Raw genomic sequence first — 71,844 nt, 5'->3', positions numbered from 1 at the left:
GCTCAGCTCGACCTGACGTCCTCCTCACCTCACAGAAATGAAGGAGAAAAAAAACTGCTAAAATCAACAACATTTTAATTAAGAATCTGGACATTTACCTGCTGCCTCAGAAACGTTCTGCTACCAGGGTCACGCAGACAAACATCATAGGTGTTTCAGATGCCCTTTTGTTGTTTTACCATAATCCTGCCATTATCTTATCTTATTGCGCAACCAAAACTAATCATACATCCTATGAAAGGCAAAGAAAGGCAAAAGAAGAATCACATCAATTGGTTCAACACTGACAGAGAGAGTTAGATTCTATGAAAATGTCAGTCTACCCACTGGGTCTATTCCGCGTTGGTTCAACGTAAATTCATTGAAATGACGTGGAAACAATGTTGATTCAGCTAGTGTGTGCCCAGTGAGTATTAATAATAATGTTATTTTGAAACATGATGAGAATAAGATGGATGGAGTGTAATGAAAAGACAGCTTGGCTTTATGTGAGGACTGAGTGTTCTCAGACCTGCTGTTATAATAACACTCTTTCCCTCATAAAAGGAGAAATTTATGAATTTATGCCATAATGACACATTAAGCCTTGAATTTGTCATCTTATAATCCTTAATGTCATCCAGTCTTTCTGCTAATAACTGATACATGATGAAACGACTGGGATACAGCTGAAAAGCACACCAATGAACTTGGTTCTGACACACTTGAATCTAATGTCAGAGCAACCTTACATTTCTAATATTAAAACTTGACTTTCATCAGGACATAGGGAATGGAAGCATACAATCTTCCATGGGATGTCTAGCCCACAGCCATGTAGCTATACAGTAGTGAAAGTGAAAGTCTACACACCCTGGGCCCATTTTGCTGCCTTAAAATTCAATTTAGAGATGTAATAAATTAGATGTTTTTCTTATCGTTCTACACAACCTACTCCACATTTCCAAAGTGAAAGACAAATTATAGAAAAATTACCAAATTAATTAAAAATACAAAACAAAGATGTCTTGATTGCGAATGTCTTCACACCCCAGAGTTAATACTTGGTGGAAGCACCTTTGACAGCCATTACAGCTGTGAATTGTAGTGTCGAGTCAATGCTGGTAATTATTGCTGTTGAACAAAGGAGTCCGCTCATACTGAACTTTGATCAAAAGGTTTATTCATATCACAAGATTTCAGCATGAGTTTACGGATGTCCAGATCACCCGGAGAGCAGCGTCTCCCAGATTGCATTGGCCGCTCTAACCTCTTCTTCGTTTACACCCAGTATATATAATCTTCCCCAAAATATGGGTGGCTCCCTCTACTGTCCAATCCCCTGTCTTCCCTGGGGCGTCACCCTAAAAACGGCTCTCTTTGACACTAAATAAACATCCTCTCAGATTCCACTTAAAAACATTAACAAAGTCATAATCTTCATATACTACAGAATCATTTTGAATAAGATTCTACCAACTTTGCTCTTAGGGCAACGTATATCCATTGCTTTTGTCAAAATTTCTCAAGCTCAGTAAATTTGGGTTTTGAATCATTAATGGACAGCAATATTCAAACCTTGTCTCTGCATATTTAAGTCATGACTGAGACGGGACCATTTAGGAATACTCAACACCTCTTGGAAAGCCATTCTGGTGTGTCTTTGGAATTAACATTGTGTAATTGTCCTGCTGAGAAATAAAACTACATTCCAGGTTTAGGTATTCAGAAGACTGAGGCAGGGTTTCCTCAAACTTTTTACCTGGGTTTTGCTCCTTTGATATTTATTTTGATCTTGACAAACTCCACAGTCCCTGCTGGTGACAAGCATACCCATAACAAAGGGTAATGCTAGCCAGCTCACCAGATCAGCATGTGTCAGTGACACCCCCTATATAAAAAAAGCATGTGTCAGTGATCAAGTTGATTGAAGAGTGGTGGCAGCCAGAGTGGGTGTTCTGAGTGAGTGAGGACTGCAATCCCCTTCTAGGAGCGTTGAGTTGACATGGCAGCACCACTGCTCTTCATGGCTCTCTGATGGTTCCCTGCCAGCCCCTGAGCCACAGAGCAGCTCACAGTGGAGAGATTCCACAGCTCTAAGCTGCTTTCCATGGCTGTCAGTCCCAGTCCTGGAGCTCCATGCAACCAGCCTCATGGGCGTGAGTGATAAACTGTGATGGCAGAGTGCTCCAGGTGGAGTTTAAATGTTCATCAATGTTACAGTGGGGCTCCACATTGGCGGAGCAGAGAGGGACACCTTTTGGCCCATGGTGAAGTCTGTTTTCCAGATGGCTGGTGTAAACATTCTGGGGCTCTCCAGGACTTCACTCAACCCTTCCCATGTAAATGGTAGCCAGGTATATCGGCCATCACCATCCCTCCTCTTAGCGATTGATGTTGTGTCGTTCTTTCCTACTTCAAGCCCTGACTGAACTGCTACCTGGGGTTGAGGCAAGGACATAAGCTGAAAAATACAATTGTTTTAACGGGTTGGCTCTCACATAACCATATTTTTCTAGCCTTTTCAGCTTTAGTTAATATGACTGCTTCGATGACTGCTTCGCCCCTTCATCTTAATATTCTATTTTTAAAAATAGTATTTTCAGAGAAGGATTCCTTTGAAGTACCCACTTGAAAATGTTATCAAAAGTACCCTGATATCAGTGATTGCCTCAATCTGTTCTGGACAGCCAGTTTCTGGATTTCTGGACAGCAAGTTTCTGGATTTCTGGACAGACAGTTTCTGGATTTCTGGACAGCCAGTTTCTGGATTTCTGGACAGCCAGTTTCTGGATTTCTGGACAACCAGTTTCTGGATTTCTGGACAGCAAATTTCTGGATTTCTGGACAGCCAGTTTCTGGATTTCTGGACAGCAAGTTTCTGGATTTCTGGACAGCAAGTTTCTGGATTTCTGGACAGCAAGTTTCTGGATTTATGGACAGCAAGTTTCTGGATTTATGGACAGCAAGTTTCTGGATTTATGGACAGCAAGTTTCTGGATTTATGGACAGCAAGTTTCTGGATTTCTGGACAGCAAGTTTCTGGATTTCTGGATAGCAAGTTTCTGGATTTCTGGACAGACAGTTTCTGGATTTCTGGACAACCAGTTTCGTCCAGTTTACACATCTATGTTCTCAGGTTATGGGCTGTCTGTTCTCTGGCATAAAGTAAGACACAGGCACACAGTAAATGGGTTAGAACTTTGTTTTGTATGCCAATGAGTCAGTCTCATGCATCACCCAGCAATTCAAGACTTGATTACATGAGACAAGCAGCAGAGAGGGGCGATGCTTATGGGGACAGGCACCCATGTCCATCTCCATTCCACATCCTGTGACTGTCTTATTAGTGAAAGAATAACATTATAATGGAAAGGAATTCCATGGTGGTTTGCTATACGGTGATGCTATTGATTGATATGAAGCAGAAGTAGCTACTGTTATGTATCTGTTCAGTGACAAATGGTTCTCCTGTGTTCAGATGTTTGCCAATTTTGAATGGTCAAGGAGCAATATACTGTGGTATTTAAGATTTTAATGTCAACCATGCATTTAAAATGGGCATTTACTGTTTACTAAATATAAGTATCTTTCTGGTGGTGTCATTTTGAGGAGTTTGAAAACCAGGAATGGTTGATGCGTGTGAGAGGAGAGAGAGAGAAAGAGAGAGCGAGAGAGAGAGAGAGAGAGAGAGAGAGAGAGAGAGAGAGAGAGAGAGAGAGAGAGAGAGAGAGAGAGAGAGGGGCAGAGAAGAGAGAAAGGCGGACAGAGAGTAGAAAGAGAGAGAGAGTGAGGGAGTCAGAAAGAACGAGAGGGAGAAAGGGGAAGGGAGAGCGAGTGAGAGTTGTATGGGGAAGGGGGAGAAAGAGAGAGGGGTAGGGGGACAGTGGTACTTTGATTCGTCCGTGACACTCAGACCCTCCCAGTCAGTGTTATGCTGATTTCTCTCTCTCTGGTTCTCTGGTTGGATTGGCATCACCCTGGGCTTTTTGCACTACGAGGACCCACTGCATCTCCAAGGAAATGTGTGCAGGCAGATGTACTGTCTGTCTGTGTATGTATGTGTGAATGAGTGAGCGTGTGTCTGTCTCTGTTAATACATTCCTGGCTGGATGTTTGCGTCGTGTGTGTTTATGTGTCAGAAGAGGAAGAGGCAACAGGGCTACAGTTGGGCTTTTGTAGTGTGAGTGACCCAGCTAGGGTCCAGTCTCTCCCGTGTAGCCAGGCAGGAGTTCTGTCCTGCTCTCCTCTCCACCTGGCCTCCAGGAGTTTATCTGAGGACACACTTCTCCTCCCTGGAAGGTAGGTTCCATTGACAGGCACGGTGTGGGGTTGCATGGTGTGGGGCTGTAGGCAGGGTGTGGGTCTGGTTGCATGGCGGATCCTGTCTGTCTGCTGTCAGTTCAGTGTTGGGGATTAGAGGATTAGGGGATCACTGTTGTTGACGCAGCTCTCTCTCTCTCTCTCTCTCTCTCTCTCTCTCTCTCTCTCTCTGTCTGCTCTGTCTGTCTGTCTGTCTGTCTGTCTGTCTGTCTGTCTGTCTGTCTGTCTGTCTGTCTGTCTGTCTGTCTGTCTGTCTCCCTCCCTCCCTCCCTCCCTCCCTCCCTCCCTCCCTCCCTTCTTGTGCTCTCTCAAATATGTTATATTTACGCAATAAGGCCAGCGGGGGTTTATGGTATATGGCCAATATACCACAGCTAAGGGCTGTTCTTACGCACGATGCGGCGTGGAGTTCCTGGATACAGCCCTTAGTCGTGGTATATTGGCCATATACCATAAACCCCCGAGGTGCCTTATTGCTGTTATAAACAGGTTACCAACGTAATTAGAACAGTAAACATGTAGGTTTGCGTCATACCCATGGTATATTGTCTAATATACTATGGCTTTCAGCCAATCAGCATCCAAGGCTCGAAACGACCCAGTTTATAATGGTTAGTTTGGCACTGCTTTAATTAAGTGTTTGTGACATCAAATCAAATCAAATTTAATTTGCCACATGCGCCGAATACAACAGTGAAATGCTTACTTACAAGCCCTTAACCAACAATGCATTTTTTTTTTTATAAAAAAGTAAAATAAAAAAAGTGTTAAGTAAAAAAATAAAAGCAAATAACTAAAGAGCAGCAGTAAAATAAAAGAACAGTAGGGAGGCCATATACAGGGGGGTACCAGTGCAGAGTCAATGTGCGGGGGCACCGGCTAGTTGAGGTAATTGAGGTAATATGTACATGGGTGGGTTGAGTTAAAGTGACTATACATAAATAATAAACAGAGTAGCAGCAGCGTAAAAGAGGGGGATGGGGTGGGGGGTGGGGGGGCAGTGCAAATAGTCCGGGTAGCCATGATTAGCTGTTCAGGAATCTTATGGCTTGGGGGTAGAAGCTGTTGTGAATCCTTTTGGACCTAGACTTGGCGCTCCGGTACCGCTTGCCGTGCGGTAGCAGAGAGAACAGTCTTTGACTAGGGTGGCTGGAGTCTTTGACAATTTTGAGGGCCTTCCTCTGACACCGCCTGGTATAGAGTTCCTGGATGGCAGGAAGCTTGTCCCCAGTGATGTACTGGGCCGTACGCACTACCGTCTGTAGTGCCTTGCGGTCGGAGGCCGAGCAGTTGCCATACCAGGCAGTGATGTAACCAGTCAGGATGCTCTCGATGGTGCAGCTGTATAACTTTTTGAGGATCTGAGGACCCATGCCAAATCTTTTCAGTCTCCTGAGGGGGAATAGGCTTTGTCGTGCCCTCTTCACGACTGTCTTGGTGTGTTTGGACCATGATAGTTGTTGGTGATGTGGACACCAAGGAACTTGAAGCTCTCAACCTGTTCCACTACAGCCCCGTCGATGAGAATGGGGGCGTGCTCAGTCCTCTTTTTTTTCCTGTAGTCCACAATCATCTCCTTTGTCTTGATCATGTTGAGGGAGAGGTTGTTATCCTGGCACCACACGTCCAGGTCTCTGACCTCCTCCCTATAGGCTGTCTCATCATTGTCAGTGGTCAGGCCTACCACTGTTGTGTCGTCGGCAAACTTAATGATGGTGTTGGAGTCGTGCCTGGCCATGCAGTCATGGGTGAACAGGGAGTACAGGAGGGGACTGAGCACGCACCCCTGAGGGGCCCCCGTGTTGAGGATCAGCGTGGCAGATGTGTTGTTACCTACCCTTACCACCTGGGGGCGGCCCGTCAGGAAGTCCAGGATCCAGTTGCAGAGGGAGGTGTTTAGTCCCAGGATCCTTAGCTTAGTGATGAGCTTTGAGGGCATATCACCTGATGTAATGTTGTTGTCAGGGGAAAGACTGAAAAAGCAGCATTCAAAAGTGTGTCAGCAGTGTTGTATGTGTCCATGCATGAGTTAATATAACTGGATGTTATCCAAAAAGGTTGAAGCAACTATCTGGAGTAGATTTAGATGTTCTGTGTTGTGGGTCTCTACTGATTAGATCAAGGAAACAATGGACTGTGTCTAGTTGGACTTTTGTTTAGATCACAAATCATGTCTTGCATCTTACCGCCATTGCTTATAAAATGGCACTCTGGCAAAATGCCTGATTTTCAAAGCTATAATGTAGTAAAATAAACACAAGGCTTTATTTACCATTTTCTTCAAAGAACTGCATCAAATTAAGGCAGAGATTAGGTCAGGGTTGCGGACTATAGACCTTGATATTGAGTTACTCTTGATATCTGTTGTCGCTAAAGCTCATTCAGTTAACAGACCACAGCGTCTGGTTTGTTAGACTGAGGTATTTCATAAAAGTGTTAGACAGGTTCTATTTCACACAATTATGTACTTGTGTGTTTATATGGCAGGGGAATAAAGGGTTTGTGTTTATTGTTGTGTGTGTGTGTGTGTGTACATTGCTGTAAAAACATAATGGCAGATGTTAGTACTAGCTTTTAGATTTTATGAACTTGAGCATTGTTGATGCTCCAACAGATGCATGCTCCAATCTGATGTGTCTGCTCACAAACATGAATAAAACCATTACAAGCTAATTGAGTGTGAATGGGGCTAACTAACTGTGAATGCTGCATAACACCTGCAGTCGCCCTGACTTCGAAACAAAAAAATCCCCTCTCCTCTCAGTAGAAAACAAATCTATCCCTCACCTCTCCGGGACCTCAATATGGATGATATTGCCAAAGAAAAGTGGGGCACTGGTTCAGTGAACCCCCACCCTCTGACCTCTCCACTGTCCACTGGCAAAGGATTCAAGCAGAATAATAACCTGAAATTGCACATGAAGATCCACATGGGAGAAATCATATCATTTACATCGTTGTGACAACTATTTCAGCACTACCACCCAGTCATGACTGGCAGAGACTTGTGAGAGACTCAGTGGTATAAGAGGAGGAAGAGGAGGCTGTTTTGAGATTAGGAGGAAGGGGAGGCCATTTTTTAGATGAGAGGAGGAAGAGGAGGCCGTTTTATATGGCTGATAAGATAAGGTAGGCCCTACTACATCTCAAAGCCCATTCAGATCATGTGTTTATAAAAATCTAATGTAAAAGAGACATCACACCAGATGCATACTGGGCAACCAGAGGGTTGACCCACGCTCCGGGTGATATTTAGATTCTTGAATATGACTAATGCGACTACATACATTTACAGCATCTACGTTTTTCATATGCTGACAGACAACAATTTCCAGCTGAGTCAAGGCATAGGCTACACGCAGTCGCAGCATTTGCTGGCCTACAGCCAACACTCAAGTCAAGAATAATCCCATCAATCATCTTCGAATCCAATCATCTCTCCAGTCCAACTTAAGAGAGTGGTTCTAGTAAGAATGCTGCCCCAAAAATGACAGTACATTAGCTATGGGCAGTTACTGTTGATGAATGTAGTCTACTATTCAGTACAGACCATCAAAGCCAAGTTATGTTGTGGCATGTCGTCAGAACATTGTATGAAACTGCAGCATTATGGTGACTAGTTTAGTTGTCTGCTCTGGGTCGGTTGAGAAGGCTGTTACATGGAGAACACAGACACGGTTCACCTCGCTCCCACGACCTCAAGGAATCTCCCGAGGCCCACTAGAGGGACATGACACACAACATGCCCCATGTGACATGCGTATGAGGCATGGGGTTTTCAACATATTTACATACAGTGCCTTGCAAAAGTATTCATCCCCCTTGGCGTTTTTCCTATTGTGTTGCATTACAACCTGTAATTTAAATTGATTTTTATTTGGATTTCATGTAATGGACATACACAAAATAGTCCAAATTGGTGAAGTGAAATGAAAAAAATAACTTGTTTCAAAAAATTCTAAAAAATCAATAATGAAAAGTGGTGCGTGCATATGTATTCACCCACTTTGCTATGAAGCCCCTAAATAGGATCTGGTGCAACCAATTACCTTCAGAAGTCACATAATTAGTTAAATAAAGTCCACCTGTGTGCAATCTAAGTGTCACACGATCTGTCACATGATCTCAGTATATATACACACCTGTTCTGAAAGGCTCCAGAGTCTGCAACACCACTAAGCAAGGGGCACCACCAAGCAAGCGGCACCATGAAGACCAAGGAGCTCTCCAAACAAGTCAGGGAGTTGTGGAGAAGTATAGATCAGGGTTGGGTTATAAAAAAAACGTTGAACATCCCACGGAGCACTATTAAATCCATTATAATAAAATGGAAATAATATGGAACCACAACAAACCTGCCAAGAGAGGGCCGCCCACCAAAACTCACAGACCAGGCAAGGAGGGCATTAATCAGAGAGGCAACAAAGAGACCAAAGATAACCCTGAAGGAGCTGCAAAGCTCCACAGCGGAGATTGGAGTATCTGTCCATAGGACCACTTTAAGCTGTACACTCCACAGAGCTGGGCTTTACGGAAGAGTGGCCAGAAAAAAGCCATTGCTTAAAGAAAAAAATAAGCAAACACGTTTGGTGTTCGCCAAAAGGCATGTAGGAGACTCCCCAAACATATGGGAGATGGTACTCTGGTCAGATGAAACTAAAATTGAGCTTTTTGGCCATCAAGGAAAACGCTATGTCTGGCTCAAACCCAACACCTCTCATCACCCCGAGAACACCATCCCCACAGTGAAGCATGTGGTGGCAGCATCATGCTGTGGGGATGTTTTTCATCGGCAGGGACGGGGAAACTGGTCAGAATTGAAGGAATGAAGGATGGCACTAAATACAGGGAAATTCTTGAGGGAAACCTGTTTCAGTCTTCCAGAGATTTGAGACTGGGACGGAGGTTCACCTTCCAGCAGGACAATGACCCTAAGCATACTGTTAAAGCAACACTCAAGTGGTTTAAGGGGAAACATTTAAATGTCTTGGAATGACCTAGTCAAAGCCCAGACCTCAATCCAATTGAGAATCTGTGGTATGACTTAAAGATTGCTGTACACCAGTGGAACCCATCCAACTTGAAGGAGCTGGAGCAGTTTTGCCTTGAAGAATGGGCAAAAATCCCAGTGGCTAGATGTGCCAAGCTTATAGAGACATACCCCAAGAGACTTGCAGCTGTAATTGCTGCAAAAGGTGGCTCTACAAAGTATTGACTTTGGGGGGGTGAATAGTTATGCACGCTCAAGTTTTCTGTTTTTTTGTTTTATTTCTTGTTTGTTTCACAAGAAAAAATATTTTGCATCTTCAAAGTGGTAGGCATGTTGTGTAAATCAAATGATACAAACCCCAAAAAATCATTTTTAATTCCAGGTTGTAAGGCAACAAAATAGGAAAAATGCCAAGGGGGGTGAATACTTTCGCAAGCCACTGTAGCCCATACTTCAACCACCAAATGCAACACTATGCATGTACACAATTCTACTCAATCATCATAACTGGCTTTGGCCTCCAAAATTCAATTATCCATTCCACTGCAACGGAAAACATACAGAATGAAATACTTCCAGACGGACCGTATCATATGATTACCATCTGAACTGTAGCTCTTTTATAACAACAGCCTAGATGGAGACACAGTTTGAAGGTCTTGTCAAGTTGTTTTTTAATGGATGCTCTGCAAGCATAATCGTGTCACCGCTCACATGCTCATTCATGCGGCGAATGCCTCACAACCACAATTGTACTGCACACGGCCACCACCATGCTTCAACAGCCACTGATTCCCCAGTTATCTCCCCTGAGTCAAGACAATCACAGTGTATGAGTGACATTTCTCGTTCAAGTGGAGTCTTATGTCAGACTGAATCAATTCAACTGAAGAGGAAAAGGGACCCTTTGACAGACATCCAGCCAACAGTAAGATGACAGCATCAGACAGACATGATCAGACCCCAGTGTCTGGATTCTGGACCTTCGTCTCCGGATATCAGACTCAAGTGTTTTATAGACAAGTCACAGAGCAAAAGATAAATGCTGAGAGTCACTGAGAAATGCAGGCAGATGTGACAATTCAATCACAGGGTTCAGTGTCTGCAATTATCAGCGTTACTGGCTGTGTTCAAACAGGTAGAGACTAGAGACACACAGAGGGAGATACAGAAAGGCATATATACATTATGAAAAATAACACAGCAGTGTGTCAATTGTAAATCATTGATTTTCGGTATGTGTGCAGGCCAATCTAAGTTTGGTTTGGATATCTAAACTGGCTCTGTGGCTACGTCTCAAATGGTAACCTATTTCCTATATAGTGCACTACTTTTGACAAGGGCCCAGTAGTGCACTAAATAGGAAGTTAGGTGCCAATTGGGATGCAACTGTGTCAGTCACTATCCAGGGCACCTAGTTAACTACAGCTGACCAGAGCAGCTATTCAACAGAACTCAAAGACATAGCTGTTGCACAGTTCAGCTGGCCCACAAAACACCAGATCAGCCACAGTTGACCAACGCTGCAATTCAGCTGGTCAACCAGTGGTCATTCAGCTTTCTAATGTGGTGACAAGCATGCATGGATGCAAAACACACACACACACACACACACACACACACACACACACACACACACACACAATCACACATGTGCTGTACTCATGTTACAAGGTTTGTTTATGGTTCCACTTGCCACTGCAGTAATATGTATTCAATGTTTATGTATTCTTATTGGTTGGCTGAATTTACATATCAATAAGGTGTTTTGCCATTGGTCATGCTTGCAGATAGGGGGAGATCGCAAACTTCAATTCTTCCCAGTCTGATATTGACATGCAAGCAGTATAGGTCACGTTCTGAAATGTGCATTTTATTTACATATTTACAATGTGCACGAGTTCACTATGTACATTTCCTGATATACAGTATATACACGTGCCTTCAGAAAGTATTCATACCCCTTGACTTATTCCATATTTTATTGTGTTATAGCCTGAATTCTAAATGGATTCAATAGATTTTATTTTCATCCATCTACACACAATACCCCATAATGACAAAGTGAAAACATGTCTTTTGACATTTTTGCACATTTATTGAAAATGAAATACAGAACTATCAGTAGATGTTAGAATCACCTTTGGCAGCGATTACAGCTGTGAGGTTTTCTGGGTAAGTCTCTAAGAGCTTTGCACACCTGGATTGTACAATATTTGCACATTATACTTTAAAACATTCTTCAAGCTCTGTCAAGTTGGTTGTTGATCCTTGCTAGACAGCCAACTTGGGCTCCCGAGTGGCGCAGCGGTCTAAGGCACTGCATCTCAGTGCTAGAGGCATCACTACAGACCCTAGTTCGATTCCAGGCCGTATCACAATCCGGCGGTGATTGGGAGTCCCATAGGGCGGCACACAATTGGCCCAGCGTTGTCCGGGTTTGGCCCGGGTGGGCCGTCATTGTAAATAAGAATTTGTTCTTAACTGACTTGCCTAGTTAAATAAAGGTTAAATAAAAATAAAAAGTATTTGCATAGAAGCCGATTTGAAGTCAAAACTGTAACTAGGCCACTTAGGAACATTCACTGTTTTCTTGGTAAGCAACTCCAGTGTACTGTTTGTGTGTGTGTGTGTGTGTGTGTGTGTGTGTGTATGTACGGTACCTGTTAGATATTGGGGTCTTCCTGGGATGTGCTTTGTATGGTATTGCTGTAAGAGAAAGTTAGCTAGCATGCTCTAATTGTAATGGTCGCATTAGCTCCCTGCTAATTCACAGTTACTGTATTTCAATGCTAACAGACAAATCACGAATCTACAGCCATCAACATACCGTTGTCCTGCACATCTAATGTGCTTCCTTGTGTCTATCGTCAGAATAAACACCAATCAACTAGGATCGCTGGCTAGACAGTCCTTTCTTTAAAAACACAACGCAAGAGAGTTATGAAGTACGATCACATCTGTTACACTCACACATGCACACACACACACACGCACGCGCACACACACACTTACCTGCGTACTCACATGCACGCACGCACTCACATGCACACACACACACACACACACACAGCTGAGGGTGTTCTGGATGTTCTGGTACTCATGTACCATTTCTTGGAGAAAGACAGTGAGCAGAAAATGGGCATCCACTATGGGTAGATCTTTCAGTGGAAAATACGCTTTGTTTGAAAGTGATGACGCACATCACACTGGTCTGTAAGGAAGCTTTCCAATTTACTGTATAGTCAACATGTTAAAAAAGGACCAAGAGATTTTGGTTGTTTGCCTTGAATAAAAAAAGAAGTGATGAAATATTAATGTCAGATGGCGCCAGGGATGAGATGTGAGTGAGAGGGTCTTTTTGAAGTAGTATCATGATGGAGTTCTTATTGGTGTCTTTGTTAGAGTAGCAAAGCCTGGCTGTCTCTGTCTTTGAAAGAGCACCCTCAGTCTCCATTTTATGTAACATTTGAATGTTAAGTAGGCCAATGATGTGAACTCACTGATCTAGTAACCGAAAGGTCGCTGGTTCTAACCCCTGAGCCGACTAGGTGAAAAATCTGTCGATGTGCCCTTGAGCAAGGCACTTAACCCTAATTGCTCCTGTAAGTCGCTCTGGATAAGAGCGTCTGCTAAATGACTAAAATGTAAAAATGTAAATCTTGGTGAGGTTTAAATAATGAAAACCTGCTTGTGATGGTTAATAGTTATGGCACACATGGTTAAATACACCCCTGGGTCAAGTACCCAAGTGAGTCACTAGACAAACACTAAACTGACTTGAGATGAAATTAGAAATATAGGTGGGTGTGACTTAACATTGTTTGTTTAAATTCACAATTTCCACCCAAAAATGAATGAAGGTGAAATATGACTGATACATTAAACATACACAGTTCCATGCGTTGTGACACGATCAGCAAATTCAGATAACCAACCCATTTGCTAATGGTCTGTCAAGCATCCAAGTAACATTGTAGCCTACATGTACCTGAATATATCTGATAGGGTTGTTACGCAATCCTGTGGAACACAACGTCAGTCTATTGGAAATTAATATTCTGGTCAAGGGGATGTGCTTCTGTAGTGCTCCTCCAATCAGACTCAATTACTGAGAATCACTACGTTATATAGCCTTCCTTATACACCACCGATGTTGTAATACATTATAAGCATTTCCTAGATTTGTGGTGACGTAACTATGTCTTTCTGTGTAAGATATTAAAATACTGATTGGAGCATGGCTACAGGTTCAAGGACGCTCCCTATATGGTTGAACGGTGACCTAAAGTTTATTTTTAACACAGTTCCCCATTGACTTTGCTGTCTGTCAGACTGGGCACGTAGCACTTCATATTAGGGTGTACTTTATAAAGGGGTTATAAATAGCTTATAAACGGTTAATCATTTGTTTATAGATAGTTAATAAACTGATAGGCAATGAACTTATCCTATCCTTTATTCAATTTCAGTTATTACATATGCCCTAGAAAAATAAGCACATTTGGTAACCTACATAACCTCAAACCCATAAGGAGGGATGCCTGAGGGCCATCATTGTCTAGAGCAGGAGTTCCTAAACTTTTTCACTCAGGCCCGCTTCCAACATTGGGGAACATCCCGCACGCGCGCGCCACATCTATTTCTATGGGCACAAGGACTGTTCTCACCTCCTCCTACAGGGAGGAGGTGAGGGCCCTGGTGGAGTGGTGCCAAGAAAATAACCTATCCCTCAATGTCAACAAAACAAAGGAACTGATCGTGGACTTCAGGAGACAGCAGAGGGAGCACGCCCCCATCCACATCGACGGGGCTGCAGTGGAGAAGATGAAAAGCTTCAACTTCCTCGACGTACACATCACTGACAATCTGAAATGGTTCACCCACACAGACAGTGTGGTGAAGAAGGTGAAACAGTGCCTCTTCAACCTCAGGAGACTGAAGAAATTTGGCTTGGCCCCTAAGACCCTCACAAACTTTTACAGATGCACCATTGAGAGCATCCTGTCGGGCTGTATCACCCACCACCTGGTACGACAACTGCACCTCCCGCAACCACAGGGCTCTCCAGAGGGTGGTGCGGTCTGCCCAACGCATCACCGGGGGCACACTGCCTGCCCTCCAGGACACCTACAGCACCCGATGTTACAGGAAGGCCAAAAAGATCATCAAGGACATCAGATGCATCAAAGTTGGGACCGAGAGACTGAAAAACAGCTTCTATCTCAAGGCCATCAGACTGTTAAATAGCCATCACTAGCCGGCCTCCACCCAGTACCCTGCCCTGAACTTAGTCACTGTCACTAGCCGGCTTCCACCCGGTTACTCAACCCTGCACCTTAGAGGCTGCTGCCCTATGTACATAGACATGGAATCACTGGTCACTTTAATAATGTTTACATACTGTTTTACTCATTTCATATGTGTATATACTGGATTCTAGTCAATGCCATCCTATTCAACTATTGTTGTATACACTACCAGTCAAAAGTTTGGACACACCTACTCATTCCAGTGCCGCAGGTAGCTTAGTGGTTAAGAGCGTTGTGCCAGTAACCGAAAGGTTGCTGGTTCTTTTCCTTGAGTCGACTAGGTGGAAAATCTGTCGATGTGTCCTTGAGCAAGGCACTTAACCCTAATTGCTCCTGTAAGTCGCTCTGGATAAGAGCGTCTGCTAAATGACTAAAATGTATCTTTATTTTCTACATTGAATAATAATAGTGAAGACATCAAAACTATGAAATAACACATATGGAATCATGTAGTAACCAAAAAATTGTTAAACAAATTTGTGGAATTTCTTTCCTTCTTAATGCGTTTGTGCCAATCAGTTGTGTTGTGACAAGGTAGGGGTGGTATACAGAAGATAGCCCTATTTGGTAAAAGACCATATTATGAACAGCCAAAAAGTTATACCTTTGAATCATCTGTCCATAGAACGTTCTTCCAAGAGTCTTGATGATCATCCAGGTGCTTTTTGGCAAACTTGAGTCAACTTTTTGGACGAGATGGGTCCCATTATGCCTGGCGAAAACCAAACACTGCATTCCACAGTAAGAACATCATACCAAAGGTCAAGCATGGTGGTGGTGGTGTGATGGTTTGGGGATGCTTTGCTGCCTCAGGACCTGGACGACTTGCCTTAATAGAAGGAACCATGAATTCTGCTCTGTATCAGAGAATTCTGCAGGAGAATGTCAGACCATCCGTCTGTGAGCTGAAGCTGAAGCGCAGCTGGGTCATGCAGCAAGACTATGATCCAAAACACACAATCAAGTCTACATGAAAATTGCTAAAAAGCAACAAATTGGAAGTTTTGGAATGGCCTAGTCAAAGTCCAGACCTAATCCCAATTGAGATGTTGTGGCAGGACTTGAAACGAGCAGTTCATGCTTGAAAACCCACACGTCACTGAGTTCTGCATGGAAGCGGTTCTGCATGGAAGAGTGGGCCAAAATTCCTCCACAACTACGTGAGAGACTGATCAACAACTACAGGAAGCATTTGGTTGGAGTCATTGCAGCTAAAGGTGGCACAACCAGTTATTGAGTGTAAGGGGGCAATTACTTTTTCACACAGGAGAATTGGGTGTTACATACATTTGTTTATGAAATAAATATGTAATTGTTGTGTTATTTGTTCACTTATGTTCCCTTTATCTAATATTAGGTTTTGGTTGAAGATCTGATAACATTCAGTATCACAAATATGCAAAAGTAGAGAAAATTAGAAAGGGGGCAAATACTTTTTCATAGCACTGTATGTGGGAACTGCTTCAAGCTGTCATCAAGGTAAAGGGTGGCTACTTTGAAGAATCTAAAATCTAAAATATATTTTGATTTGTTTAACACTTTTTGGGTTACTACATGATTCCATATGTGTTATTTCATAGTTTTGATGTCTTCACTATTATTCTACAATGTAGAAAATAGTACAAATAAAGAAAAACCCTTGAATGAGTAGGTGTGTCCAAACTTTTGACTGGTACTGTAAATATATTGACACTCCGGACTCTGACATTGCTTGTCCTAATATTTATATATTTCTTAATTCCATTCTTTTACTTTTAGATCTGTGTATTGTTGTGAATTGTTATATATTGCTGCACTGCTGTAGCTACAGTGAGGGAAAAAAGTATTTGATCCCTTGCTGATTTTGTACGTTTGCCCACTGACAAAGACATGATCAGTCTATAATTTTAATGGTAGGTTTATTTGAACAGTGAGAGACAGAATAACAACAAAAAAATCCAGAAAAACGCATGTCAAAAATGTTATAAATTGATTTGCATTTTAATGAGGGAAATAAGTATTTGACCCCTCTGCAAAACATGACTTAGTACTTGGTGGCAAAACCCTTGTTGGCAATCACAGAGGTCAGACGTTTCTTGTAGTTGGCCACCAGGTTTGCACACATCTCTTGGCCACCAGGTTTGCACTCCTCTTTGCAGATCTTCTCCAAGTCATTAAGGTTTCGAGGCTGACGTTTGGTAACTCAAACCTTCAGCTGCCTCCACAGATTTTCTATGGGATTAAGGTCTGGAGACTGGCTAGGCCACTCCAGGACCTTAATGTGCTTCTTCTTGAGCCACTCCTTTGTTGCCTTGGCCGTGTGTTTTGGGTCATTGTCATGCTGGAATACCCATCCACGACCCATTTTCAATGCCCTGGCTGAGGGAAGGAGGTTCTCAACCGAGATTTGACGGTACATGGCCCCGTCCATCGTCCCTTTGATGCGGTGAAGTTGTCCTGTCCCCTTAGCAGAAAAACACCCCCAAAGAATAATGTTTCCACCTCCATGTTTGACGGTGGGGATGGTGTTCTTGGGGTCATAGGCAGCATTCCTCCTCATCCAAACACGGCAAGTTGAGTTGATGCCAAAGAGCTCGATTTTGGTCTCATCTGACCACAACACTTTCACCCAGTTCTCCTCTGAATCATTCAGATGTTCATTGGCAAACTTCAGACGGGCCTGTAAATGTGCTTTCTTGAGCAGGGGGACCTTGCGGGCACTGCAGGATTTCAGTCATTCACGGCGTAGTGTGTTACCAATTGTTTTCTTGGAGACTATGGTCCCAACTGCCCTGAGATCATTGACAAGATCCTCCCGTGTAGTTCTGGGCTGATTCCTCACCGTTCTCATTATCATTGCAACTCCACGAGGTGAGATCTTGCATGGAGCCCCAGGCCGAGGGAGATTGACAGTTATTTTGTGTTTCTTCCATTTGCGAATAATCGCACCAACTGTTGTCACCTTCTCACCAAGCTGCTTGGTGATGGTCTTGTAGCCCATTCCAGCCTTGTGTAGGTCTACAATCTTGTCCCTGACATCCTTGGAGAGCTCTTTGGTCTTGGCCATGGTGGAGAGTTTGGAATCTGATTGATTGATTGCTTCTGTGGACAGGTGTCTTTTATACAGGTAACAAGCTGAGATTAAGAGCACTCCCTTTAAGCGTGTGCTCCTAATCTCAGCTCATTACCTGTATAAAAGACACCTGGGAGCCAGAAATCTTTCTGATTGAGAGAGGGTCAAATACTTATTTCCCTCATTAAAATGCGAATCAATTTCTAACATTTTTGACATGCGTTTTTCTGGATTTTTTTGTTGTTATTCTGTCTCTCAATGTTCAAATAAACCTACCATTAAAATGATAGACTGTTCATTTCTTTGTCAGTGGGCAAACGTACAAAATCAGCAGGGGATCAAATACTTTTTTCCCTCACTGTAGGAACACAAGCATTTTGCTACACCCGCAATAACATCTGCTAAATATGTGTATGTGACCAATACAATTTGATTTGATTTTCATGGCACAAACTGTTCACACCCCTCTTGTTTGAGGATAGATCATTTTGCAGGTTTAAATCTTATTTCCTGCAATTTTACACATTTTGTCATGGTGTGCAGAGAAAATGTTGCTGTTTTAAAGCTAATTTTCGTACAATTCTATACATTTTGCCATGTCTAATGTGTATTCATGTGATATTTGAGTTTTTTTATTTTATTTATTTAACCTTTATTTAACCAGGTAAGCCAGTTGAGAACAAGTTCTCATTTACAACTGCAACCTGGCCAAGATAAAGCGAAGCAGTGCGATAAAAACAACAACACAGAGTTACATATGGGGTAAAAAAACATAAAGTAAAAAATACAACAGAAAATATATATACAGTGTGTACAAATGTAGCAAGTTATGGAGGTAAGGCAATAAATAGGCTATAGTGCAAAACAATTACAATTAGTTTTAACACTGGAATGATAGATGTGCAAGAGATTATGTGCAAAAAGAGATACTGGGGTGCAAATGAGCAAAATAAATAACAATATAGGGATGAGGTAGTTGGGTGGGCTAATTTCAGATGGGCTGTGTACAGGTGCAGTGATCGGTAAGGTGCTCTGACAACTGATGTTTAAAGTTAGTGAGGGAGATAAGAGTCTCCAGCTTCAGAGATTTTTGCAATTCGTTCCAGTCATTGGCAGCAGAGAACTGGAAGGAATGGCGGCCAAAGGAGGTGTTGGCTTTGGGGATGACCAGTGAGATATACCTGCTGGAGCACATACTACGGGTGGGTGTTGCTATGGTGACCAATGAGCTAAGATAAGGCGGGGATTTGCCTAGCAGTGATTTATAGATGGCCTGGAGCCAGTGGGTTTGACGACGAACATGTAATGAGGACCAGCCAACAAGAGCATACAGGTCACAGTGGTGGGTAGTGTATGGGGCTTTGGAGACTAAACGGATGGCACTGTGATAGACTACATCCAATTTGCTGAGTAGAGTGTTGGAGGCTATTTTGTAAATGACATCGCCGAAGTCAAGGATCGGTAGGATAGTCAGTTTTACGAGGGCATGTTTGGCAGCATGAGTGAAGGAGGCTTTGTTGTGAAATAGGAAGCCGATTCTGGATTTAACTTTGGATTGGAGATTCTTAATGTGAGTCTGGAAGGAGAGTTTACAGTCTAACCAGACACCTAGGTATTTGTAGTTGTCCACATACTCTAGGTCAGACCCGTCGAGAGTAGTGATTCTAGTCGGGTGGGCGGGTGCCAGCAGCGTTCGATTGAAGAGCATGCATTTAGTTTTACTAGTGTTTAAGAGCAGTTGGAGGCTACTGAAGGAGTGTTGTATGGCATTGAAGCTCATTTGGAGGTTTGTTAACACAGTGTCCAATGAAGGGCCAGATGTATACAAAATGGTTGGTGAACCAGGTGAGGCAGTCATTTGAGAAACCAAGGCTATTTAGTCTGCCAATAAGAATGCGGTGGTTGACAGAGTCGAAAGCCTTGGCCAGGTCGATGAAGACGGCTGCACAGTACTGTCTATTATCGATCGCGGTTATAATATCGTTTAGGACCTTGAGTGTGGCTGAAGTGCACCCATGCAACCAGCTCGGAAACCGGATTGCATAGCGGAGAAGGTACGGTGGGATTCGAAATGGTCGGTGATCTGTTTGTTAACTTGGCTTTCAAACACTTTCGAAAGGCAGGGCAGGATGGATATAGGTCTGTAACAGTTTGGATCTAGAGTGTCACCCCCTTTGAAGAGGGGGATGACCGCGGCAGCTTTCCAATCTCTGGGGATCTCAGACGTTACGAAAGAGAGGTTGAACAGGCTAGTAATAGGGGTTGCGACAATTTCGGCGGCTAATTTTAGAAAGAAAGGGTCCAGATTGTCTAGCCCAGCTGATTTGTAGGGGTCCAGATTGTGCAGCTCTTTCAGAACATCAGCTGTCTGAATTTGTGTGAAGGAGAAGCGGGGGGGAGCATGGGCAAGTTGCAGCGGAGGGTGCAGAGCTGGTGGCTGGGGTAGTGGTAGCCAGGTGGAACGCATGGCCAGCCGTAGCAAAATGCTTGTTGAAATTCTCGATTATTGTAGATTTATCGGTGGTGATAGTGTTTCCTAGCCTCAGTGCAATGGGCAGCTGGGAGGAAGTGCTCTTATTCTCCATGGACTTTACAGTGTCCCAAAACTTTTTGGAGTTAGTGCTACAGGATGCAAATTTCTGTTTTAAAAAGTTAGCCTTTGCTTTCCTAACTGCTTGTGTATATTGGTTCCTAACTTCCCTGAAAAGTTGCATATCGCGGGGGCTATTTGATGCTAATAGAGTGACTTGAACATAACTACAAAACCAATGGGCTAAAAAACCTAGCTAAAAAACGTTAGCTGATATAGACTAGTTAATCTGGACATTTCTGAAAAGTTAATAGCTCTCCAAGGTACACAATGTCTGACATGACAAGAGGAAAACTGATGGTGCACTACCCAATTTATTTATTGCATCTTGTGCATTCTACTATTACAACTATCAAGAGTAAGTTGAAAGCCGGACTCAGTTCCTTAAAAAAAGTGGCTTTTTGGAGCCCGCGCCAACCTGTTGTGCCCCCACAGTTTGGGAACCACTGGTCTAGAGAGATTGTAGCCTCTGGAGGACTGGGAGGCCCACTCAGAACACAGTTGTGCTCCAGGCCCTTTGTGGTCTGTGTGGCTCTATTAGCAGAGGGACTGCCTGGCTCCTCCAACATCCCTCATATCAATAGTAACAGACATGTTGAAGAACCTCTGTTTATCATATAGCATAAGTGTGTTGTGTGAATATGTCTCTCTCTCTCTCTCTCTCTCTCTCTCTCTCTCTCTCTCTCTCTCTCTCTCTCTCCCTCCCTCTCTAAGATAATCAGACTTTTTGGCCATTAGGTTTGGAGTACCACCATATCTGCTGTGAAACAGTTCAAGGCTCTCCATCTCCATTTCCCTCTATTGTGCAGCTTACAATGGCATAATAGAGTCCGCTTAACACATCTACTCCAACATACTCCACATAGAAATCAACAGCTACTGTGTGAAGAGCACACATTCAAACTCTTAACAAAAGTACAGCCAGCAGTGTCTTGGTTCAGTGCTCAACCCAGCTGTCGTTTCAATTCATTTCAAGGCCCAGTGCAGTCAAAATTCGTTTTTTTCCTGTGTTTTATATCACATTGTGCAACAGTTGATGAAACTAACACTGTAAAAGTGTGAACAATTTTGATCAGCGTTATTTCCTGATAGTTGCTGGTTGAAAATACAATCTACACGGGACCATCTAATCAGCAGGTTTGCATGGGCAGGAGTTGTGGCTTTCCATGGTGACATCACCATGCGGTAAATGTGTTAATAGACCAATAACAAAGAGCGTTCCAAACCTCCAATAACAGCTAGTTTTCCCCTCCCCACTGAGACCACTCCCAGACAGTCCTAGCAAAATTCTTGCTTCAGAAATCGTTTTTTGCTAAAAAGCTACTTTTGCCCATTTTTACGGAAATCTATTACAGTAAGGTACTTAATTGTTACCCAGAAATGATTTGATATTGATATAAAAACAGCTGCATTGGGCCTTTAAACCTTTCCCATTCTGATATTTATCCAAAGCAGACAAATGTAGACCAGATGGAAAGACAAACATAAATAGTGTAGTGAATCCTTTGTTGTTGCTCTCACTTTCATGATCTGTTTGTCCACCCTCGGATGTATTGCCTCATCACACGTTCACTGATTATTAAATTAGTTGATTCAGAGAGAACTTGTGGCTGTAATTAACGCTAGCAAACATTACGTAATGACATAATTGTCAATTAACTGCACTACTGTTCTCTGACTAACAGTTACACTCCCTTCTGTCGACCCCCCACTCCTTCTATCTCTTTCTCCAGATGGGAAATGCTTCAGACACAGCCTTGTTTGTCTCCACAATCTCAAAGGAGCTTGACTTCCTCATGGGCACCCTCTACAGCATATTCTGTGAGTTCATATTCACTGCCAAGAGGTCATACTTATATCCATTCACAACAAATTCTCACATTTGAGTAAATTCAGTTCCAGCTAGCTAGTCATCCAGTCACAGCCACATGCAGTTCAAATTAAGAGAAGATTCAAGGCATATACAATCAATCCATTCATAGAGTACTGGATATGCTTTTATGCCTGGATGTATACCCTCCGATTTTCATTCCTCTATGTCTTCAGTTGTCCTCTCTTTTTCATATTATCATATTTCACTCTTGTGGTGCCGAGAAAACAATGCTAATTATGCTGTGAGAACAAGGGAATCCGCTGACACTGTCCTCGATTATAATTCTTTATTACATTTGAAGATCTCAGCGCCAATTTACAGATATCTGCCGATATCTGGAGAATAACCGGCTCCAATCTGTAATATGTTATTCTCTCCGTCCTCTGTTTTAACCGTGGTATTTATCCTATGTAACCTGATATGGGTGTTTTCCCCTACAGACCAATCCCAGGACTCCACCTAACATACTTCCTCGGCTTTAGGGTGCCCCTATAGAACTACTCTCCAGATGCTCCCCTTAAGCTTAGTCAACATCCTCTAAGACCATTTGCAACCATTAGCAAAGTCATAAATTCCTTAGACACCATACTCTCTTTCTCTTCTAGGTGTTCTATCTCTCCTGGGGAATGGCATATTGCTGCTTGTTGCGTATCGTAAGCACTTGTCCTTGAAGCCGGCCGAGTTCTTCATCATTAACCTGTCCATCAGCGACCTTGGGATGACCCTGTCTTTATTCCCTCTGGCCATTCCCTCTGCATTCGCTCACAAGTTCGTCATATTCTTTCTCTCTTCTGGCTCATGGAACAAAAAACTAAACAAAAAAACACTTGTTTGAAATAGAAAATCTAACAGAACAGATAGATGGCAATAAAAACTGTAACATAGAGGCTCAGAATAAATTAGAGGAAAAACAAAAATAAATGGAGAAACTTATTCAAGAAAGATCAAGTGTAATATATTATAAAAATAAAGCAAACTGGATGGAATATGGGGAAAAATGCACAAAATTATTTTTTTATCTTCAACATAGGAATGCTACCAAAAAGAACTTAATGAAACTGGTTACAATTGACGGAGCCACCCATAATTCACCAAATTATATTTTGAAGGAAGAAACAAAGTACTTTAAGCATATGTTTTCTTTTCAGTCGCCTCCATCTCCTCTAACTGAAGCTAATTGTAGAGATTTTTTTTCTATTGATAATGTCAAATTAACAGCCACACAGAAAGACTCATGTGAAGGTGAAATTACAGAGGAGGAACTTCTGGATGCAATTAAAGACTTTAAGTCCGGGGAAAACTCCAGGGTTGGATGGCATACCAGTCGAGGTATACCAAACCTTTTTTGATATACTAAGCGGACCGCTATTAGCATGTTTTAACCACTCCTATGTAAATGGTAGATTATCTGACACTCAAGAAGAAGGTCTGATCTCATTATTACTGAAACAGGATACAAGTGGAAAATATAAAGATCCAGTCCATTTACAAAATTGGAGGCCCCTTACACTTCAGTGTTGTGATGCAAAAATCCTAGCAAAATGTATAGCGCATAGAATTAAAAAGGTATTGTCGGATATTATTCATTCTAATCAGACAGGTTTTTTACATGGAAGATACATTGGAGATAATATAAGGCAAGTATTGGAAACAATAGAACACTATGGAAAATATGGGAAACCAGGCCTGCTATTCATAGCAGACTTCGAAAAGGCATTTGATAAAGTTCGACTGGGGTTTATATATAAATGCCTGGAGCATTTCAATTTTGGAGAATCTCTTATAAAATGGGTCAAAATCATGTATTGGAACCCTAGGTGTAAAATAGTAAATAATGGCTATTTCTCAGAAAGTTTTAAACTGTCAAGAGGAGTGAAACAAGGATGTCCACTATCAGCATATCTATTTATTGTGGCCATCGAGATGTTAGCTATTAAAATCAGATCCAATAATAATACCAGAGGATTAGAAATACAGGGCTTAAAAACAAAGGTGTCATTGTACGCTGATGATTCATGTTTTCTTTTAAATCCACAACTAGAATCGCTCCACAGCCTCATAGAGGATCTAGATAAATTTTCTAACCTCTCTGGATTACAACCAAATTATGACAAATGTACTATATTACGTATTGGATCACTAAAAAATACAATTTTTACATTACCATGTAGTTTACCAATAAAATGGTCTGATGGTGATGTGGATATACTCGGAATACATATCCCAAAGGAAATAAATGATCTCACTTCAATACATTTTAATAGAAAGTTAGCAAAAATAGATAAGATCTTACTACCATGGAAAGGAAAATACCTGTCAATTTGTGGAAAAATCACCCTGATTAACTCTTTAGTATTATCCCAGTTTACCCATTTGCTTATGGTCTTGCCTACGCCTAGCGAACAGTTTTTTAAATGATATGAGAAAAAAATATTCAATTTTATTTGGAACGGCAAGCCAGACAAAATTAAAAGAGCATATTTATATAATGAATATGAATTCGGAGGACAGAAATTATTAAATATTAAAGCATTAGACCTATCACTAAAAGCTTCAGTCATACAAAAGTTATACTTAAATCCGAACTGGTTCTCAAGCAAATTAGTAAGATTGTCTCACCCAATGTTCAAGAAAGGCCTTTTTCCCTTTATTCAGATTACAACCTCTCACTTTCAGTTATTTGAAAAGGAAATCATCTCCCAAATGTCACTATTTCTAAAACAAGCCATAGAAAGTTGGTTGCAATTTCAATTTAATCCTCCAGAAACGACAGAACAAATAATGCAACAAATATTGTGGTTAAATTCAAATATAATAATTGACAAAAAGCCTTTATTTTTTGACAGAATGTTTAAAAAAGGTATAATCTTCGTAAATGATATCATCGGTAGGACTGGTGGAGTTATGTCGCACATGCAGCTAACAAAAACATTTGGAAATGTCTGCTCTACCCAAAATTACAACCAAATAATTGCAGCCTTACCGCAAAAGTGGAAGAGGAAAGTGGAAGGGGGAGAAAGTAAGGAACTTGTCTGTCGGCCTTGCATTAAAGAACATAATTGGTTAAGGAAAACTGTGATAAATAAAAAAGTATATCAGTTTCACTTAAGGACCAAAGGATTGACAGCCGTCCCATATAGATTGCAAAATAGTTGGGAAGAGATCTTTGACGTACCGATCCCATGGCATAGTGTTTATGAACTGACACGCAAAACGACACCGGATTCAAAAATTAGAATCTTTCAATTTAAATTATTATATAAAATTCTTGCTACCAATATAATGTTATTTATATGGGGGATACAATCTTCCCAGCTCTGCAGGTTTTGCTGTGAAGAGACAGAATCATTAGATCATTTGTTTTGGTTCTGTCCATTTGTAGCTTGTTGTTGGACACAGGTCCAGGAATGGCTAAAGGATTGCAATATTTACCTGGTGTGACACTCTGGCTCTATGGACGTTTATATTGAGCCAGGGTTGTTCATTTTCATGTGTTTGGGTGTATTTCATTTGGTGGTGTTGGGGATGGGTGAGTTTCATTTTGTTTGTGTCAGGTGGTGATTGGTCGATGACTCCCAATCGGAGGTAACGAGTGTCAGCTGTCGGCTCGTTATCTCTGATTGGGAGCCATATATATTCTGTGTGTTTTCTCCTTTGTGTTGTGGGTATTGTTTCTTTGTTGCTGTTAGTAGTATTCAGTATAGAACTTCACGGATCGTCCTTTGTTGTTTTCTTCGTGGTTGCTTTAAGTTAATAAAGTCATCATGTTCACTCGCAACGCTGCGCATTGGTCTCCTCCTTCAGACGATCGTGACAGAATAACCCACCCCAAGAGGACCAAGCGGCGTAACAAGCGGCAACAAGACCTACCTACGCAGGATTTATGGACGCCTCCTAAGGATTTTTGGACATGGGAGGAGATTCGGGCTGGAAAGGGTCCTTGGGCACAACCGGAGGAACATCACCGCCCTCGTGAAGAGCTGGAGGCAGCTGCAGCCGAGAGGAGGTGGTATGAGGAGGAATATCACCGCCCTCGTGAAGAGCTGGAGGCAGCTGCAGCCGAGAGGAGGTGGTATGAAGAGGAAGCGCGGAGTCGAGGCTGGAAGCCCGTGGTTACTCCCCCAAAAATTTTTTTGGGGGGCACATGGAGCGCCTGGGCAGCAGGAGGCTGCCACAGGGAGAAAAGGAGAGAAGGCTATCGGATTACGGGAGCCATTGGCGAGTAGAGGGAGGGAAGTTGTTGTGGCACGGCATGAGAGACTGAAGTGTGTTCCCAGTCTGGTCCGGTCCGTTCTTGATCCCCAGTTAAGGCCAGTGGTGGGTGTTCCCGGTACGGTCCGGCCTGTTCCTACTCCACGCACCAGGTCCACGATGTGCGTCGCCAGCCGGCCTGAACTGCCCGTCTGCCCAACGCCGTCTGAACTGCCCGTCTGCCCAACGCCGTCTGAACTGCCCGTCTGCCCAACGGCGCCTGAACTGCCCGTCTGCCCAACGCCGTCTGAACTGCCCGTCTGCCCAACGCCGTCTGAACTGTCCGTCTGCCCAACGCCGTCTGAACTGCCCGTCTGTACTGAGCCTACAAAGCCGCCCGTCTGCCATGAGCCTTCAGAGCCGTCCGCCAGACCGGAGCCGCTAGAGCTCTCCGCCAGACAGGATCAGCCAGAGCCTTCCGCCAGACAGGATCAGCCAGAGCCTTCCGCCAGACAGGATCAGCCAGAGCCTTCCGCCAGACAGGAGCAGCCAGAGCCTTCCGTCAGATCGGATCAGCCAGAGCCTTCCGCCAGACAGGAGCAGCCAGAGCCTTCCGCCAGACGGGATCAGCCAGAGCCTTCCGCCAGCCATGAGTGGCCAGATCCGTCAGCCAGCCATGAGCAGCCAGATCCGTCAGCCAGCCATGAGCAGCCAGATCCGTCAGTCAGCCATGAGCAGCCAGATCCGTCAGCCAGCCATGAGCAGCCAGATCCGTCAGCCAGCCATGAGCAGCCAGACCCGTCAGCCAGCCATGAGCAGCCAGACCCGTCAGCCAGCCATGAGCAGCCAGATCCGTCAGCCAGCCATGAGCAGCCAGATCCGTCAGCCAGCCATGAGCAGCCAGACCCGTCAGCCAGCCACGAGCAGCCAGACCCGTCAGCCAGCCACGAGCAGCCAGACCCGTCAGCCAGCCATGAGCAGCCAGACCCGTCAGCCAGCCATGAGCAGCCAGATCCGCCAGCCAGCCAGAGCAGCCAGATCCGTCAGCCAGCCGCAGAGCAGCCAGATCCGTCAGCCAGCCATGAGCAGCCAGATCCGTCAGCCAGCCATGAGCAGCCAGATCCGTCAGCCAGCCATGAGCAGCCAGATCCGTCAGCCAGCCATGAGCAGCCAGATCCGTCAGCCAGCCATGAGCAGCCAGACCCGTCAGCCAGCCATGAGCAGCCAGATCCGTCAGCCAGCCATGAGCAGCCAGGGATCCGTCAGCCAGCCATGAGCAGCCAGATCCGTCAGCCAGCCATGAGCAGCCAGATCCGTCAGCCAGCCATGAGCAGCCAGATCCGTCCAGCCAGCCATGAGCAGCCAGATCCGTCAGCCCGCCAGGATCCGCCAGATCCGTCAGCCAGCCAGGATCCGCCAGAGCCGTCCTGCCAGGATCCGCCAGAGCCGTCCAGCCAGGATCCGCCAGAGCCGTCCAGCAAGGATCCGCCAGAGCCGTCCAGCCAGGATCCGCCAGAGCCGTCCAGCCAGGATCCGCCAGAGCCGTCCAGCCAGGATCCGCCAGAGCCGGTCCAGCCAGGATCCGCCAGAGCCGTCCAGCCAGGATCCGCCAGAGCCGTCCCGCCAGGATCCGCCAGAGCCGTCCCGCCAGGATCAGCCAGAGCCGTCCCGCCAGGATCCGCCAGAGCCAGCCAGCCAGGATCCGCCATCTAGTCAGGTACTGCCCCTTAGCCCGGTGCTGCCCCTTAGTCCGGTGCTGCCCTTTAGCCCGGTGCTGCCCCTGAGTCCGGTGCTGCCCCTGAGTCCGGTGCTGCCCCTGAGTCCGGTGCTGCCCCTGAGTCCGGTACTGCCCCTTAGCCCGGTACTGCCCCTTAGCCCGGTGCTGCCCCTTAGTCCGGTACTGCCCCGTAGTCCGGTACTGCCCCGTAGCCCGGTGCTGCCCCTTATCCCGGTGCTGCCCCTTAGGCCGATGCTGCCCCTTAGTCCGGGGTTGCCCCTTAGTCCAGGTGGGGTTAGGTGGAGGGTGGTCATTGGGAGGCTACCGAAGCAGGTTGTGACTGTGGTGGGGTGGGGATCACGACCGGGGCCAGAGCCGCCACCATGGACAGACGCCCACCCAGACCCTCCCCTAGTCCTGATGTTGGTGCGCCCGGAGTTCGCACCTTTAGGGGGGGGTACTGTGACACTCTGGCTCTATGGACGTTTATATTGAGCCAGGGTTGTTCATTTTCATGTGTTTGGGTGTATTTCATTTGGTGGTGTTGGGGATGGGTGAGTTTCATTTTGTTTGTGTCAGGTGGTGATTGGTCGATGACTCCCAATCGGAGGTAACGAGTGTCAGCTGTCGGCTCGTTATCTCTGATTGGGAGCCATATATATTCTGTGTGTTTTCTCCTTTGTGTTGTGGGTTATTGTTTCTTTGTTGCTGTTAGTAGTATTCAGTATAGAACTTCACGGATCGTCCTTTGTTGTTTTCTTCGTGGTTGCTTTAAGTTAATAAAGTCATCATGTTCACTCGCAACGCTGCGCATTGGTCTCCTCCTTCAGACGATCGTGACACCTGGAACTAACCTTGCAGATAGCATTACTGGGTGATCTGAAAAGTCATAGTCAATCAATCAATAATATAATAATACTTTTAGCAAAAATGTTTATTTTTAATTCACAATCTGTAGAAGCAATGAGAATAGAGAGGTTCAGAATTTTTGTGAAACATCACAGTACGGTTGAAATATATATGGCAAATAGAAATCCTATATGGATGGTGTTAAGAGATAGATGGGAGGTATTGAATAGAGTTGAAGGATGGGACTAATAACAAATAACAACAAATAATAACAAAGATAGCTAATAATGTAAGCATACTGTGTCCATAATAAGTATATAGGTTGTATGTTGGGAGCTTTTGGGAAGGAGCACAGTTAGAAAGATATGGCATATAGAAGCAAACCGGATGGACACCATGAAAATGATCGGAGAGGTTGAGAGTAGAAGAAGTTCAGGAGCAAAAATATGTATATATATATATATATATATATATATATATATATATATATATATATATATATATAATAGAATTATTGTAAAATTAACTCTGTCCATAAGGTGTAGATGGTAAGTATAGACCGGAAGTAGAGGCCTGGGCATTGTTGTTCACTAATTTACTCCAAGTAGGGAAAGGATGGTGGGGTTGAAAAGTAATAAAGGGGAGTATATATATAAAAAATAAAAATAAACATGGGGGATTGGAAGTGATGCAGACAATTACATTGATTGAAGATACAATCTATCTGCAATATTAAGCTGATCCATTCCCACAGAAAAAATAATAATAATAAATAAATAAAATAAAAAAAATATATATATAAAAATTTTAAAAAATATAACACTTGTTTCTCTCTCTCTCTGTTATTCTGAGTTGTAATGATAATGACGGAATAGAACACTTTCTCCTGCCTAACTCTTATCTCTCCCCACCGTGTAGGTGGTTGTTTAATGAGATCACCTGTCAGTTCTATGCTATGTGTGGGGTTCTGTTTGGTCTGTGCAGCCTGACCAACCTCACAGCTCTCTCCTTCGTCTGTTGCCTCAAAGTCAGCTTCCCTAACTATGGTGAGTTAGATGTCAATGGGATATGATCAAACCTTTATTTTTTCCCTGTACATTAATCTCTGAAATTGTGAAATAGTCTGTTAAAACTGATGCAAACTAATTTGCCCTTTAGAGATTAATAAAACACTATCTTATCTTATGTCAAAATGCACATTTCTCCTCCTTCCTTTTCCCCCTTTGTCCCATTTTCCATCCCCAGGTAACAAGTTCTCCTCGTCCCATGCCTGTGTCCTAGTGGTGTCTGTGTGGTGTTATGCCTCTGTGTTCGCCATCAGTCCCCTGGCACAGTGGGGACACTACGGGCCCGAGCCTTATGGCACTGCCTGCTGCATTGACTGGCACGCTCCCAACCACGAGCTGTCAACACTGTCCTACATCGTCTGCCTGTTCCTCTTCTGCTACGCTCTGCCCTGCACCGTCATCTTCCTCTCCTACACCTTCATCCTGCTGACGGTGCGCGGCTCTCGCCAGGCCGTCCAGCAGCATGTGTCGTCCCAAACCAAGACCACCAATGCACACGGCCTCATCGTCAAGGTCAGAGGGTATCCCTGTGTCAGCAGTCCAGTTCACAACAACAACAACAGCTCAGGGATGATATAATTATGTGTGTGGCAGATGTGTATAGTTTGCAGGGTCTGTGCCAAAGTTATAATGCATTATACCTGCAGACTTTAAGTAAAGTAATATTGAATATTTATTCAATGTTTATGCCTATTTATATATGCAGAAATGTTTTCAATTGTGTGTGTTTCTTAACAGTTGTCAGTAGCAGTATGCATCGGCTTCCTTGGTGCATGGAGCCCTTACGCCATAGTGGCCATGTGGGCGGCATTTGGTGACGCCACCAGTGTGCCTCCTGCTGCATTCGCCCTGGCGGCCATCTTTGCCAAATCATCCACCATCTACAACCCTATGGTCTACCTGCTGTGCAAACCCAACTTCCGCAAGTGTCTTTGTCGAGACACGTCCACAATCCGCAATAGGATCTGCAGGGGCAGCCCCCGGCCTGAACAGAAAGACCCTTTTGGATCCATATCCCAGCCATCCCAGAGAAACAACAAGGAAATTAGCATCTCATATGGACAGCCAGAGAGCCCCATGGTGTGTCTGCACTGTGCTGAGGATGGAGCTCCCTTCCACACAGGGACCACATCCCAGAGGACTGCCTGCATACTGACAGGCTCCACCTACAGCGAGGTGACTGTCGGTCAACTCTCTGCCAATCTGCAAGCTGATTTCCTCTAGTAGTGCATCAGAACTGTATCCTACCCTAATCGTTCAGACAGGGATGGCGAGATGGCCAGGTGGAAAGAGATGGCCAGGAAGGGAGAGACAGACAGTAAAATGGCAAAAAGGCTTGGTTTAATCATATCTTGCAATCTGGCACACAAGCCAACATGACAGTGTCTGTGTCAGTGAGAGATGCTGGGCCCATCTTAACTCATCAGCATTTTCTGACATCTGTATGTACAGTTGAAGTTGGAAGTTTACATACACCTTAGCCAAATACATTTAAACTCAGTTTTCCACAATTCCTGACATTTAATCCAAGTAAGAATTCCCTGTCTTAGGTCAGTTAGGATCACCACTTTATTCTAAGAATGTGAAATGTCAGAATAATAGTAGAGAGAATGATTTATTTCAGCTTTTATTTATTTTGTCACATTCCCAGTGGGTCAGAAGTTTACAAACACTCAATTAGTATTTGGTAGCATTGCCTTTAAATTGTTTAACTTGGGTCAAACCTGTCGGGTAGCCTTCCACAAGCTTCCCACAATAAGTTGGGTGAATTTTGGCCCATTCCTCCTGACAGAGCTGGTGTAACTGGGTCAAGTTTGTAGGCCTCCTTGCTCGCACAAAAAAGTACGATCTTTGTCCCCATGTGCAGTTGCAAACCGTAGTCTGGCTTTTTAATGGCGGTTTTGGAGCAGTGGCTTCTTCCTTGCTGAGCGGCCTTTCAGGTTATGTCGATATAGGACTCATTTTACTGTGGATATAGATACTTTTGTACCTGTTTCCTCCAGCATCTTCCCAAGGTCATTTGCTGTTGTTCTGGGATTGATTTGCACTTTTCGCACCAAAGTACGTTCATCTCTAGGAGACAGAACACGTCTCCTTCCTGAGCGGTATGACGGCTGCGTGGTCCCATGGTGTTTATACTTGCGTACTGTTGTTTGTACCGATGAACGTGGTATCTTCAGGCGTTTGGAAATTGCTCCCAAGGATGAACCAGACTTGTGGAGGTCTACCATTTTTTTTCGGAGGTCTTGGCTGATTTCTTTAGATTTTCCCATGATGTCAACCAAAGAGGCACTGAGTTTGAAGGTAGGCCTTGAAATACATCCACAGGTACACCTCCAATTGACTCAAATTATGTCAATCAGCCTATCAGAAGCTTCTAAAGCCATGACATCCTTTTCTGGATTTTCCAAGCTGTTTAAAGGCACAGTCAACTTAGTGTATGTAAACTTCTGACCCACTGGAATTGTGATACAGTGAATTATAAGTGAAATAATCTGTCTGTAAACAATTGTTGGAAAAATTACTTGTGGCATGCACAAAGTAGATGTCCTAACCGACTTGCCAAAACGATAGTTTGTTAACAAGAAATGTGTGGAGTGCTTGAAAAACAAGTTTTAATGAGTCCTACCTAAGTGTATGTAAACTTCCGACTTCAACTGTACCTCAGCAGCTGTTGCACTCATTCTTACCACAGCAAACAAGAGAATATTGCTAGAGTCCAATGTCTTACAAGTTGGTCAATGCAAACAACCAAGAACATTAAAATTGTACAAGATCAAATCAAATCAAATCAAATCAAATTGTATTGGTCACATGCGCCGAATACAACAGGTGCAGACATTACAGTGAAATGCTTACTTACAGCCCTTAACCAACAGTGCATTTATTTTTAACAAAAAAGTAAAAATAAAACAACAACAAAAAAGTGTTGAGAAAAAAGAGCAGAAGTAAAATAAAATAACAGTAGGGAGGCTATATATACAGGGGGTTACGGTGCAGAGTCAATGTGCGGGGGCACCGGCTAGTTGAGATAGTTGAAGTAATATGTACATGTGGGTAGAGTTATAGTGACTATGCATAAATAATTAACAGAGTAGCAGCAGCGTAAAAAGGATGGGGTGGGGGGGCAGTGCAAATAGTCCGGGTAGCCATGATTAGCTGTTCAGGAGTCTTATGGCTTGGGGGTAGAAGCTGTTGAGAAGTCTTTTGGACCTAGACTTGGCACTCCGGTACCGCTTGCCGTGCGGTAGCAGAGAGAACAGTCTTTGACTAGGGTGGCTGGAGTCTTTGACAATTTTGAGGGCCTTCCTCTGACACCACCTGGTATAGAGGTCCTGGATGGCAGGAAGCTTGGCCCCAGTGATGTACTGGGCCGTACGCACTACCCTCTGTAGTGCCTTGCGGTCGGAGGCCAAGCAGTTGCCATACCAGGCGGTGATGCAACCAGTCAGGATGCTCTCGATGGTGCAGCTGTAGAATATTTTGAGGATCTGAGGACCCATGCCAAATCTTTTCAGTCTCCTGAGGGGGAATAGGCTTTGTCGTACCCTCTTCACGACTGTCTTGGTGTGTTTGGACCATGATAGTTCGTTGGTGATGTGGACACCAAGGAACTTGAAGCTCTCAACCTGTTCCACTACAGCCCCGTCGATGAGAATGGGGGCGTGCTCAGTCCTCTTTTTTTTCCTGTAGTCCACAATCATCTCCTTTGTCTTGGTCACGTTGAGGGAGAGGTTGTTGTCCTGGCACCACACGGCCAGGTCTCTGACCTCCTCCCTAGTCTCATCGTTGTCGGTGATCAGGCCTACCACTGTTGTGTCGTCGGCAAACTTAATGATGGTGTTGGAGTCGTGCCTGGCCATGCAGTCATGGGTGAACAGAGAGTACAGGAGGGGACTGAGCACGCACCCCTGAGGGGGCCCCCGTGTTGAGGATCAGTGTGGCAGATGTGTTGTTACCTACCCTTACCACCTGGGGGCGGCCCGTCAGGAAGTCCAGGATCCAGTTGCAGAGGGAGGTGTTTAGTCCCAGGATCCTTAGCTTAGTGATGAGCTTAGAGGGCACTATGGTGTTGAATGCTGAGCTGTAGTCAATGAATAGCATTCTCACGTAGGTGTTCCTCTTGTCCAGGTGGGAAAGGGCAGTGTGGAGTGCAATAGAGATTGCATCATCTGTGGATCTGTTGGGGCGGTATGCAAATTGGAGTGGGTCTAGGGTTTCTGGGATAATGCTGTTGATGTGAGCCATGACCAGCCTTTCAAAGCACTTCATGGCTACAGACGTCAGTGCTACGGATCGGTAGTCATTTAGGCAGGTTATCTTAGAGTCCTTGGGCACGGGGACTATGGTGGTCTGCTTGAAACATGTTGGTATTACAGACTCAGTCAGGGACATGTTGAAAATGTCAGTGAAGACACTTGCCAGTTGGTCAGCACATGCTCGGAGTACACGTCCTGGTAATCCGTCTGGCCCTGCGGCCTTGTGAATGTTGACCTGCTTAAAAGTCTTACATCGGCTCCGGAGAGCGTGATCACATAGTCATCCGGAACAGCTGGTGCTCTCATGCATGCTTCAGTGTTGCTTGCCTCGAAGCGAGCATAGAAGTGGTTTAGCTCGTCTGGTAGGCTTGTGTCACTGGGCAGCTCGCGGCTGTGCTTCCCTTTGTAGTCTGTAATAGTTTTCAAGCCCTGCCACAACCGACGACGGCCAGAGCCAGTGTAGTACGATTCAATCTTAGTCCTGTATTGACTCTTTGCCTGTTTGATGGTTCGTCGGAGGGCATAGCGGGATTTCTTATAAGCGTCCGGGTTAGAGTCCCGTTCCTTGAAAGCGGCAGCTCTACCCTTTAGCTCAGTGCGGATGTTTCCTGTAATCCATGGCTTCTGGTTGGGGTATGTACGTACGGTCACTGTGGGGACGACATCATCGATGCACTTATTGATGAAGCCAGTGACTGATGTGGTGTACTCCTCAATGCTGTCTGAAGAATCCCGGAACATGTTCCAGTCTGTGCTAGCAAAACAGTCCTGTAGCTTAGCATCTGCGTCATCTGACCACTTTTTATTAACCGAGTCACTGGTGCTTCCTGCTTTAGTTTTTGCTTATAAGCAGGAATCAGGAGGATAGAGTTATGGTCAGATTTGCCAAATGGAGGGCGAGGGAGAGCTTTGTATGCGTCTCTGTGTGTGGAGTAAAGGTGGTCTAGAGTTTTTTTCCTCTGGTTGCACATTTAACATGCTGGTAGAAATTAGGTAGAATGGATTTAAGTTTCCCTGCATTAAAGTCCCCGGCCACTAGGAGCGCTGCATCTGGATGAGCGTTTTCCTGTTGATTTATGGCCTTGTACAACTAATTCAGTGCAATCTTAATGCCAGCATTGGTTTGTGGTGGTAAATAGACAGCTATGAAAATATAGATGAAAACTCTCTTGGTAAATAGTGTGGTCTACAGCTTATCATAAGATACTCTACCTCAGGCGAGCAAAACCTCGAGACTTCCTTAGTATTTGATTTTGTGCACCAGCTGTTGTTTACAAATATACACAGACCGCCACCCCTTGTCTTACCGGAGTCAGCCGTTCTATCCTGCCGATGTAGCGTATAGCCCGCTAGCTGTATGTTATCCATGTCGTCGTTCAGCCACGACTCGGTGAAACATAGGATATTACAGTTTTTAATGTCCCGTTGGTAGGATAACCGTAATCTTAGGTCATCCAATTTGTTATCCAATGATTGAATATTGGCTAATAGGATTGATGGAAGAGGCAGTTTACTCGCTCGCCGTCGGATCCTTACAAGGCACCCCGATCTACGTCCACGATATCTCCGTCTCTTCCTCACGCGAATGACGGGGATTTGGGCCTTGTCGGGTGTCTGTATGATATCCTTTCGCGTCGCCTCGTTGAAGAAAAATCTTCGTCCAATACGAGGTGAGTAATCGCTGTCCTGATATCCAGAAGCTCTTTTTGGTTATAAGAGACGATGGCAGAAACATTATGTACAAAATAAATTACAAATAACGTGGAAAAACACACATAATAGTACAAATGGTTAGAGGGCTGTAAAACGGCAGCCATCTTCTCCGGCGCTGTTCTAGTCGAGGCAAAAAACAAAAGTGTTAACTGAACTATTTAAATATATTCATAAAAGATCAAATGTATTATTATTAAGTGCAGTGGATTTATCCAGGAAAATCACATGGCAAGGAGACAGAACCAATGAAAATAGGTGCCCAATGATCCCACATATCATGCAATGTTCACATCTGTGTAGCAGGGGCGATATGAAAATATTACAGCTAATCATCATCAACTCATCTGGTGATACTGTGCAGGTGAAGAGAGAAGCCTCGGCTGAATTTTTCCTGCCATATTTCCAAAACATTGCTGATAGAATTGGGCTGTAAAGTAGCCCTGGTTTTCCCTTCGGATCATTGTGTTGCTGTGCTGTAGACATTGATGTGTATTTGTAATAAGATAGCATATCTATAGTTTCATTATGATGTCCTTATTGTAACTGTGAAACAAATGTTTAAGGAAGTTGCTGTAATTAGCTAATTTGATTAAAAACGTTGAAACAACCAGTCTGGTGCATGGTTATAATTGTCCCGTGTAGCTCAGTTGGTAGAGCATGGCGCTTGCAACGCCAGGGTTGTGGGTTTGATTCCCACGGGGGACCAGTATGAAAATGTATGCACTCACTAACTGGATAAGAGCGTCTGCTAAATGACGTAAATGTTTGACATTTAACTCTGGCCTACCTTTTCTTCTGATGGGTCAGTATGTTCAGACACCCTTGATGCCATGGGTCAGGTGAGGGAAACTCATTATTTGCATTATATCAGATGTCTGTAATGAGATTAGGTAAACCATTTTTACGGTCATATTAGTTTCTGTGTCATTCAGAACTACAAACCTGTATCAACAGCATGGACAGTTGGACACAACGAACTGTATGACTGAATATTTCATTTTCCTGTTCGCATGGTTCCCGGTTGATGAACTTTCCCTTAATTGCCATTGGCATTATCTGTTGAGCAGATCCAAAGAGCAGAACCACCAGAATCTCTGAGAATTACCGTTTCAAATAATTCCAATACCATTAAGGCAGTTGTGATGCAACTCAAGTTATTCTGCCACAACATCAAGAATAGGTGGAAAAGTATTGCTATGGCACCTCAATTAAAAACGTGCAAAATATGTTCATTTTGATAGAATTTCCAACATATGCCTGCTAAATGCAGATAATATATAGTTTTGGGGGGAGGAGAAAGTCTGTGAATCCTAAAAAAAGATTAACATAAAACACATTATTCTGGCAGGTGGTTGCAAGCATAGGACAGTTTGACTGTGTGCGTTGGCAGACAGAGTTTTGTGGGAGTATTTTATGAGGAGAGTAAACCTAATCAATCAGAAATCTCCATTCTCTCGGAATAGGGGTTGCGGTATCGGTGCGCAGGACATGAAATCTCGGCTGCAGTCACCTCATCTTTCCACCTGTTTGATCTGAGATTCATCAGAGAGAACAGGAATTTGCATTTTGTATGAAAAGTGGTAATTCTATATGAGTGTCCCGCATAGTTGTGTTTCTTAAGGCCTACAACAACAAGCCCACTGACTTTATCAAAGCTGACAGGCTAAATAATAATGAGTGGTTCACAGTGAATGCAGTTACATAACAAACAGATTTAACTCTAACACGCAGTGAAGCTCAACATTTGATTAGGTTATTTTTGTTCATGCCTAAATGCTGGACAAGCTTCACCACTGTTAAAATTCTCACATTAGTACAGGAAAAAATATTAAACGTAGTGGATGTCAAGGCTGAGGTGTATGATGTGTGGAAGTCAGGCGCAGGACACCGAAGCTTAGTCCAACAAAGTTTACTGTGAAAAACCACCAGGCAAGGATACAGTAAACGGCCTCAACAAAACAGAGGCGAGCAATACGCAAACTATGCGTATAACAAATAAACAAATAAACAGATACAAAAACACGCAGCACTACCGACAGGCGAAAAACAACACACAATCTAACCAATGCAAAACAGGGAACTTATAGGACACGTAATCAGACACAAACGGACACAGGTGTAAAAGACAGACCAAAGCAATCACACCAATAAACATTCAACGGTGGCAGCTAGTACTCCGGGGACGGCGAACGCCGAAGCCTGCCCGAACTAGGAGGAGGAGCAGTCTCGGCAGAATCCGTGACAGTACCCCCCCCTTGATGCGCGGCTCCAGCCGTGCGCCGACCCCGGCCTCGGGGACGGCCAGGAGGACGCGGATCCGGGCGCGTGGGATGCCCACGGTGGAACTCAGTCAGGAGGGACGGATCTAGGATGTCCCTCCTAGGCACCCAGCACCGTTCCTCCGGACCGTACCCCTCCCACTCCACGAGATACTGGAGACCACTCATCCGGCGCCTCGAGTCCAAGATGGTCCGGACCCTGTACGCCGGGGCCCCCTCGATGTCCAAAGGGGGGCGGAGGGGTCTCTCCTATCTCATCTTCTTGGAGTGGGCCAGCTACCACCGGCCTGAGAAGAGACACATGGAACGAGGGGTTAATATTCTTGTACTCAATAGGCAGTTGTAACCTGTAACACACCTCGTTCAATCTTCTCAGGACTTTAAAGGGCCCCACAAACCGCCGACCCAGCTTCCGGCAAGGCAGGCGGAGGGGCAGGTTTCGAGTCGAGAGCCAGACTCGATCTCCCGGTGCGTACACCGGTCCCTCACTGCGGTGGCGATCGGCGCTCGCCTTTTGTTGACGGATGGCCCGCTGCAGATGGACATGGGCAGCGTCCCACGTCTCCTCCGAGCGCCGAATCCACTCGTCCACCGCAGGGGCCTCGATCTGGCTCTCGTGCCATGGTGCCAGGACCGGCTGATACCCTAAAACACACTGGAAAGGTGTTAAATTGGTGGAGGAGTGGCGGAGAGAGTTCTGGGCCATCTCTGCCCAGGGGATATACCTAGACCACTCCTCCGGCCGGTCCCGGCAATAGGACCTCAGAAACCTACCCACATCCTGGTTGACTCGTTCAACCTGCCCATTGCTCTCTGGGTGGTACCCCGAGGTAAGGCTTACCGAGACCCCCAAGCGTTCCATGAATGCCCCCCAAACTCTGGAGGTGAACTGGGGACCTCGGTCAGACACAATATCCTCGGGGACCCCATAGTGCTGGAACACGTGGGTAAATAGGGCCTCAGCGGTCTGTAGGGCAGTAGGGAGACCCGGCATTGGGAGGAGACGACAGGCCTTGGAAAACCGATCCACAACGACCAAAATGCTGGTATTCCCCTGGGAGGGGGGTAGGTCGGTCACAAAATCCACCGAGAGGTGGGACCATGGTCGTTGTGGAACGGGCAGGGGATGTAACTTACCCCTGGGCAAATGTCTAGGCGCCTTACACTGGGCGCACACCGAGCAGGAGGAGACATAAACCCTCACATCCCTAGCTAACGTTGGCCACCAGTATTTCACGCTAAGGCAGTGCACTGTCCGGCCAATACCTGGATGTCCAGAGGAGGGTGATGTATGAGCCCAATAAATCAGACGATCACGAACCTCGAGCGGAACGTACGTCCGCCCCACAGGACACTCGGGGGGAGTAGGGTCGGTACGCAGTGCCCGCTCGATTTCGCATCGACCTCCCATACCACCGGAGCCACCAGACAAGACTCCGGCAGTATGGAAGTAGGCTCAATGGACCTCTCCTCTGTGTCATACCGCCGGGACAGGGCGTCTGCCTTACCGTTCTGGGACCCTGGGATGTATGTGATCTTAAAAACAAACCGGGTCAGGAACATGTTCCACCTAGCCTGACGAGGGTTCAATCTCCTAGCTGCCCGGATGTACTCCAGGTTACGGTGATCAGTCAGAATGAGGAAAGGGTGTTGAGCCCCCTCAACCCAATGCCTCCACACCTTTAGGGCCTGGACTACAGCTAACAGCTCCCTGTCCCCAACGTCATAATTACGCTCCGCCGAGCTGAGCTTCTTGGAGTAGAACGCACAGGGGCGGAGCTTAGGTGGCGTGCCGGACCGTTGCGACAGGACTGCCCCAATGCCGGCCTCGGACGCGTCTACCTCTACTTGGAATGGTAAAGAGGGATCCGGATGCGCCAGCACCGGGGCCGAGGTGAACAGGTTCTTCAGTTTGACAAATGCCCTGTCCGCCTCAGCTGACCACTGCAAACGAACCGGACCCCCCTTTAGCAGGGACGTAATGGGAGCTGCAACCTGTCCAAAGCCCCGGATAAACCTCCGGTAGTAATTAGCAAAACCCAAGAACTGCTGCACTTCTTTTACAGTGGTTGGAGTTTGCCAATTACGCACGGCCGACACACGGTCTACCTCTATCTCCACACCAGACGCGGACAACCGATAACCCAAAAAGGAGACGGACTCCTGGAAGAACAGGCATTTCTCTGCCTTGACATACAAGTCATGCTCCAACAGTCTTCTCAACACTCGGCGCACCAGGGCTACATGCTCGGCTCGTGTAGAAGAGTACACTAGGATGTCGTCGATGTATACTACCACACCCTGCCCATGCATGTCCCGGAAAATCTCGTCAACAAAGGATTGGAAGACTGAAGGAGCATTCATTAACCCGTATGGCATGACGAGATACTGCGTAATGACCCGAGGTGGTGCTAAATGCTGTCTTCCATTCATCCCCCTCCCTAATGCGCACCAGATTGTACGCGCTCCTGAGATCCAACTTTGTGAAGAACCGCGCTCCGCGTAATGATTCTGTCATAGTCGCAATCAGTGGAAGAGGGTAACTGTACTTAACCGTGATCTGATTGAGACTACGGTAGTCAATACACGGGCGCAAACCCCCGTCCTTCTTCTTCACAAAGAAGAAACTAGAGGAAACCGGGGAAGTGGAGGACCGTATGTATCCCTGTGCCAAGGACTCGGCTATGTAAGTCTCCGTAGCCGCTGTCTCCTCTTGAGACAGGGGATACACACGGCTCCGCGGAAGTGCCGCTCCTGTTTGGAGATCTATCGCACAATCCCCCTGTCTATGAGGTGGTAGCCGTGTTGCCCTCGTTTTGCTGAACACAAGTGCTAAATCCTCATACTCAGGGGGAATGCGCATTGCGGGCACTTGGTTCGGACTCTCTACCGAGGTCGCCCCTAAGGAAACACCTAGACATCTCCCTACACACTGGGCAGACCACTCCATAAGAGCCCTCTGTTGCCACGCAATGGTAGGATCATGGGCGCTTAACCAGGGAAGCCCCCAGCACCACGGGATACGCAGGAGAGTCAATCAGATAAAACTGAATGATCTCCTCATGACCCCCTGCGTCGTCATCTTAAGTGGTGCTGTGACTTCTCTGATCAGCCCCGACCCCAACGGCCGGCTGTCTAGGGCGTGAACAGGAAAGGGGGCTTCTACCGGCCGAAGGGGAATTCCTAACCTATAACAAAATGCACGATCAACAAAATTCCCAGCTGCGCCTGAATCTACTAGCGCCTTATGCTGGGAATGAGGTGCCACCTGTGGAAATCTCACAGGTATACTCATGTGACCAACAGAGAGCTCTGGGTAAGTGGGGCGCCTACTCACCTGAAATGACTCCCCAGTGCGTGACATGTTGTCCCCTCTCCCAGGAGACCCTCCCCAGCACCTGGCCGCAGTGTGTCCTCCACGGTCACAGTTGGTGCAGGGGATGGCCCCCCTCGGGTTCTCTCTCCTCCTCTCTCTAGCGCCAGCACCCCCGAGCTCCATGGGAATCGGCTCGGAGGTGCTGGAGGGTGGAATGGACGACCCCCACTCGGGACGTCCGCGGGTAGCCAGCAGGGTGTCGAGACGGATGGAGATGTCCACCAACTGGTCGAAGGATAGGTTGGTGTCCCTGCAGGCCAGCTCACGACGAACGTCCTCTCGTAGGCTACACCGGTAATGGTCGATGAGGGCCCTCTCATTCCACCCCGCATCCGCCGCTAGAGTCCGAAACTCCAGGGCGAACTCCTGTGCGCTCCTCTTCCCCTGTCGGAGGTGGAACAGACGCTCCCCCGCCGCCTTCCCCTCAGGTGGGTGATCGAAGACAGCCCTGAAGGAGGAGCAGTCTCGGCAGAATCCGTGACAGTGGAAATTAAAAACACGTAAAACAGACAGTCACACTATCTTTGTAAGATACCTTGCTACTCATTAAATACATTTATAAACTGACGATTAATCTGACTATTTGCCATTTGTTTAAAATGAAACTGCAGTGCACCATTCAATATTTGTATCCCTTTCACTCCCTTCCCTCATCGCTGTTCACTCCCTCTCACAACTTCTCTTTCTCTTTCCTCCCTATCTCCGTTTACCATCCCCCTCTCTACGCTCTCCCTCTGATGAAACCCTCAGGTGATTATAGTGGGTAGTGGGGTTTGGAGCCTCTTGCTACACCAGCTGTTCCAGAGCTTCACAACTGCTCCTGCCACCCAGTTAGCGCACAATGCACATTTATTTTGGCGTGTTTATTTCTCAGCCTGCTGTCCCAGCCTCAGAAGATACTGGGGGGCATTTCTGCTCTGGTATGTGTGTGTAAATTAGTAATTCAATTTCTGCTTGTATTTATACAATTGTCAGTTATGTAATTAGTATGACAGTAGTATGGGCTGTCCTGCTCACTTGATGGGTGGCCTAGACTACTTCAGATAATATTCTCTTTTAGGGGCTTATTTGAGTACCTCAGTGGGTCGGTGACGCTATTTCATTTGCTTTTACGGTACTGAAATAATAGTAGAGGGGGACTTATTTCAATGTTGTCAAATTAAGAAACAATACAGTTTATATGGCCCAGACGAGAACACAAAACGCTACTAAAGAGTTATCATAAAAGAGAAGGGAAACAGAAAATATAGGACTTAGAGGCAAGAGAGTAACAGTGCCCCCAGCTGGTTATAACAGGAAAAACACTGGAGTGAAGAAATGTAAATGAACATCACATGCCAAAACAAATCTGGTTCAATTTAGCTAGTGTTAGAAATAGCGTAATTCAAATCTGGTATTGGAATAAGAGAAAACATAATCAAGAGATATTCAATCCAAGCTACATTTATTATATGCTAAATGTATGTATGATAAGTATGAAGGTTCGTATACGGGCTCACTGAAATACCACGCAGGGCAGATAGAGAACTGATCCATTGTTACAGGCTCTTCTTTAAATACCATGACAGTGATAGTTCCCGCTCCTTGCTGGGCCTATCAGGGTAGAGGCTGAGTGTGGTTTAGACTTACTCAGCCTATCGTTGGCGCACAGGCTGGTCCCAGCCTCTTGGCGCTTCACTGTTGCAGACTGTTGCCAGGCATAAGTTGTTATCATCACAACTTGTCCAGAGAGTCGGCACTTTTTGCAGTACACGTCCTTGAGCGCGGTTTAACAAAGAGGCAGTGTTTGTGTATGTGAGACACAAGTTCTTATCTCCCCCTACTCCCTAACAGCTCCTCACATGAATCACAGCTTGTTATGTTAAACAGTCTATATCAGTACAGCACAAACCTATTATGTTTAATCATTCATGTATTCTTTCTAAGCTAGGCATCACATCTAGTTATAAGAAAATAGATCCCCACAATCCCCCTTTTCACACCCACTGGGTGTGAACCCAAAATAAGAGAACCCAAAATAAGAAATTTCAGGGAAATTTAGGATTCCCACTATTGACACCCTCTAGGGTGTCACTCATTAAAATACAATACAAACAAAAATAATCACACTTTTATTAATAGGCAATAATGATAATAAAAAGGCCTTCAGTCCTTCCATCTACACCCAACTTGTACTAGGTTGGCTACCAGCCACCCAGGAACTTCAAACCTTCACATAAGGAAAGACAAACATTCACAATGGTTAACTTGATTAATAAAGCATAAAACACAGGATTAATAGAACACAAAACACAACATTAATAAAACATAAAACACAAAGATTAATACATTTTGGCCCCCTTTAGACACCCTCTAGGGTGTCACTCCACCACCTCACCAATAGCAAACCAAGGGTCATCCTTTGTCAACCCCATCTCAGTGTCTGCATCCCCTTCTTGAGCCCCATGGAGGGGCATCATACCAGCCGTATGCACGACATCTGTAACATACTTTCTCAGACAAGGAATTACACAGGCAGTACAGCACATTAATATTAGAAACACAACTACTAGGGTCAGAAATCCAGTAACCACCAATGATGCGAACTTAAAAATTATATAGACACCACCCCTTTCTGCCTGATCTAGAGCCAACCTCTTTTTACTAAGTCATAGGAGTGAGATGGCGGATAATTGTTCAAAAGATCCCTTCCGTTGCACCCCTAGTCCAGCCAATAAATCGTTGTTGGTCGTAATAGATATAATTAATCCAATTCACAATTTTGTTTATTGTCACCCACCAAAAGAATGTGGTAGCAAACCCTTCCCCTAGTAGCTCGGTATCCATCCGATACCCCCCTTGGTATCCCAATCGCATCCATCTAAATAGGGCTATTCTCCTTCTTGTTAAAACTCCTCCTACATCTGTTTAATCCTTGGTTCCTGGTGACTAATTCTAACTAGCTGAATCAGTAGAACCAGGGCGCATGTGTCTAGCCACCCCTTTGGAATTCTCTGCCTTACACTGCCTTTACTGGCACACGCCCACCACACATCGGTTACAGGGGCTGTAAGGTTCAGAATTCTCTCCTGTGCTTCCGAACTTAAGTCTGTCACATTACTACTATCTCCAATTGATAATTGGTGATGTCTTTATTTCTCTTTACCCCCCATCTGGATGTTCAGTCCCCCTCGGTCTCATATCCCCACCCCCAAGTGTATTTAAACACTTGAGTCTAGGAACAATCCGCCGTGGGGTCCGAACACGAATATAATAGGATTTTATCATCCCAATTTGCTTATTGACATGTACCCCACCCATTGGCTACGTCCCCAACCCTTATTTTGAATCTGACAGTCTGCCCTTCTCTGACTCCCATTTTGTAGGCCACTCGTCCTTGACGGTCAGTATGTCGGGTCGCTTCTCTTCTCTTTTACTTCTTAACAATGGTAAGGGCATAGCATAATTGGTGGTGGATCTTGACATATCAAGACCATTACCGGGACTGATGCAACCCAAGTTATCCATATTCCCAAAAACCGCCAACCCTCTCCTGTCCTCAGTCTTTCTGTTTGGTACTACCCCATACTCACACCTCTATAAACACCACACAGTGATGAAAGGTTGGGGTAGGGGATCTTCGTTAACAGAGTTTACCCCCAGACCCTATTGGTACCAGTTCTTCTCTTTAACTCTGTGTGTGTTCAACGGTGTTGGTATGTGGGCCTACCTTTTTGCAGTGGGTAACGTTGACCCAAGTGGCTCTCTCAGGACTGGATGCTCACCAGTCACCTGGTTAGATAGAGTGGGTCACCTTCTCCTTTAGTTCACCTGTGGGGCACAAAACCTCTGACATACGGGTGTGGTTAATAAACTATCTTCACACATGTTCAGCTCTGAATTTATATTTCTGACTGCATGTATCTAAAAAAAATTTTTTTAAAAGTATTTTGTCCTCTCCTTCGTATATATGTATTATTTTATCCTACCATCCCCCTTTTGACACATGTTCTGCTCATGTGGCAATATTACCACCTACCTAAACAATCACTTAGGTAATATTGGTAATTTATCATCCAATTGCCATCCCTTATTTTTATTTTTTTTAGACTGTCCCTTGCTTCTTTATTGCTCCTATCTTCCTGATCTCATTACTAAATAAATGATCTAGGTAATAGCTGTTTCGCATTAGATTGTGCCTTCCTCTGATTACTGCAGCTCATTGCATTAATTTAGTTTCAAATACCAACTTGTTGTTTATTAAAGCATACTAAAAATGAAATTTAAATGACAACATTTGATAATACCTCAATTTACTTCTATCCCGTAAAAGTAATCCAAGATTAGTACAATTGACTAGCAACAGGTATCCCTCATTCAGGGAAAGCTCTCTCTCTCTCTTCTGTTATTTTATGGTTCAAATCATATATATTATTACCAAATTATAATCTTCTTCACACTTTTCACAGTATTATAAATTACCCTCAACTTAGTAAAATAAACTATCTTAAAGTCCTCCTCTCATGCCTTTAGAATTTACCAGTGTGGATGATTAATTTACACCAGAAAGTTAAAACAGAGTTCAGAGGCAATTGAAATTATTCAACGAACTGTTCCATCCCATAGTATACCAAACATTACCATTATTCTAAATATTTCTTAAATGTTACTTATCCCAAGTGTTCATTAAGTCCTCATGACATTCATTCTCATAAGAAATCATATATACCCCAAACTCAGCCAAAACCGAAAAACTCCATAAAATTCACTGTGCATGCTCCTCCAAGACCTATCACCCTTGACCTGCTGAAACCCCCCCAAAATTGAAACAACAAGGCTTTATAAACATCATACTAGGTGTGTTGTTTTTTGTTTGAAAAAACCAATTTGAAAAAACAACAACCACAAATAGCCAGGCCCCACTTAAATACTGCCTAACTTCACTACTGCTCCCCCTAGCCCTGGGCAACATTCCAATGAGATAAGCTAATTCTCTTTCTCCTGGTTATAATTTTTGTTAACCTTCAATTACCATCAGTAATCTAAAGATGGTAGTACACACAAAACATGATACAGATATCCCCAGTCCTAACCCATCAATAATTGTTTGTATCAATCTAATTCCTCATAATTAATCCATAAAACCACTAACAATTCCTCGAGTATACAATGATTATTTAATTGATTACCCTAAATCTGCTACGTGATCTCATCTCAAATGATCCATTATCAATTATTTGATCAACCCCCTAGGAAAATCTGTCTCATCTTCTATTGTTCCTGTCCCCCCTGTAAATGTAATTTTTCATTTTTTAGCCAATACAATCACGGTTACATCAAAAGTAATGCAATGTCTATATTAGGGTGTAAGGTAAATTATTCCTGTTTTCTTTTTTCAGCTAAACGTTTTATATCCCTCAGTTAATGGTATTTTCTCCCTAATATATCTTCATACTCTTCTTCTTTCCCTAAATGAGATTTAATCCCTTGCCTTTCCTCTACTATCCTTCTATCATTACTGGATCAATGATAATAACTGTAATAACTATTCATAATAATTGTAATAACTATTTCACATTAAATTGTACCTTTTTCTGATAATGTTATAATTGTAGCCTATTGCATTACTATAGTTTAAAATATAAGTTTGTTTATTTAACAAATCCAGAACCCACCACAGGCTGGCGCTATTCCCCAGCACAACAGCCAAAACCACTTGCACCCCCTTGTCCCCGTAATGAAAATAAATTATCGTTCTAGAATTTACCAACTATTTGTATACACCACTGGTGTTAAGCAACCTATTGAATAAAGTAATAACAATTAGAATTTATCAAAGCACTGCCTTCCAGTCAAGTATCTAGACCTCTACTTGAAATCCCACAGCTCATTCTAACTCGCTTGACTGTCTCTATTTTATTATTATTTTTCTCCCGCTAACCAGAACCATAAATTACTCTCCTTTGTCCTCAACTCAATTTTCACAGCTCTATCGCCATTTCAGTTCGCTATTCAATTTCTTTAACTGTTCTCTCTGATTAGGCCCTAATTAATAAAACAAATACTTGCTATCGTTGATAAGCATACATTTAATGATATTCCTAACATTTGAACTATCTCTCACCCCTCCCCTTGCTCCTTTCTATCCAACGAGGAAGGGGCGGGGACCTAGTAACATATTTTCATAGTCCTTTCTAGAATACTTCTACTTAAGCTATCTAATTCAACCTTTCACATTTCTCAATCCATGTAATAATCTAGGTCTATAGCCCCAATGCAAAAGCTTTACCCACTGTCCCTACCTGTGTTCGAACCCGGGACCCTTAGATACATTGCCAGTCACCCCACACATTCCGCGATGCTTTCAAAGCACGCCAAACAACCACTTCCATGTCGCACAACCAGCCACGTCATCACTCCCGACTGGCCAGCCCTTTCATCTCAAACACTAAATCCCCTAGTAGCAAAAATAAAACACACTCTCAAACAGCGTTCTGCATTTACCTCTATCATCGGGTTAAAAAACTAACGTAACAACATTAACCATCCTCTATTGCTGTAGTAACGTCATGTTTGGTTCAGTTTATTTAATACGGAGTGTCCATAATACTTCTCTATTCTCAGTAATTTAACTCTCACTTCATTCAGCAACACAACTCTCTCCCCGCACCTATTCCGGTTGAATAAGTGAGTCTTTCTATTTAACCCCAACCATGCTACAAATCTTCCATTCAACATCAACAAACCAAATACTCAGTAGTATACGGTCACTACCCAAACCAGCCGTTGAATTCACTCATACACACAGACCCCACCCCATGCCACCGAAATGCCCAACAAAACATAATAGTTCAATGGAGCCCCCTACTGGCTCTCCACTATTTATACATTACTTCCATAACCACACCAGTCATGGTCCGATCACCCATCAAACCCCATCACATTATCAAACAACGGTACAACCTTAAACTCATATTCTCTACTTTCTCACCCATTACGTACGTCTACGTTCGGGCGAGCAAGCCCATACGTATATATCGTCAGAAACCCACAGGCACCTCTCAAACAATCGCCCCGTGGTGTTCCCAGCCAACTCCCAATCGACACAAATCACCCCCTAGTCCTTCCTGACTCTCCAAAAGCCACACTCTCGCTGTCTCCAGCCCCTCCCTCCTTTTGTTTCAAGGGTGGACTTCAGTACTTTCAGCACTCGTTCCGCCTCTGTGTGTCCTGCCATTTTAATGTACACGACGCTTCCTTCTTTTTATTTCTATTCGAAAAGTTTAAAAATGTTAGGTTCAAGTTTCTATTTCTCACTTTTAATACGTTTTATTTTAATTTCTCTACCTTAGTATATATATTCCCAATTATCATAACACAAATTATACGGTTTAAACAACCACAAACCCAATAGTTATTCACAAATTATACAGTTTGGACAGCCACAGACGTCTTTAATTCCTAATTAGTTTTCTATCAAGGTATACAGGTTTATTAATTTTAGTAACCTGCATTCACTCTTTTATTTCGTCTGCAAACACTTTTTTATTACACTGGGATCATTCGCACTCTCATGCATACGACAACACCCTATACTCTAAAGTGTCCCTCTGATCCTAGCCGTACCTAGCCTTTGCTGATACGTGTCAATAGCGTCACCCCTTTCTTAAAGAATTTTAAGTGCCTCCTATGAACCTAGTCATATCTAGTCTGAACTGATATGTGCCATAGCGTCGCACTGCCTATCTATTTTAAGTACCTCCTATGAACCTTAGTCATAGCGTCGCACTGTCTAACTATTTAAAGTACCTCCTATGAACCTCAGTCATAGCGTCGCACTGTCTAACTATTTAAAGTACCTCCTATGAACCTCAGTCATAGCGTCGCACTGTCTAACTATTTAAAGTACCTCCTATGAACCTTAGTCATAGCGTCGCACTGTCTAATCCTACAATTCCCATGGGTTTAACCATCACAATTATCAAACATTTGCATAGTATATTATGAAATTTAAGTTGTATAATGTACACGTTATGTTGGTATAATAGGGTTCACTTACATCAAACAGGTGCTTCACAAAATTATTTTGGATAAAGCCAATGTGCAGAACTTTAGTTATATAACAATAGGTGTCTGCTTACCTGTTTTTAGAAGCCCGGGCACTTTGTGAAACACACCGTTCGACGACAGCGATGTCCAATGGGCTGGATGAATTCCAGCGAAGTTCCGCTACCAGATCACGTCGGGGTCACCAATTGTTAGAAATAGCGTAATTCAAATCTGGTATTGGAATAAGAGAAAACATAATCAAGAGATATTCAATCCAAGCTACATTTATTATATGCAAAATGTATGTATGATAAGTATGAAGGTTCGTATACGGGCTCACTGAAATACCACGCAGGGCAGACAGAGAACTGATCCATTGTTACAGGCTCTTCTTTAAATACCATGACAGTGATAGTTCCCGCTCCTTGCTGGGCCTATCAGGGTAGAGGCTGAGTGTGGTTTAGACTTACTCAGCCTATCGTTGGCACACAGGCTGGTCCCAGCCCCTTGGCGCTTCACTGTTGCAGACTGTTGCCAGGCATAAGTTGTTATCATCACAACTTGTCCAGAGAGTCGGCACTTTTTGCAGTACACATCCTTGAGCGCGGTTTAACAAAGAGGCAGTGTTTGTGTATGTGAGACACAAGTTCTTATCTCCCCTTACTCCCTAACAGCTCCTCACATGAATCACAGCTTGTTATGTTAAACAGTCTATATCAGTACAGCACAAACCTATTATGTTTAATCATTCATGTATTCTTTCTAAGCTAGGCATCACATCTAGTTATAAGAAAATAGATCCCCACACTAGCTACTGTAGTCAATCAATGAACTGCCTCAAACTTTGGATTTCATAATAAAATAGTTTGTATTTGTTTAAGGGGTTGAGCCACTTTAAACTTTTTAGTTGGCTCTGGCATGCTCTAGCACTCACACACAATTTCAGGATAACAAAACATGACACATGATCTGTTAAAGTTGACAGGATTTCCTGTAGCTACTTTAGCGATTTAAATGTTTTATGGTTACAAACAAAACTGTAGCATAAAAACGTTGAAACGTCACGCATGTCACCCGATTAGACTACAACCACACAATGTAGCTAAATTGTTAGCTATCACTTTGCTCGAGACAGGTTGCTCCACTCTCGTGCCATGCTGGTGCCAAATACATGGGTAATGTCGAGGTTATTCTCGCGCCATCACTAGCTAGCTAGCTTTTAAACTGGGCACCGCCTTCAAAACAGACTTATTTTGGACTTAAACGTGTGAGTATCCAATTATTATTGTAAAAGAAGGGTACAATAATTTAGAAATGTTACATTTTCTCAATCTAGCTAGTATTCGGGACAAATGTAAACGAAGGTAGCAAGCCAGGTCAGAGGTTAGCTCCAGCTTGTTGTCAACAACGCCTTCGAGAAAGAGGCGCGTTTTCAGACCATCAGCTACAGTAACGTTAGCTAGATAATGCTTCTTAAACAAATATTTTGCAAGTGAATTGTGCCTTATCCCATATAAAATTAACAAAATCTATTGTTTTATCAAACAAATACCGCAGCTAAATCAACAGAGAGGACCAGATAGACCACCAAGGCGTTCACCATGATGTTCTACACTCAGCTCTTCACATCCAAGCGCGGACCTCTGACCAAAATTTGGTTAGCGGCTCATTGGGAGCGCAAAATTACCAAAGTTCATGTGTTTGAATGCAATTTGGAGAGCACTATCAAACACATAATCTCCCCACAGGTACACTTTGTTCTGTCTTCCAAAATATACGAACAAGGGGATGAAATGTATTTGCCTGTGACTGAGTTAGCTCACCATGTTGTTAGATACTGTAATTAACTTAGCTCACCATGTCCTTTTATTCCATTATCCAATGAATACCTTGCCTTTCAGGTTTCGTCTTCATGGCCATAGCTATGTGTCTCAAAATATGTACAATTGTTTCTGATACAGCTCTTCACATACCTGTAGCCACACAATGAGCATGTCATATATAATATATGATATAGGCTGACTTAGGCCTGCCTCTCTCTGTCTGTTTTCCTGTCTCTGCTTGTGTGCAACTATCTCAAGACAAAGATCGGCTTGCGGACTTTTGGCCACCTACTCCTGGGAGTAGTGAGGATATACTTCAGAAAAGCCAAATATCTGCTTGCTGACTGCAATGACGCTGTTGTCAAAATTAAAGTGGCCTTCAGACCAGGTTAGCCAAGCATCCTTTTTGTGTTGTCAATGTCAACATTTCAGGGTTCACCCCAGGATTTTTTAACAAGGTGCTGCAATCTAGAGCAAAAAATACCATATTAGGGTCTGGTGCCTGGCCTTAAATGATAACAAATATTTTTTACATAGTGCTTCAGCCAGTCCACAAGGTGGCGCGCAGCCCTCTTTACGTGCTTTGGGTAGAACCCTGCATTTTAATGACAGTAACTCCATGTAATTCTGATAATTGGAAACATAATTCAGTTGAAGTCTTGTATAAAATTATACATTTATTTCTGTCACCATTAGGACAGACTGACATGCCTGTTGATGGACTTGAGGCCACACCAAGCCATCACGTTGATGGAGGATTTCACTGACTTCGATTCCCAGCTACCAGACACAAAGTACTTTTGTTTTTCTTTCTCTCTCCTCATTTAACTCGCTCACATTCAAAACCAAAATATATGCTCCCAATAGGCCCTACCCCATTAAGGCTAGTGTCAGTGTTTCAATAGATCATGGGGGTGTGGATGCTTAACATAACAGTATTTGTGATGTTTATATCGAAAAGTAATTTGTTATTTTCTCCTCTCTCTGACCCTAGTGCCATAGGTGTTGTGGACCATTTTTCACTGAATCAGTGCCGAACAGAGGACATCACCCTCAAAGAGGATTTTGGAAATAGCTTTCTCACATTTGAGGACTTTGGTAAGGGTTAAGGTTGCTACTCCACAGTGCCTACCTGTGTCTCTCTCAATGTTATTTTCCTTCTCACCATAGCCCACCTTTCTCTCCTTCACTCACATTGCTGTCAGTAACTTACTCTGTCTAATATTTGTAGGTGATGAGACCCATTCTCAGCAAGGGGGCATGTTAGATTTGAGTTTCCTAAGCCTGGCCCAGCACGGCGAAGCTTTTGGCGATGAGGTCAAAGGCATCGACATCCTGGGTAACGTCCCGACCTGGGTTTTCAGGAGCAGATTCACTTCAAGATAACATATCTGTTGCACATCTGAACACATCAAGAATGTTTCAAAGGCAAACCTATGCAATGTCTCAAACCCCTTTCCAAATCCTAAATAGACTTCATGGCCAGTTCCAGTGAGAATGCTTTTTTGATTGACCTTTTCCCAGCCGAACCACAAAATGTAATGCTGGAGATTGCTCCCATGAACGTTAACCAAGAAGGTAATTTTTTGTGTTTATTTTGGTAGTCTTTTAGGAAACTTTTTACTCTGTCTAAATATTCAGTGTAACTGTAGATATTGGTATGAAGGTGTCTACATCTGTATGAGACCACAGTTCTACCAAAGACAGTACAGTATGAAGATAGGCAGAAACTGCTTCTCCAATAGATATCCCAGATAGCACTTGTAGGCGATGTCATGGCGACGTTGGCTAGCTAAGCTCATGCGCAGAAACACGTCACCGGGTCTTACAGTCGTCTCTCGCCGAACTGCGCATGTGCAGGCCGTCAAATCCAAGGCACTCCTTCGATATAAAGTTGTTTTTGACAAAAATGAAAACGTGTCAGTTTGCCACTTTAACTACTTAAGACATTGGCTCAAATCTAGGTTGTGGCTTTAGATTTTGAGGAAAATTAACAACTAAGGAATTATTTTTCACTTCTCTCATTGACTTCATTTTTCACTTCTCTCATTGACTTCTCAAACCCCAGCCTGATCTGCTTGGTCTGTTTTGCAAGCGTTCCCGGAAGTGTTCCCGGAAGTCTCGCAATGTTGCGCCTCTGGGTTTAGAATCTCTGTGGTTATATTTTGTGCAAGCATTGAAGCACCCTCTCTAGCAGCAAGAGGCAATGCATAACATAAAATTATCATTTCATTATTAATGTGCTAATTCCACTTTGCTGTAAACTTTGCAGGGAGTAAATTTGATTTTTCCGGTGCTGAAACTTTTCCCAAAATTGGGTGCTTTGTCATTATTACATTATATTCATCCATTGTATGCTGTCCATGTCTACTTTGTTATCACAATAGTAGACTGAGACAGCATGCCCTTCATTCCACAACCCAGACATTGCAGGTCGTCCAGACTCTCCTATTACATCTGTACCTGTGGAGGAGAACCGCCTTGTCCTGAATGAGACGACTCTGTTGTTCAATGAGGAGGAGGGCTTCGAGGAGGGCTTCGCTCTGGAGCCTGTCGCTGTGACCCGTAAATATTTACCTGCCTAACAAGCAACATCTTGACACCACAACAAGGCCATTCTCCTAAGCACACTTACTGTCCCTCAAAACAATTATCTAACTGGACACAACCTCCATCATACATCAAAGCCATAAGTAACACACAACCTTCTTACTTATTATCTGTGGTGGAAACTCAAAGTGTGAAAAGCACAGGTAAGGTAAGCCATTGGAGTTAAACCTTTTGTTTGTCCTCCGCCTCCTTAGCGACCTTAGAGAGGAAGAAGGGGAAGAGGAGAAGGAGACTGGTGGTGGACCAGGCCAAGGAGCTGTCCAACCAGGCCATCAGGGAGCAGCTCACTGACTATTCAGATCTCACTGCCCCATTGGACATAGCCCCACCCACCCAACAAATCATGCAATGGAAAGAGAGTGGAGGGGTGGACAGGCTCTTCAGTCACCTCTGTGCCCCTGTCATTCATCCACACCTTTAACAGGTAAGCAGGGTGTGAAATCAACATTGTCCCATCAGTCAAATGTAGGTTGACACATTTACCTTTAATGTTTATCAAATCAAATTGTATTGAATGGAATTAAGAAATATATAAATATTAGGACGAGCAATGTCGGATTCCGGAGTATAAATATACATACTGTATGTGATGGGATGTATAGACAAGACGGACAGTATATGGATAGAATATGTAGTATATCTTATAAAGTGGCCGGTGTTCCATGACTACATAAGTAGGGCAGCAGCCTCTAAGGTGCATGGTAGAGTAACCCGGTGGTAGCCGGTTAGTGACAGTGAATAAAGTTCAGGGCAGGGTACTGGGCGAAGGCCGGCTAGTGGTGACTATTTAACAGTCTGATGGCCTTGAGGTAGAAGCTGTTTTTCAGTCTCTCAGTCCCAGCCTTGATGCACCTGTACTGACCTCGCCTTCTGGATGGTAGTGGGGTGAACAGTCTGTGGCTCGGGTGGCTGAGGTCCATGATGATCTTCTTGGCCTTCCTATCTCATCTGTTACACTAAAAAGTACAGGTTTAGAATGTTGTTCCACCTAAGTCAAGCCTACAATATATAAATATTGGATTCCACACTTAAGTGAGGAAATTGAGTTCACATCTGTAACCAGTGATGTATAGCAGCAGTGCATTTTGATTCAACAACTGCCCCCATTCTGCCTCTGCAGTTCTATTCCAGGGATGTGTTTCGGGGGAAAACAGATGGGGTGGGCATTGAAGATGACCGTGAAGAGATGAGAGACATGAGGGTAGGAGGTCATATTCACAGAGAGCAACACCATGTTATAGAAATGATTGTCTGAGAATACGAGTCATTACATTGCATGAATTTGGGAGAATTGAATTCCCCATTACCTTTGAACTGTTATGTTTCCTATTTTGGTGTATTAATTTTGTGTGTGTCTGTACAGTGGACACTGATGTGAGCGACCTGCCCAGTGAGCTCAGTGTCCTGCATGAGACTATGGGTCCTGAGAGAATGGGACACGATGTGGAGCTCACTGCTCTGCACCACCATGGGAATGACAACCCACCTGAGGACATCTGGGACACAGTACATGTAAAGAGCTCAACATGAACACAAAATGTGCTTTTTTCACCATTAAAAAGTGTTTATATAACCTTTATTCAACCAGGTTATCTCATTGTCTATACATTTGTCTGACAACATTCCCTGTTCCTCCTTTCTCTTTTTCTTGTCTCTCAGGATGAGAGGAGATTTGAGGTTTCTCACCCTGAGCTTCCTTCTGAGGATTCCATGCATGTTCATCCTTCTGTAATGGAGAGGGAATCTCCATCGAATGTGACACGGAACACACAGGTGCTTTCACATGCATTGAATACACACACAGAAATACATACACACAAGCTTACACACAGAAAAGCACAAACGGTCATCATGAGTGTGGTGTGATGTACGGTACACTCTGTAATGTGTTGTTATCCCAAACTACAGTCTATGGTGGACAGCCAGGATGACTTTGAGGAGAGGAGGATGACCACCCGAGCACAGAAACTACTAAACGCTCTCAAAGTAAGAACCCAGTACCCCTATGCAGCAGGGCATCCATTCTTATCCTTTGTCAGCTTGCTAGCTTGATTACAATCAGACCCAGAAATCTGCAGAGTCACAGATGATAGGGATTTAAAAGATTAAAAGGCTAGAGCAGGATTGGGCAGGATTAGGGGACAGTCGGTGGAAATTAAATTGCTGCATTGTGCAATTGTGTGTTGTGTTAAAACAAACGGATGGGATTTTCCCTGCTTTCCTGACATTTATCCTTCATATAATAAATCAGAAACGGGGCTATAAACAAAATTCTGATTGTTCTATGTTGTCCTGATGACTTCCCTAAACAGATTCAGAGCTGCAGCAGCAACGCCATGTTCAGTCTGCAGATGCTGTGTGAGAGGAACAGTCGCTCCCAGGCCTCAGCCACCTTCTTTTGCCTCCTGGTGCTGAAGAAACAGCAGGCCCTGGACCTGCACCAGAGCGAGCCTTACGCTGACATTATAGCCACACCTGGACTCAGGTTCTAAGAGGCGTAGAGGAGGACTCGTAGTGGAGGAAGAGGAGGAGGTTTTGATATGAAGACGCCTGCTAATTGTGCCTTGTTCATAGACTCAATGTTATCTGTCAACAACTGCACAAAACTCTAGCGGTCTAGACAGCCTCGTCATACATGGACCTTAGGAGGGTAGCATCTCAGAGGATGGACACTAATTAAGAACTGATTACACCAATAAATATCCTTTTGATAATTTACCAAACTGGGTTGTGATATACAGCACTTACCAGCACTAATGAGATAGTTATGGCACCTCTGTATCTCCCAGGACCCAGACCCAAGTTAGTCACTCCCTTTGTGAGAAAACAGGGCTTGCTACAAGACATAATTTGGACAGGGTTTTTGCTCATTGGGTCAGAGTAAAGGTTTTGGAATGTTCTGTTATTGTTTTGTTCAAGAGCTTTAGGTTTAATTTACTTGTTTGTATAAGATGGTTGTGTTGTTATTGTTCATTATGCCGACAGACTAGGATTAGTTAGATTTACCAATTTCAGTAATTTAGTAATGGCAGTTTTAGTTCAGTGTTTTTAATTCAGCAATTTTTTTTACTGGTTACAGTTTTTTTTTATTCTTAACGATCTGTAAATAGAACAGTGAATCTTATTCAATGAAATGTTTAAGCAGCCTTCTTCAATGTTTGTAAAGTATGTATATAAAGTCTCAATTAAAAGAAGTGCAAGTTCACCATAGAATGATGTTGAGCTAATACTTTTAAGAGTAATGAGGATACAATGGCATGGATTTTAATTAATCTATTAAAAAAATTACACATTACAGTTGAAGTCGGAAGTTTACATACACTTAGGTTGGAGTCATTAAAACTTGTTTTTCAACCGCTCCACAAATGTCTTGTTAACAAACTATAGTCTTGGCAAGTCGGATAGGACATCTACTTTCTGCATGACTCAAGTAATTTTTCCAACAATTGTTTACAGACAGATTATTTCACTTACAGTGAGGGAAAAAAGTATTTGATCCCCTGCTGATTTTGTACATTTGCCCATAGACAAAGAAATGATCAGTCTATAATTTTAATGGTAGGTTTATTTGAACAGTGAGAGACAGAATAACAACAAAAAAATCCAGAAAAACGCATGTCAAAAATGTTATAAATTGATTTGCATTTTAATGAGAGAAATACGTATTTGACCCCTCTGCAAAACATTACTTAGTACTTGGTGGCAAAACCCTTGTTGGCAATCACAGAGGTCAGATGTTTCTTGTAGTTGGCCACCAGGTTTGCACACATCTCAGGAAGGATTTTGTCCCACTCCTCTTTGCAGATCTTCTCCAAGTCATTAAGGTTTCGAGGCTGACATTTGGCAACTCGAACCTTCAGCTCCCTCCACAGATTTTCTATGGGATTAAGGTCTGGAGACTGGCTAGGCCACTCCAGGACCTTAATGTGCTTCTTCTTGTGCCACTCCTTTGTTGCCTTGGCTGTGTGTTTTGGGTCATTGTCATGCTGGAATACCCATCCACAACCCATTTTCAATGCCCTGGCTGAGAGAAGGAGGTTCTCATCCAAGATTTGACAGTACATGGCCCCGTCCATTGTCCCTTTGGTTGTCCTGTCCCCTTAGCAGATAAACACCCCCAAAGCATAATGTTTCCACCTCCATGTTTGACGGTGGGGATGGTGTTCTTGGGGTCATAGGCAGCATTCCTCCTCCTCCAAACACGGCGAGTTGAGTTGATGCCAAATAGCTCCATTTTGGTCTCATCTGACCACAACACTTTCACCCAGTTCTCCTCTGAATCATTCAGATGTTCATTGGCATTCTTCAGACGGGCCTGTATATGTGCTTTCTTGAGCAGGGGGACCTTGCGGGCGCTGCAGGATTTCAGTCCTTCACAGCGTAGTGTGTTACCAATTGATTTCTTGGTGACTATGGTCCCAGCTGCCTTGAGATCATTGACAAGATCCTCCCGTGTAGTTCAGGGCTGATTCCTCACCGTTCTCATGATCATTGCAACTCCATGAGGTGAGATCTTGCATGGAGCCCCAGGTCGAGGGAGATTGACAGTTATTTTATGTTTCTTCCATTTGCGAATAATCGCACAAACTGTTGTCACCTTCTCACCAAGCTGCTTGGCGATGGTCTTGTAGCCCATTCCAGCCTTGTGTAGGTCTACAATCTTGTCCCTGACATCCTTGGAGAGCTCTTTGGTCTTGGCCATGGTGGAGAGTTTGGAATCTGATTGATTGATTGCTTCTGTGGACAGGTGTCTTTTATACAGGTAACAAGCTGAGATTAGGAGCACTCCCTTTAAGAGTGTGCTCCTAATCTCAGCTCGTTACCTGTATAAAAGACACCTGGGAGCCAGAAATCTTTCTGATTGAGAGGGGGTCAAATACTTATTTCCCTCATTAAAATGCAAATCAATTTATAACATTTTTGACATGCATTTTTCTGGATTTTTTTGTTGTTATTCTGTCTCTCACTGTTCAAATAAACCTACCATTAAAATTATAGACTGATCATTTCTTTGTCAGTGGGCAAACGTACAAAATCAGCAGGGGATCAAATACTTTTTTCCCTCACTGTATAATTCACTGTATCACAATTCCAGTGGGTCAGAAGTTTACCTACACTTAGTTGACTGTGCCTTTTAAACAGTTTGGAAAATTCCAGAAAATGATGTCATGGCTTTAGAAGCTTCTGATAGGCTAATTGACATCATTTGAGTCAATTGGAGGTGTACCTGTGGATGTATTTCAAGGCCTACCTTCAAACTCAGTGCCTCTTTGCTTGACATCATTGGAAAATCAAAAGAAATCAGCCAAGACCTCAGAAAATAAATTGTAGACCTCCACAAATCTGGTTCATCATTGGGAGCAATTTCCAAACGCCTGAAGGTACCACGTTCATCTGTTCAAACAATAGTACGCAAGTATAAACACCATGGGACCACGCAGCCATCATACCGCTCAGGAAGGAGACACGTTCTGTCTCCTAGAGATGAACGTACTTTGGATGGCTTTGGTACTTTGCAAATCAATCCCAGAACAACAGCAAATGACCTTGTGAAGATGCTGGAGGAAACAGGTACAAAAGTATCTATATCCACAGTAAAACTAGTCCTATATCGACATCACCTGAAAGGCCGCTCAGCAAGGAAGAAGCCACTGCTCCAAAACCGCCATTAAAAAGCCAGACTACGGTTTGCAACGAAGAACACCATCCCAACCGTGAAGCACAGGGGTGGCAGCATCATGCAGTGGGGGTGCTTTGCTGCAGGAGGGACTGGTGCACTTCACAAAATAGATGGCATAATGAGGAAATAAAATTATGTGGATATATTGAAGCAACATCTCAAGACATCAGTCAGGAAGTTAAAGCTTGGTCGCAAATGGGTCTTCCAAATGGACAATGACCCCAAGCATACTTCCAAAGTTGTGGCAAAATGGCTTAAGGACAACAAAGTCAAGGTATTGGAGTGGCCATCACAAAGCCCTGACCTCAATCCTATAGAACATTTGTGGGCAGAACTGAAAAAGCATGTGCGAGTAAGGAGGCCTACAAACCTGACTCAGTTACACCAGCTCTGTCAGGAGGAATGGGCCAAAATTCACCCAACTTATTGTGTGAAGCTTGTGGAAGGCTACCCGAAACGTTTGACCCAAGTTAAACAATTTAAAGGCAATGCTACCAAATACTAATTGAGTGTATGTAAACTTCTGACCCACTGGGAATGTGATGAAAGAAATAAAAGCTTAAATAAATAATTATCTCTACTATTATTCTGACATTTCACATTCTTAAAATAAAGTGGTGATCTGAACTGACCTAAGACAGGGAATTATTACTAGGATTAAATGTCAGGAATTGTGAAAAACTGAGTTTAAATGTATTTGGCTAAGGTGTATGTCAACTTCTGACTTCAACTGTACATACATCACTGTTGCCCTGACCTGAATTTGTTTTGGTCCCAAACACCCATGCCCCTTGTAAATACACATGTTGGCAAGATACTACCATCAGACCATCCCCAGATTCCCCACCATTGTTAGGCGTTAGATAATTGCAGAATGATGCGCCATGATCCATTGTCTCTTTTAAGAGAATCCAATGAGTATACGCCAGGGTTCTTCAGTTCCGGTCCTGGAGGGCCGAAACACCTCTGTTTTTCATCCTCTCCTTCTAATCAGGGGCTAATTCAGACCTGGGACACCAGGTGAGTGCAATTAACTACCAGGTAGAAATAAAAAACAGAAGTGTTTCGGCCCTCCAGGACCGGAATTGAAGAACCCTGGTATACGCAATTGCCTAAAAATCGTCTTCATGGCAGGTTCTCCGACCTGTTTGAAGCTAGCCACAATAAGGATTAGCCACAATAGTGGAATTTGCAGTTTTGCCTTCGAAATAAAAGGCTGATACCCCATTTCATGGACTGAAGATCCATAGGTTAGGCTGTATGTACATTGCAATATGAATGTTCTTTACTCACAATAGTATTGGGGATTTATTATTCTCCTAAATTGATGGGATGACTAACTTAGAAAGAATGCATTCTTGACTGGGCCAATGTAGGTTGTGACACCTGGCAGGCTGTGATTGATGTGAAGAGCTGTTTTAGGGGGTAAAATAAGATAAGGATTGTGTCTCCAAATGCTAGACTATGCTGGTTCTTTGTGATCTGTGAACCTTCCTTGGACGTAGGAAAGCTGGCTCTTCTCACTATGACAGGTTGTTATGATAAACTTGTGCCTGGCTGAAGTGTGCAACAAATGGCGCCGAGGAGATGGGACCAACCCCTGAACCAACGGATTGGCTGAGTAAAGTTTAAACCACGCTCAAGTCTTTACTCTAATTGGCCAGCAGAGAAGTGGGAAATTCCCTCTGTCAGAGTATTTGAGTATTGGATCTGCAACAATGTTTTTAGTTCTCTGAAGTGCCCTGCGAGGTATTTCAAAGAGCCCGTATATACGAAACATCATATTTACCATTGAAGGTTTTTGCATTAATTAAAATAACTAGTATATCTTAGAAGTCGTGTTGACCTCTTTTGTTCCTAATACCAGATTTGAATTGACGCAACTTTGACAATAGGCTGAATAGTGAGGTGATTTCCCACAGTTAAAGTTCCTTAATATGAGCTATGACGCTAATATTTGTGTCAACTTCAGAATTGTAATCCGTGGATGTCACTGAGTAGGTTTACACCTGTGCAATACACAATTTCATGGACCCAAGATCCATAGGTAAGTGTACAGTGCATTTATGCCCCCAATGCAATTCTAAAGGCATTTATGCCCCCAATGCAATTCTAAAGTCTAATACATCCACAGTGCGATTTCAACTGTTTTTATATTATTGTCTTTTGTTGAATTTATATAACAACATTCCGACCTTGTTTAGCATTATCTACTCCAATTCTAGCATGATTCCACTATTTTTATGTTTGAATCACAGTGGGGGACTTTTGTTTTGAAGGCAAACCGCAAATTCCACTATTGTGGCTAATCCTTATTGTGGCTCGTTTCACACAGGTGGCTCCCGGCATGGACTCTCATCAGCAGCACAGTAACCATCTACATGCCACTGGTGACGGTTCTCAGGCGTCCATACACAAGTCCGGCGGGGACAAATTCTACTCCACGATGTAGGACAGTTTATGCGCAAAAATGGTAAATGTTGGGAATCGTGTCACCTTGTTAGTGTACTGCTATGTTAGAGACCACGGAGTCAGGTAATCGCTGCATCAGAGAGGAGGCTGGTGTATTGAATCACAGTAGCCTATGTAGGGCACAGCCAGGCCTAAATTCGTTTGTCACCTATTTCTGCCTCGTCCCGAAGATTCCAAACGTTGGATGGGATGTTTGGGTTCACCGGAAAGTGATGTTGGCTGGTAGGATTTTGCTTTTAGATTTATAATGGCATATCATCTATGGTGTAGAAATTGTTTTCTATAATGTCAATGTCTCTCGCAGTGACGCACGGAGATGCAACTGATATGTTTTGTGCTTATGGCTTTCGGCGTCTTGTCCATTCATCAACAGCGCGCGCGTCTATAGGAAAAGAAGGCACTGATCAAAATATTGCCAATTGTAGTGGCAATATTCAGTTGGTTCAAGAGCGAAAAGCCTATACAGCGCTCCCTGCCCTTCTGCATTGTACAGATTACGTAAAGCACCATGCTCAACCTTATTCAGTAATTTCACTGAAACCTAGGTAGGTGGCATATTACTGCATAATGTCAATCAAATTATCAGCCAACATTAAACCTTATTCCCGTTAATTCACCCTCATCCTACAACCCAGTTATGCTGTCTGATGCTGCTCACAATTACGTAAGAAGTACATTGCGTGACCCCACCACCTGTTGCGCAGGGGCCCTACAGTATCCCCTGTAGGGTAGGCCTAGTTGTGATCCCTGCCTCTCCCATTCTTTCCTGTATTGATCAAATGTACTGTGTCCTCAAATGTCCCATTGGCACAGTGACAGTAGACAACCATATCACGTGGCATATCACAGGCATGCCATGCCTTTGTATCTCTGAGCTGCTTTGTGCTCAGCAGGGATGTTCTCTTTGATCATACGTTTTTCCTCCATTATTGTTTGAGCATTACTGCTCAGCTCAGTCAGCCACAGACTTGCTGATGAGGCAACCCAGTTTGCGTAGCACCTTTTAAAATCGGTTTCTGTACCAACTGGTCTGGTTTTGTTATTTATTGTTATTTATTGGTTCTTTGGATTTTGCCAGTGGATATTATGATTTATGTTTATTCCCGGCTGTCTGTGGTTACTAGGGATGGCGTGTGCGGCAGTGAGATGGGCGATGGACTCACAGAATGCCCTGTGTCCGTCCTGGTCTGTCCTGTGAAAGGCTTCTTTATCTGTTGAAGGGCTCCTGATGGCCAGACTGGTTTACTCATCAATGGGCTCCTAACATGCATGGCAGTCAGGGCCACAACAAACAGTAGGCCTACAACACCCCCCAAATAAAATAATAATAACAAATACTTCATTGTCTTATGATGAATGTGTTTCTTTAACACACCGTTTGAGACCATGACATAGGACTATGTCCTTGCCCAGGGATTAAAACCGGTATCTGGTAGGTAGAGGAAATGTCCACAAAATTGATTGCTTTTCCATGCTAGTTTTTAATGGATTATCTCCTGTCTACGTCCATTCTGTTTTCTCTATGTTTGTACATTATGTATTGTGCAGTAAGCCATCTTCCTAGCCTTCCTCTTGGAGCCAGCAGCAGAGCGATAGCAGTGGTCCACACCCATGTCACTCCCTCCCAGTCGGAAGCCCTCTGCAGGTCAGCGCAGGTACTGCTGCTCCCTTCTCTCGCTATTGTCTTTTTTTGCTGTGTGATGATCCCAAGTGATGATGTATGAAAATGTTAGAGTAAAATAGTACCACATGTATAGTGAGTGAGTTTTTGGAAGCAATGCATTGATTTAGTTTGTTTTCTTAATGTTTGTGACTGAAGATAAGAGTCTCATCAATGTGTAACATTAACATAGCCTCTGTTGCAGGCGGTCAGTGGCTACTAGCAGTGGGTGCCATTCCCATAGCAATGCCTCCAATACCAACACTTACCCCACCAACACTTACCCTGGCAGGGCTAGTGAGGGCAGTCCTACAGCCCGGACATACCCTGGCACACCCAGGTATGACACAGCATCTGTACATCATATGCAAGACACACGCAAATATAGTTTTGTTTTAGGAATCGTTTTTTTTAAGTCGAGCCCAAAATATCATGCAGTAAAGATGATTCAGAAGAACACCAAGCAAATGTTTTAAGAATAAGGTGCAGAATCTGCCTTGCAATAAAAGGGGGGGAATATAATGTAGTCTTGAGATTCATAATTTATTATAAAAACCAAAAGATGCAGAGCTTGCATAAAAACCCCACTGATATCTACTCATAAGATATAAAACAGGCTTCTCACTTTTACTGAAAACTCCCTTCTTGCCTCAGCCTCTCATATGATGCCAGTTATTATCTGATGATTGATCTCTGATGTATAACTGATAATCACTATAAACTCTCCTTCACACCCCTATGCAAACCCAGGCGTCAGGCGAAGCATGCCACCTGCAGTGATAACCACGGGATCCGCCCCCCCACACCAGAGCAGTACCTCACCCCGCTGCAGCAGAAGGAGGTGTGTATCAGACACCTGCGAGCCAGGCTAAGGGAGAATGTTGAGATGCTGCAGCACAGGTGAGTCTGGAGGGATGCGTTGTGACACAGAAGCAGAATATTCCTGACCAATGTGGTACTTCAGATGTAGGCTGAGTGGCTGACAATTTTTTTTAAATTGCATATTGTAGATCTCATGGTCAATAGAAGTGTCTCATCCACAACCCAGCTCTTGGGTTACATGTAACCAAGCTATGATTACAAAAATAGCAACATCAATAACAGTCTTACATTTCACTACAGAAACTGGGATTGTATCTCAGACTTCTCATGCCTCTCAAGGCATACCGCACATTGATTCATTTTCCTTGGGAAGCCCTCATACTCTCAATCTCCCTCCCTCTCTCTCCCTCTCTCTCTCTCTCTCTCTCTCTCTCTCTCTCTCTCTCTCTCTCTCTCTCTCTCTCTCTCTCTCTCTCTCTCTCTCTCTCTCTCTCTCTCTCTCTCTCTATCTCTATCCTCTCTGTCAGGGACAGTGAGATAACTGAAATGAGGACCCAGCTGTGTCGGATGCAGGAGGACTGGATAGAGGAGGAGTGTCACCGTGTGGAGGCCCAGCTTGCTCTAAAGGAGGCACGCAGGGAGATTCAGCACCTACATGAGGTCGTGGAGACAGTACGATCAAATCTCGGCACCCCAGAAAAATCCCCCCACGACCAAAAGCCATACCTCTCACCGCAGGGACCCCGACCTGTCAAGTCCCGCTCCTGTGGTTGCTCCCCAGCCAGCACCCTGAGCCGCAGCACCACCTACACACGGCTGAGCAGTGAGGGCCTGCATCTGGACCGCAATGGAAACATCCCAGGGCCTGACCTGCGTGCAGCGGCACGGGCAGAAGGGGGACGGACCCACCTGCTCCTGGAAGCAGCCCTTCTGTCAGAACAAAACCAAGCCGGCTCCGCCCGTGGCCCCTTCTCCTCCACCATGCCACGCTCCTCCACCTACGAGAGGCTGTACAGCGGGGGGGCTGTCCTGCCTCTCTCCCACTCCTGCCACTCCCTGGGTAACAGCTGCAGGTGCAGCGGACACACCTACCTCCCGCATCACCACCTCTTCCTGCACCTCCCCCAGGAGGAGCCCCCGGCTGCAGTGGCAGCGGCTGCTGCTGCCCCCATGACAGATGTGAAACCGGAGGTCCGATCCCAGGCCTGCAGCCCCACCATGACCTGGGTCTCGGAGGAAGGAGGGGGAGAAGAGCTAAGCGTCATCTCCCTGGCAACAACCGACATCACCCCAGTCTACTCCGAGCAACAACTGTTCCCTCCCTCCTTGTCTTCCGCCTCTCCTCCCCAGCCGTTCCCTCCCTTCTTGTCTTCATCCCCTCCTCCCCAGCTCTCCTACAACCTAGAGCCGCTGCCTCCAGATGGCCCTGTGGAGATGACAAGAATGCCAACAGTGGCCCAAACCTGCCAGCCCAAGCCTGGGCCACTGTATTCACCAGAGAGGCAAGGAAGCGTGACAGTGGTGGAGGTGGAGGAGGAAGAGAAGGAGGAGGCTGTTGAAGTTGAAATTGTTGTGGAAGAGGGGGAGGAGGGGGCTCCCCAGCGGAACTTCTGGAGCCAATACTTCCTGGTGGACCTGTTGGCGGTGGCCATGCCGGTGGTGCCGACAGTGGCCTGGCTGTGCCATGGGGCCCCGCGGGAGGTCATGCCTGTCTACCACATTGGCTCTCTGCTACGGGGTTGCTGCGCTGTGGCCCTTCACTCTCTGCGACGCAGGGGATGTGGCCAGGGCCGTGCCCCCACAAGCATGAATGGGGCGACCAATATCTGACAACTTTACTCCTTAGTCCCCTGACTCCCCTCACAGCAACCATGCAACCCCAACCTCTTACGAGCCACAGCCACAACGGCAATTATACAGACTTTGATTTGGATTTAAACTACTATTGCTTTTTATTCTCCACCCACCACGTGTCTGATTTGAGGATGACCTTGAGATTTACATGATCTGATTTTATTGCAGTTGACCTTTGTGAATTTTGTTTATTGGTTACAGCAGACAGGAATTAGGCTAATTGTATAGTTCAAGCCTGTTTCTGTTAGATTTGTAATCATGCCTTGCTATCAAAGAAAATCTAATGCAATAGTGATTTGATGGGGAATGCATTAGCCTGCTTAAATTGACTTTTTGACACTGGTCTACAGTGTCTCCCATGACTGTACAACTGTACAGTGCATGTAAACCTGAGAAATGTTCAACCTTTTGCCATTACCTCACTTTAAACAGACCTGCTACATTTGAACCTTGAAGACTTTGATGTATGCTCCATAAATCTTCTAGTGTTGTCTTTGAAATTGGGGTGAATACGGTTCATCTTGTTAGAAACATCAGCAACATTTTATTTTAGTTTCTAGCGCTAAGTGAATAAGGGACCTGAGTAGGAGTTCTAGTTGAATGTCTTTGAATTCTTTATTTTCTCAAGAAAATTGAGGATGGAAAAATACGTGTTTGCACAACGACCGGGAGATAGAGAATCTATTACATTTCAGGGATCCAAAGTTAATCTTCTGGTTTCATGAATTTTATTTATAGTCCAAGGATAAGATAACAATTCTGAATAAGACTAGCACTGTCACTATCCATGCAAATGCTGAATGCCAGTCATAAAAAAATGCCAGCTATGTATTTATTGTTGTTAAGGCATATATACCATTTGCTAAATTTCACAATTTACAATATTACGAATATTATCAATTGTTTCCAATAGTTAGCCTAGATATTTGACGTTGCACTTTTTTCCCCACACTTGGCTTTGCATGTTATCAAACATTAACCATGCAAGTCTGCTTTTGAGCCACATCGTGCCGCCAATGCTACAGTGACAGATTTGTCTCAATTATTAAAATTCAGAGGTCAAAATCAATGATAAAAAGCAATGATGAAATGTCTTTACTTGGGTTGATAAATTGCACAAAAAGCTTTAGAATGCAAAGCGTAAATAGCTCTGGATGTATTTCCTCCTCCCTTTGAAAATAAACTGAAAGTTGCCTTTGTCTGTGTGTCATCTATTGAAGTGTGCTCTGAGAGAATTAGAGACGCCTAGGAATCAATATGAAATAAAAAATACATTCAAAGTCTCTTTTTGAAGTTGATAGAACATCCTATCGAAAGCTCTTAGGGATGAGGAACATACTTTTTTTCATCAACCAATGGGGTGGGAGTTTACTCATTATTGTGTGTTTGGGGAAATGTAATTCTACAGATCCATAGCTTGCTGAACAGGTTCCTTAAAATCTGGTTTTAGCGCGTCACTAATCCTCTGAAAACAAAATCATGCAACTTCTCAAATCTTCTGGAATAGTATGATGGTATAATTCTGGAATAGTACTGTGAATGATAATGTTTGGCCCAAAACAAAGGGACTCTATTTTGCGTTCCCTTGTGATTACTAATGGTGTTCAAACATGCCCTCAACACTTCTCAGAGCGTCACTAGAAATAATTGGTATACAGTTGTCAGATACTGTGAAACATAAAACCAGTGATACAAGGAAAATGTATTGGAGAAATCAGACCAAACTATCCTAGTTTAGAGAACACAAGGTCAAGCCGACTTGGGGATAAAGGGTGATCATTGTATTCAAACATACCATAGGAAATTGACCCATTTTGTTGCTTGAGAGGATAACTATACTTGCCAGCATATTATGTGAGTTTGGCACTATAATAATGACCAGATTGAATTACACATGTAATATTTGGTCTTGCCAACAGACATCTTGTGCCATGCTTGTCCGTCTATTCAGTGTTTAATACAGAAAGTTAACGTTACTGGAACAAATATATATATTAACCAAAACATTTTTTTTTTTAACATTTAAATGAAAATTCCACCCAAAAACTATTTTGGTGTTTGTGTCATTAGTCCATTGTTGATAGTCCCAAAATGTTTTGAATGTCAGCAATCAAACCAGCAGTATCTCTGTATTTAGAAAGTTATATCTTGAAAACCTGATTGCTGACTTGGAAAACATTTTGGGGGTTTTTCCCTTTGTCAACTTCTGCAATCCAATTACATTAATCCAATCCATTTGGGGAAAGTCATTTATTCATAATTTCTTTCTCAATTATCATGTCCACAATAACACATTTTCTGAAAAGTTGCTAAAGCAAGGCCACTCATAGAGCCACAAGAATGAGATCAAATTGAATATGCGTAATGATACTTTATCCAAAATTGTATCAGTACCTACCCGATGGCAGGCATGACTTACAAATTTCACAACAAAAAATACCATAAAAAAACATACATTACAATAAAATGACATGATATCTGAAAGGTATGGCCTATGACTTGTTAGGGTCTTCTAATACAAGAAAGAACAAGAATAAGGTATTTTAAGCAAGTGACAAACACATTTGAATCTAAATGGAAAGGAGAGTGAAGTGGTGAAGCTATAGATTAGTCTTTTACAGGAGTCAAGTGCATTAATCTTCCTTTTGCCTTTTCCTCCATGTTCCCGAGATAGGAGTCAACCTGTAGAAAGGGACAGGGATACAATTATGTGGTTAACAGAAGAGACACGACAGAGGGGATTATGGGAGATGAGCACCAAAGCTTGTTAAACACACTAATGAGCACTTAAGCTCATATAACTGTGTTGTAAGTCGCTCTGGATAAGAGCGTCTGCTAAATGACTAAAATGTAAAAATGTAAAGTACTCCTTCAACACTAACAATGTAGTAGTGCAATTTGTGCAGGCGATTTGCATGCAGAATTGTCTCACCCTGAAAATTTGAGTGGAATTAAACATGTAGTAATTGCACACAAGCATCACTCCAGGCCCATCAGCTCCACATCGAAGATGAGGGTAGAGTTGGGTGGGATGATGCCAGGGTGCCCTTTGCTGCCATAGGCGAAGTCCGGCGTGCAGGTCAGAGTTGCCCTCTGGCCCACACTCATCTGTGGGGAAGGTGAAACAAAAAGAAAGGTCATATTATTATCAAGACGCATCCAATATAACCCTAAAATTGCTTGTGTCCTTGCCAATTTTGGATTTTCCAAGTGATTGAAATAAGTGGTGCAATCATTCAAGGGGATATCTAATGCAAACACACCCAGGAGACCCTTCTTACCTGGCCAACCCCCTCCTCCCAGCCACGGATCACCTCCTGCTTGCCAATCTTGAACTTGAAAGGCTTGCCTCTGTCCCGGGAAGAGTCAAACTTGGTTCCATCAGTCAGTGAGCCTGCGATAGGATTGAGAGAAGGTTAGTTATACAGCCGTGTAACGTTACCTATATTCTGTCCCCTCCAAAATTGCTAGCTAGCATTCATGGATTAAAATATTTAATTACAGTACCCTGGACAAACATTATCGGCTACTGGCTAACTAGCCAATTTATTTCCTAAAGATACATTAATCTTTATTACATTCATTCTCACTGATTTGAGGAAACTGTCAATTAGCTAGCTAGCTAGTAACGTTAGTAGTAGTCCCGTGTAGCTCAGTTGGTAGAGCATGGCGTTTGCAACGCCAGGGTTGTGGGTTCGATTCCCACGGGAGGGCAGTATGAAAATGTATGGACTCACTAACTGTAAGTCGCTCTGGATAAGACCGTCTGCTAAATGACTTAAATGTAAATGTACGGGCGGCAACTAGCTACTAGCTACAAACGATAACTTAGCTAGGGTGTACAACTACTTTAGCCGTAGAAAAATTACTTGAATTAGCTAAGCAAATCGTTTAACTAATTGTTAGTTATATTATGAGACAATATCGTTTGGCAGATTACACACACATTATATAAATATCACAACATTTACATTGTTGCCGACGAAAGTGGACAACTGACAATAGCTAGCTAAGCTAACTAGCTATCAAGCTGGTTAGCTTGCTGACTCACCGACATAATGCACAACGCATGTCTGTCCTTTTTTGGGAAATGTCTGTCCTAAAAGATGGAAGAAAGGGAAATAATTAGCTAAGTATTGTGTTAACGACTTAATATTTTGAATTTAGCAACATCCACTTGGCTAATTTAATCATATTTACTGTTTGTTCCTTACCATCACCAGGGGTTATGGTCTCGATTTCTACTCCCATTTTACTCTCCGACGCACTACAATGCAAACTGAAACTGGAAGTCCAGCTCATTGAATTCAAGAAAGGGGGAGGGCAATATAAAATGGCCAATACCAGTTATATGACGAGAATTAGTGTAAGCCTACCTGGTCATATTTTAAGGCCCACCTACATTGATGTAGTTTCATTTTTCAAGAGAGATGATGAAAACATAAAAACAACAATTGGTTGACACTCAACAATTTCTAGAAATATAAATTATTTAAAGTTGATGTCATTAACCACGTTTCCATCCAGTTATGCGAGTAAAGTCATACCATATTTATATATATAAAGTAAAGACATCTGTGATGGAAACATTAAGTTACGGTACACTGTTATAAGTGCCGACAGATCATTTGTTCGTTCGACATATTTTTGTGTCGGTAAAATGTATTATGCGAGAAATGGCGGTGGAAACGCCTTTATGCGCAAATATTCATATCATAACCATCATTTTGAAGTAAACTTGGAGTCACGCGATGACATCACAGATAGAACAATGAGCCAGATATTCCACCGGATGTATAAATGTGAAGCATCCGGTTGGCGTTTCTACTCACTACCAAATATGGTGATGAGAGAAAACCCTGTGGCCGGCAGTGGGGGAAGCTGGAGCAAGATGGATTTCTGCCGACATTTTCTCAGTTTTCTTTCCCCAAAACTATAATCTGTTACGAACAGAGTGGACTAGGTTTTGTAGATTTTACCCTTTGCCGAAGGAAAAAAAAAAGCGTTGTTTAGGAGTGCAAGGGCGAATTGAGTTATTGCACACGTGCACTTCACGGAGTAGGCGTTACCTAACGGAAATATGCAAACATCTTGCTAGCTAGTGCTTGGCTCTGCCCCACTCCTTGCTTGTTCTGCCTCTACGAATCATTTGTTCCCATTAGAAACGACAGGCTGTGGTCTATCTTGGGTTAGTTATAAAAATATTTTATGATATGGTGTGTGGTCCTCCCACTACAACTCAGGAAACCATGCAGTTTCAATTGGATGTCCATTCCGCCACTTACTGTGCGGGTGGATAATAAGGATCCCAAAAAGGAAATAATG

The 71,844-nt window shown here is 43.8% G+C and overlaps 3 protein-coding genes and 1 pseudogene across 10 annotated transcripts; 3 read left to right on the top strand and 1 right to left on the bottom strand.

The window, feature by feature from the left end:
• Positions 1-21,979: 21,979 nt before the first annotated feature.
• LOC121537438 (opsin-5-like) lies at positions 21,980-31,449 on the top strand. The gene is made up of 5 exons (XM_041845071.2): positions 21,980-22,067; positions 22,725-22,887; positions 29,795-29,922; positions 30,122-30,456; positions 30,682-31,449. The coding sequence occupies exons 1-5, from the start codon at positions 21,980-21,982 to the stop codon at positions 31,165-31,167; spliced, it is 1,200 nt and encodes a 399-aa protein (XP_041701005.2). The 3' UTR covers positions 31,168-31,449.
• Positions 31,450-51,202: 19,753 nt separating this feature from the next.
• LOC121537214 lies at positions 51,203-56,523 on the top strand (annotated as a pseudogene).
• A 5,533-nt stretch (positions 56,524-62,056) lies between these two features.
• On the top strand, positions 62,057-67,718 carry LOC121538081 (syntaphilin). 8 transcript variants are annotated; one of them, XM_041845845.2, is made up of 6 exons: positions 62,057-62,184; positions 63,308-63,477; positions 63,732-63,828; positions 64,049-64,183; positions 64,594-64,743; positions 65,193-67,718. In XM_041845845.2, exons 2-6 carry the CDS (start codon positions 63,453-63,455, stop codon positions 66,493-66,495), a joined length of 1,710 nt encoding a protein of 569 aa, XP_041701779.1. In that variant the 5' UTR covers positions 62,057-62,184; positions 63,308-63,452; the 3' UTR covers positions 66,496-67,718. The 8 variants fall into 8 exon arrangements, with proteins under 8 accessions (XP_041701779.1, XP_041701778.1, XP_041701782.1 ...); XM_041845844.2 differs by having other exon boundaries at positions 62,057-62,405; XM_041845848.2 differs by having other exon boundaries at positions 62,057-62,405; positions 63,732-63,838; positions 64,037-64,183.
• Positions 67,719-68,750: 1,032 nt separating this feature from the next.
• LOC121538082 (peptidyl-prolyl cis-trans isomerase FKBP1A) lies at positions 68,751-70,833 on the bottom strand. The gene is made up of 5 exons (XM_041845851.2): positions 70,734-70,833; positions 70,571-70,618; positions 69,801-69,913; positions 69,452-69,627; positions 68,751-69,201 (listed from the first exon to the last, which is right to left on the bottom strand). The coding sequence occupies exons 1-4, from the start codon at positions 70,819-70,821 to the stop codon at positions 69,499-69,501; spliced, it is 378 nt and encodes a 125-aa protein (XP_041701785.1). The 5' UTR covers positions 70,822-70,833; the 3' UTR covers positions 68,751-69,201; positions 69,452-69,498.
• Between the last annotated feature and the right edge of the window lie 1,011 nt (positions 70,834-71,844).

This window comes from Coregonus clupeaformis, chromosome 24 (genome assembly GCF_020615455.1).
Source record: "Coregonus clupeaformis isolate EN_2021a chromosome 24, ASM2061545v1, whole genome shotgun sequence".
NCBI classification, from domain to species: Eukaryota; Metazoa; Chordata; class Actinopteri; order Salmoniformes; family Salmonidae; genus Coregonus; species Coregonus clupeaformis.
This window is presented reverse-complemented; position numbering and strand designations above follow the sequence as displayed.

What these genes read in the sequence shown, in the direction of transcription:
- LOC121537438 (XM_041845071.2), top strand. Translation starts at nt 21,980, where the DNA reads ATGGGAAATGCTTCAGACACAGCCTTGTTTGTCTCCACAATCTCAAAG. An exon ending in CCCTCTGCATTCGCTCACAA is followed by an intron (nt 22,888 to 29,794) that starts GTTCGTCATATT and finishes CCCACCGTGTAG; the next exon opens with GTGGTTGTTTAATGAGATCA. An exon ending in AGTCAGCTTCCCTAACTATG is followed by an intron (nt 29,923 to 30,121) that starts GTGAGTTAGATG and finishes TTCCATCCCCAG; the next exon opens with GTAACAAGTTCTCCTCGTCC.
- LOC121538081 (XM_041845843.2), top strand. Translation starts at nt 63,668, where the DNA reads ATGGATTATCTCCTGTCTACGTCCATTCTGTTTTCTCTATGTTTGTAC. An exon ending in CAGTCGGAAGCCCTCTGCAG is followed by an intron (nt 63,829 to 64,048) that starts GTCAGCGCAGGT and finishes CCTCTGTTGCAG; the next exon opens with GCGGTCAGTGGCTACTAGCA. An exon ending in ACATACCCTGGCACACCCAG is followed by an intron (nt 64,184 to 64,593) that starts GTATGACACAGC and finishes ATGCAAACCCAG; the next exon opens with GCGTCAGGCGAAGCATGCCA.
- LOC121538082 (XM_041845851.2), bottom strand. Translation starts at nt 70,821, where the DNA reads ATGAGCTGGACTTCCAGTTTCAGTTTGCATTGTAGTGCGTCGGAGAGT. An exon ending in GACCATAACCCCTGGTGATG is followed by an intron (nt 70,619 to 70,733) that starts GTAAGGAACAAA and finishes TCCATCTTTTAG; the next exon opens with GACAGACATTTCCCAAAAAA. An exon ending in ATGCGTTGTGCATTATGTCG is followed by an intron (nt 69,914 to 70,570) that starts GTGAGTCAGCAA and finishes ATCCTATCGCAG; the next exon opens with GCTCACTGACTGATGGAACC.